The following is a 72,089-nucleotide window of genomic DNA, read 5'->3' as shown; positions in this document are numbered from 1 at the left end:
ATTATAATTTATTTAAAGAGTTAAAATTATAACCCCAAGTCCTCAACTATCAAAACTAAGCATAAAACCTTTGAGTACCTCCAATGTTCTCTATATTATTTATTTTGGGAAAGTTCTCCAATGCCAATTTTATATCAAAAGGTAATAAGGTCAATTCATTATCTTCAGGGTTTTTTTGTTTAGTTTTTAAACTTGAAGGGGGTGTCATTGTTCAAAAATAGACGAACTTTCCTCCGCATAACCTTTTCTCAAACTTCAAGGAGTGTCTCTGTAATTTACCCTTATTTTTTTATAAATATGATTTCATAGCAGATTTACACATAAATTTTGGATTAATTATTTTAGTTTCAGCCGTTATTTTATATATTTTGTGTAAAAATATATATGTCACCAGTCAGGTGTCATGTCCAAGATCTTACATAACTTTTACAACCAGCCATTGATTCATTAATAGAATGATGATGAAGATGATGTAGTTGTGTAAAAAAATTTATACAAAATGCACAATGATTTTACATATTGGTGAGGTGACAATGTAGCTGTGTAAAAAAATTATGCAAAATACATAATAATTTTACATATTAGTGAGGTGACAATATATCTTAATATACTGCTAGAGATAATTTTTCTTTTTTTACACATTATGTATATTTTACACAAAAAGATTTTTAACACACGGGTAGAGATGCTCCTAGAATTAAAAAGAAAATTTGAGTTAAAAAAGAAGTTATCAACATACTCTCATATTTATAACCACATGTTGATTAGGTTATGAAATGGCAAAATTAATCTTATAATATAATATTAAATAAAAAACTGAATAATTATGTTAAAATTAAATAAATATTCCTTAGTGAATCTTCTTCCTCTTCACCTTCTTTCTAAAACTCTCACATTTCTCTCTCTTGAATCAGCGGTGAGCCTCAATTTCTTTTGGCTTAGAGTAAATAAAAAAACCTCTTGCTTTTTTTTTTTTTCAAAAGAAATTTATTATTATTATTCTAAGTTAGGAAGAAACTATCCAGTGGAGACTCTGGAGTTTATAGAAGTTGTGAAGTATTTTGATACTATCACTTCCGGTGACTAAAATTGAAGATATTCAACGGGACATTGTGACTTGTGAGTCAAATGTGTAGCAATTTGCAATGGCAGATTTGGCTTTTTCGCTTATTTATGTATTAATATTTTTTTATTTTATTTTTATTAAAAATAAGTAGGGTAATATATGCTCATTGAAATTTGAACATTTAACCTTTCCTTTAGGAAGGGATGTGCACCGCTAGGTTGGGCACTGACCTATTAATTTTTTATGTATTGATTATTTTGTAACTAATATGCCTTTTTTTTTTCCTTCTTTTTGGTTAATCAAAATATTTCCCGACAAAAAATATAAGAATGAGATGCATTTTATGACATTCGAATAGGTGAAATAGTTATAATTTATTTTACAAAATTAATAAGGTTATTTATGTTATTTGACTTTATATGGATTGAAACACACATTTTAAAAAAGGAGGGATTATGTGCACAAAACCTATATTATTATAAAGGATTTGCAGCACTTAACCCTATAATATAATTTTAAACTTTGGATTTACCTCTTTGATTGACTTGATTTGTGTAATTTTGTAAAATCTCACAAATTTTTATCAAGGGCACAATTTTAATAAACATCAAAAAGGCTAAAGTTGTCAACGCCTTAAAATTAAAATTTTAAAAAGAATAAATTTATTTCAATTTTAATTTCACATAATTTATTAGGTGCTCCAAGTCCTAAACTCTAATTTTTCTTAATTTTAATGTGTTTTACTAATCATATTACTGTTATAAAAAGATATTAAAAAATTAAAATTAAAAATCAAAGTAAGTGAATCCCAAGTGATTGGCCTGGTTAGAAAATGTATAAAGTATTAATTTTCAACCAATTTATATTAGGTGTAAATGTATAAAGTATCAAGTTCAACCAATTTATATTAGGTGTAAACAATCCCTTATAGAGTCACGCCTGTGAATGTAATTCAATATTTACTTAATTCGTGTGGGGGCACTTTGCACCGTTGTGTAGGGGCGCTTTGCAGCGCAGGCCTTAAACACCCTGATAAATAATATATATATATAATATAATAATAATAATAAATTTTAAAAAATTAATGATGAAAGTAAAGTATTGCGCGTCAAATGCTGATTCGGTCTCACACCATGCCAAATAATTTCTCAAGTGTGAGGTTTGTACTTTTCCTATTTCCTTCCAAAAACATAACGGAGTGAAAAGAAAATTACAGGAAAGTAAAGGGGCACTATTGTAAATAAAACAATAAGTTGGTCAATCTCCCCCGCTATATGCAAGTGAAAACCTATTTCGCGATCATCGTTATAGCTGTCTTCAGTTTTGTTCTGCCGAAACCGTAATTAGGGTTAGAAACATTATCAGAAGTATCCTTAGAAACATTATCAGAAGTATCCTTATCCTCTTCGCTGGATCAGCGATACCTTGATCGAATCGATTAAGTTTTGTAGAGATCTTCGTGACTATGATCGATTTTGAGGCCTCCTTACGTAGTTGAGGCCTCTTTATTGTTGTAAATATATATATATATATATATATATATATGACCATAACCAAGAGTCAATCCAGATATCTTTAATCTGTTAATATATTTTTTGGTTTACCAAGATTCCAGATTTTTCTTTATGTAACCAAGATTCGAGATTTTTCTTTATGAAATGGGAGAGTGAAGATGCAAGAAACTCCTTCTATTCTTTCTCTCTCTAGAATTCTTACACCTCAACCCGGAAAAGATCCCTCTCCTCTTCATTCCAACTCCTATGTATAGACACTTACAAGATATTTACAAGATATTTACAAGATATTTACTAATTGCTGGACCTGGGCCTATTCCTCTGTAAGCCCTGGTCACCCTTGATGGGCTTACTCCCGCTCGGCCCATATGGCAGTGTCTTTCTATGGGCTGACCCAGCTGTTCGGACTGAAGGTTGTGTTTTGCGAGTCGGACCTGGCCCATGTCATCCGGGGCCTCCTCAACTGCCCCCATAATTGCCCCTTATTTAATAAGGGGTAATTATTGATGGCGTCTCATCATGACGCTGACGGCTCGAGATAACCACGTGGGGAGCGAACGGTCAGATCCAGAATCAATGTTCCGGGGCTCGAGGGATTTCTTGCCTTCCCGACGCTTCGGCCCTCGGGCCCCCTTGCCTTTATAATGCTCTAGAATTCCACTTCACTTCCCTTTACCGTCTCCATCATCAGTCAAATCTCCCTCTTTCTAGAACTGTGCTAAGCCTTTTCCGGTGAAATCCTTCGAGAGTCATTCTCCCAGCGATCTTGCAGTCCTCCGAGGTTAGTTTCGTTCTTTTTACTTTCGGCAGGCTTCCATTTTCCCTCTTTTAGATTCTTCTAGCACTTCCACCATGGTTGTAGATCTGGGTGTTCTTCGTATGAGACTTAGACTTCCTGACAACATCGAAGTTAGGGTTTGCCCCCAAGACGTTAATATTACGACCGGCGCCGGCCTCCTGCCCGGCGAAGTCTTATTCACGAACCTTCAACTGAATGTTGTTAGGTTCCCTCTGCACCCTTTCTTTAGTTATGTCTTCAATAGATTGGGGATATCCCCTCTGCAGGTCAACCCCAACTTCTTTAGGATCATATCTGTTATGCTCTTATTGATGCGTGACAGAAATCTGGACCTTGACCTCATAGACCTCCTTCTGTGCTATAAGGTCAGTAAGATCCGTACTAACGAGCCCTTCTACCACCTCTACCCGTTCGAGAAGATGTCCATATGCACTGACACAATAAAATCTGAAAAGGGTTGGAGGGATAGCATAGTGGGCATTAGTGGGGCTTGGTCTTCGCCGGCTGCAGAGGATTACCCAATCCCGAGCGCCTTTGGTGTCTGCTCTGTCTCCTCCTATAAAAAATTCAAATCCCATAAACATGACTGCCCCTGTGAAACATGCGTTCCTCGTTTTTGCACTTACTTATGCCGCTCCTTGGGAATACCTTGTGATGATTTGAGCTATAGTGTTTGCAGGGATAGGAGTAACTACTTGAAGAGATACGTTCTGAACGATATTCCTTCCTGCTCAGATCTCCTCACTTCAGACAACCTCTTTGCGCTCTCATCACTCGGCTACAATATGAGCAGACTGCAGATTCCCTCTTTTGGCAGGAGGAAAAATACTCCCCCAGCCACTCCTGCTGCTGGGGCTACCTCCTCTCCAGCGTCGGCTTCTTCTTCAGCCACCATATCTGACACTGTCCCGAGCGCAGTGGCCACTAACCCTGTTGCCAGCGCCCCTGCTGCCAACCAGAACGCGCCCTCCCCAGCTACCATAGCTCCTGCTGCTGCGGGGGGCGGTCGGGACAAAGAGCGAGGCAAAAGGCCTCATCCTGACAGTGAAATCGATCCTGAGGAGGAGCCTCTTATTAGAAGGACCCGAGTCTCTGGGCCGGGTACTCTCTTGCACCGAGCGATCAGAGCTCCTTCTCCCTCTGGGCCTCCTGCAGCTGGTGGCTCTGCCTCTGCTTCAGGCCCCCCTTCTATCCCCAGCTTACCGCCATGGGCCCCTCGGTACACCCGAACGGATGGGACGTTCGTGAAACCGAACGAGACCATGCTGAAGGATGGCCAGACCGCTATGGCCTACTACAGGAGCATGTGGACTCCGAAGGACATTGAGGCGGCAAAGGGCCTTTCCCAGAAGGACGTGTTCAGTCGCTTCCCCCAATCTGCTATGGAGGTGACTTTTATTTTCTAACTCGTGAATTCTCTTATATTACTTGGTCTTGCCTTCGCCCGTTCTGACTATTGGTTTAACCGTTCTTATTGTGCGCCTATGCAGACATTGTTCGGGATGATGGCCATGCAGAAGCAGGTGGAGATGGGGAACGCCAGGGCCCGAAAGTATTCTGACAGCCTGGAGGTGGCTAATAAAGAAAACGACCTCCTTGCCATGAAGAATACCGAGGTGCTGGTTCGGCTTGACAAAGCCGAGCAAGAGAGAGATGTCCTGAAAAAGGAGAATGATTCCCTTCAGGATGAGAATGACGCCCTCCAGCTTGAGAAGAGCGTCTGGCAGACTGAGCAGGAATCACTCAGAGAAGAGAAGGCAGAACTCCAACGCCTTCTAGCTGATGAACAGTCTGCTCGGATGGCTTTTGAAAAAAGAGCTCTGGACGAGCGTACCGCTCTGATCGACGCTATCAGCAGAGTGGGTGGTGGGATGCTGGCCCTTCACGCTCGGTTCTCCAGGGTCGGTGCTCTTCGGTATGCTCAAGGATTCCGGGAAGGTTTCGCCGACCGGGTTCCGGATGAGGGACAGACCAGCTCCACTCCGGATGAGGTAGACAAGGATCTGGGGATCGAACCTCTGGGGGTCTATGTCGACCCAGAACCTACCGAAGCGGAACGTATATTTGATGAGTGCCAGGACATCGCATCCTCAAGGATCATCACAGCTCCTCCTGCCGCTCTGCCACTGACCGCTCCCCAATCGTCAGCCGTGGCTCCCTCTGTAGCCACTGCTGACGCTGAACCCCAGCCGAACGACTCAGTTATTCACCTGGATTCCCCACCTCATGAAGGTGAGGCGGCTGATGGGGCCGAGGAGGCGAGTCGGCAAGACCAAGATGCTGTTGGTACTGAGGCGTCTAGCTAGGGCTCCTTCGAATTCTTCTAGTTCATATCTTCTTGTAATGATGGACATCTCTCTTTTGTAAACTAAATGTTCAATATTAATGAAATGGCCGAACTCTTTTTCTCTATGTGTTGTGCTCTGTTCAACTTATCTTCAGTATATACATATCTTTTCTCTCTTTTTCTTTTTATATTAGCTTCGCTGTGTGTTTGTACAGCAAGTGCCTGGCGCTCGGCTAGAATGCCACTTGCCACTTGGCTTTAAATTTTTAGCAAGTGTCTGGCGTTCGGCTTATAGTGCCAGCTGCCACTTATCTTGCTTAAGTGCCTGGCGCTCGGCTAGAATGCCACTTGCCACTTGGCTTTAAATTTTTAGCAAGTGTTTGGCGTTCGGCTTATAGTGCCAGCTGCCACTTATCTTGCTTAAGTGCCTGGCGCTCGGCTAGAATGCCACTTGCCACTTGGCTTTAAATTTTTAGCAAGTGTCTGGCGTTCGGCTTATAGTGCCAGCTGCCACTTATCTTGCTTAAGTACCTGGCGCTCGGCTAGAATGCCACTTGCCACTTGGCTTTAAATTTTTAGCAAGTGTCTGGCGTTCGGCTTATAGTGCCAGCTGCCACTTATCTTGCTTAAGTGCCTGGCGCTCGGCTAGAATGCCACTTGCCACTTGGCTTTAAATTTTTAGCAAGTGTCTGGCGTTCGGCTTATTGTGCCAGCTGCCACTTGTCTTGCTCAAGTGCCTGGCGCTCGGCTAGAATGCCATTTGCCACTTGGCTTTAGATTTTTAGCAAGTGTCTGGCGTTCGGCTTATAGTGCCAGCTGCCACTTGTCTTGCTCAAGTGCCTGGCGCTCGGCTAGAATGCCATTTGCCACTTGGCTTTAGATTTTTAGCAAGTGTCTGGCGTTCGGCTTATAGTGCCAGCTGCCACTTGTCTTGCTTAAGTGTCTAGCGCTCGGCTAGAATGCCACTTGCCACTTGGCTTTAGATTTTTAGCAAGTGTCTGGCGTTCGGCTTATAGTGCCAGCTGCCACTTGTCTTGCTTAAGTGCCTGGCGCTCGGCTAGAATGCCATTTGCCACTTGGCTTTAGATTTTTAGCAAGTGTCTGGCGTTCGGCTTATAGTGCCAGCTGCCACTTGTCTTGCTTAAGTGCCTAGCGCTCGGCTAGAATGCCACTTGCCACTTGGCTTTGAATTTTTATAGTAGACCATTGGAAAAGAAAATTCTTTTTTTTTTGTAAATTCCAGTAACTTGCTCATTCATACGTATTTGATTGACAACAAATAACATCCAATTAAAGCCAGAACTTAGCCTCTATTGGTAGTACCTCTTCAGAGACGTGGCGTTCCAGGGCTTGCTGACCAACTTTCCCGCCATGGTTTCCAATGTATATGCCCCTTTGCCAATGACTTCTGCAATTCTGTATGGGCCTTCCCAGGGTGGCATCATTTTTTTGACCATCCCCACCTTTCTTTTCAGAACCAGATCGCCCGGGGCAAAATCCCTGTGTTTTACTCTCTTATTGTGACTATTCGCCAGCACTTGCTGATACGATGCTAGCCTTATAGCCGCTGCGTCCCTCCTTTCGTCTATCATATCGAGGTTCAGTCTTAACATCTTGTCGTTCTGATCTCGACTCCATGCTAAGCTTCTGATAGTGGGGACTAAATGCTCAACCGGTATAACTGCTTCGGTACCATACGCCATTGCGAACGGGCTCTCCCCAGTCGGCCGCCTTGGGGTGGTTCTGTAAGCCCATAGAACGTTCGGGAGTTCATCCAACCACTTCCCCTTATGATCTTCCAGCTTCTTCTTAATGCAGGCGAAAATGGTTCTGTTTGTGATTTCTGCTTGTCCGTTAGCCTGAGGATGACTTACTGCAGCCAGCTTCTGGTTGATTCCATACTCCTCCAGCAGCTTTCTTACTTGCCTGCTGTCGAGGTTTGTGCCATTGTCCATGACTATTGTTCTGGGAACACCGAAGCGGCAGATAATGTTGTTCCAGATAAATCGTCTCACCTGAGTCTGAGTCACGCTAGGATACGGTTCTGCCTCCACCCATTTAGTGAAATAATCCGTGGCCAGTAACACATACTTGTTCTGAGCTCTTGCAGTTGGCAGAGGACCGACCACATCCATCCCCCATTGCGCGAAAGGCCACGGCGAGGCCATTACGTGCAATTCCTCAGGTGGTTGGTGGATCATTGGTCCATATCGTTGGCACTTATCGCACCTTTGAGAGAACTCCTCCGCATCTCTTGACATGTTTGGCCAGAAATACCCTTGTGTCATTGCTTTATGCGCTAACGATCTTCCCCCAGAATGATTGCCACACACTCCCTCATGAATAGCTCGCAGTACCTGCTGCGACTCCGCGGGGGTGACACATTTCAAGTACGGGCCAGAATAGGACCTTCTGTACAGCTGGTTCCGCACGATGGCGTACTTGGCAGCATTCTTTTTGAGTTTCCTAGCTTCATCCCTTTGCATAGGCAAAACGCCATCTCGAATATAGGTAATGATTGGGTCAATCCAACTCGGTTCATACGGTATGACGTTGACTTGCCAAGGGTCCGAGTCCATCGGTTCTTCGAAAATGGACGGCTGGGTCACTATTCCCACTGGAATCACCCTCGCCAATGTTTCTCCGCAACTCGAAGCACTGCATGCTAAACGGTCTGCATCTGCATTCTGTTCCCTCGGCAACTGTATGAATTCAATCTTTGCAAAGTCCTTGGCTCTACGCAGAACGGTAGAACGATATGCCCCCATCATGTCATCCTTGGCTGCGTACTCACCATTTACCTGCCGAATAATCAGCTGCGAGTCACTATACACTGTCAAACTTTTGATCTGTAGCTCTCTGGCCAACTTTAATCCATTTAGCAACGCCTCGTATTCCGCTTCATTATTGGTGGCTCGGAACTCAAGTCTGAGTGCTTGGCTCAAGGAAGTACCCTCTGGGGTTTGCAGTTTGATCCCAATCCCAGCCCCCATCTGGTTAGAGGAGCCATCCACAAAAAGTTTCCAAGAGCCGCTTCTAAGGTCCTCTTCCGTATCTTCGGCATCACATTCTAGTAGGAAATCGGCCACCGCTTGCCCTTTAATAGCTGTTCTCGGCTCGTACGTTATGTCAAATGAACTCAACTCTATGGCCCACTTTGTCATTCTGCCCGAGAGCTCTGGCTTGTGCATGAGCGTTCTGATTGGGAAAGTTGTTAGAACAGCTATGGGGTGGGATTCAAAATAATGCCTTAACTTTCTTTTTGCATGTACAAGTGCAAGTACCACCCGTTCGGCCTTTGAGTATCTTTTTTCTGCCTCCATCAGTGTTTTACTTACATAAAATACCGGGTATTGCACCCCTTCCTTGCAACGAATCAGAACGGCACTCGTCGCGACACCAGATACTCCAAGATATAGAAATAATTTTTCTTCCGGTTCTGGGGCTGACAGGACTGGAGGATTCTGCATATATTGCTTTAAATGAGTCAATGCCTGTCGTTGCTCATCCCCCCAGACCTGCCTTCCATGGCTCCGAATCGTGTCAAAGAATGGTTTGCAGTGGTCTGACAACTTTGAAACAAATCGACTTAACGCAGCTATTCGTCCTGTTAGGGCTTGCACCTCTCTGATCGTCTTTGGCTCGGCATTCTTAATCAAAGCCTCTGCTTGAGCGGGGCTAACTTCGATGCCCCTGCGGTTGACCACGTGTCCCAGAAACTGCCCGGAACTCACACCGAACGAGCACTTGGTCGGATTGAGCCTCATTCCATATCGCCTTAGTACATCGAATACATCTTGCAGATGCTTCAGATGATCATCCTTTTTCCTACTCTTTACCACCATATCATCAATATAGGCTTCGACAATCTTACCCATTTGATTCTTAAAAACTTTGCTAACAAGTCGTTGATAAGTTGCTCCCGCATTCTTTAGCCCGAAAGGCATAACTTTGTAGCAGTATGTACCTCGCTCGGTGACAAAAGAAGTTTTTTCTTCATCTGCGGGGTCCATAGGAATCTGATTATAACCTGAATATGCGTCCAGAAAGGTCAAACGCTCATACCCAGTGGTGGCATCCACCATTTGATCAATCTTAGGCAGCGGGAAGCTGTCCTTCGGGCAGGCTTTGTTCAAATTGGTGAAATCAATGCATACTCGCCATTTCCCATTTTTCTTCTGCACTACAACGACGTTGGACAACCACTCAGGGTAGTGCACCTCTCTGATAAATCCCGCATCAAGCAGCCTATCGACTTCTTCCGCTATGATCTGATTACGTTCTGGAGCAAATCTTCGCTGCTTCTGTTTCACTGGTTTGAAACTGGGATTGACATTCAGGGAATGACAGGATACGGAAGGACTAATTCCAGGCATGTCTAGGTGACTCCATGCGAATACGTCGACATTGTGGGACAAAAAATCCACTAGCTCTTGCCGCTCTTCTCTGGTCAGTCTTATACCTACTCTGGCAGTTCGTTCTGGCCTGGACTGATCGATCTGCACATCCAGAAGGGGCTCCTCGGTCAAGTCGACTGACTCCTCCACCCTATTCTGTTCGGGCGGAGGTTTCTGTAATTGCTATCTGGGGCTTGTCGAACGGACGGGCGCCTTTCCTTTCCCAGCATGCTTTAGTGTGACGGAATAACACTCTTTGGCTGCGACCTGATCCCCCCGAATGTCTATTACTCTATCCCCATCGGGCCCGAGGCACCTCATGACCTGATGCAGAGTTGAGGGTACACCCCGGACTCTGTGAATCCATCCTCTTCCCATCAGGAGATTATACGAGGGGTGAATTTCCACAACCACAAAAGTTTCCATAAGCGCTCGTTCTGCAGCTTGAACTTCTACTTCCACCATCCCGACGGGTTCCACCCTCTTCCCATCGAACCCTAATAAGGGATTTCCGGTGGGCTTGAGCCTCTCTGGTTTAATGTCGAGCCTGTCAAATGTGTCCCTCGGCATAACATTCGCACTGCTCCCAGGATCGATCAGAACTCTGCGCACCAAGCAATCTGCCACTGTCAAACTGACTACCAACGGGTCGTCATGAGGCAGTTGAACACGCTGCAGGTCTGTCCAGTCGAACTTTATCTGCATTGACGGGCTCTGCTGGTGTAGAGTGGACACATTGCCGACCCTTTTCTTCATCTGCGCCTGCCGCAGGCGCACCCGTAGCAGCTCATCTGACTCTTCACTAGGCTCGGGTCGACCATTGATAACATTGATTATACGAACTGGTTGCGAATTGTGGGAGCTTTGTTTATGACTCCTTTTTATTTGTTCCACTGGTCGATTCTGCTCCATCGCCGAGCCTTGAACATAACTCGCAAACTCCCCTTTAGCTATCAACATCTCCACTTGCCTCCTCAGGTTCCTGCATTCGTTAGTCTGATGTCCGAAATCAGAATGAAAAGCACAATGTTTAGTTTGATCCCTCTGCTCGAGGGGTTGTCTAATTGGCAGTGGTGGATGAAACTTGTCCTTGTTCTCCTGATACAGCCTTGCCAGAGTGACCTTCAGCGGAGTAATCAACTCTTCCTCCCTGGACCTTTTTTCGGCCTTCCAAGTGGTCTGACGTTGTGGCTGAGCCTGCTTCTGCCTGATCTTTGCCTTGGACTTCTCCTCGGTCGACACAAGCGACGTTGTCCGAGCATTAGCTGCCTCCTCTTCTTCGAGGCGCACAAAGCCATCGGCTCTCTCATTGAGTTCATCCATGGTGGCCGGCGTGTTCACTACCAGACTGGTGTGAAAGGGAGTTCCGCGTGTCATGGCTAACTTGAAGGCTTGAACTGCCGTAGAAGGGTGGCATTCGATCACCATACTCTTAGTGAGATTAAACCTGGTAAGAAAGGCCTGGAGACGTTCATCCTTGTGCTGCCGCATCGTGAAGAGGCTCGAGATGTCCTTCGGCGGGCGTTTGTTCCCATAGTACTGACTTATGAACCGATCGCACAGGTCTCTGAAACTGCCAATGGAGCTCCTAGGCAAGTTTTTGAACCAGCTGAGCGCCGGTCCGGCCAGGCTTGTAGGGAAACATTTGCACATTAAAGAGTCGTTTTCCGTATTCAGGGCCATTTTCAACTGGATATGATACACATGATCGATCGGATCGGTCGTTCCGTCAAACAGAATAAAGACTGGCATAGCAAACTTCCTTGGATGCGGCGCATTCAAGATCTCGTCGGTGAATGGTGAATCCACCGTCCGAGCCGCGGATCGGAGAGCTTCATTCTCTCTCTGGAGTCCAGCGGTAGCTCTGTGAGTTACGGTTCTGCCCTCCGAACCGTGATGAGTGACAGTAACCATGGAGGGCCGGTAAGACGGATCGAACGACCGTTCCTCTATGAACTCTCTTTGCCAAGGCGACGCTACTCGACGGCGATCAACCTCCATCACTTCCTCTCGGTCAAACCTTTCCCGCTGCGGATCAACGTGAGTCGATCCTTCGTGATCTTCAACTCGACGAACATTTGGCGGCAAATTGTCCATCATCCTTTCGTCACGGTGGTGAGCTGACTGATTGTTCTCGTCCTGATCGCCTTGATGCGCGATATTAGATGGAACACCTCCTTCTCCGACCGGAAGTGGATGCGAAACCGCAGGTATTTGCCGATGCTGCAGTCCAGCTTTCAATTCTGCATTTTCTTTTCTGAGAGCTTCAATCAAGTTCATCAACTCTTCAAGCTTTGTTTGCTGGACAGCCTCCATCGGATTGGAGCTTTCACCTATCATTATTCCCGAACGGAGTAAAGGCATTAATCTCAAGTTCGCGAGTAGATCTGAGCTTCGTGAGTAGGAATTTTTAGATCTGGCTTCTAATTCTCCGAATTATGCTCACTGTTTACAAGATCTGAATTGTCTAAACTCTAAATCCGTCAGATCCTGCCACAATCGAGCAACTCGTGGTTGCGTAGATCTGAAGTCACTCCTGCCAAAGCTTCAAGAATCGTAATTCCTCCAGAGTAGGTCACAATCGCTCAGATCTGGATTCAAATCCGCAAGATCGAGTCTCGATCAACCGAATTGGTTTGAATCCATTCGATACTCCTCATTGATCAACCAAACTTTCATGCGTTTCCCACAGACGGCGCCAATTGAAGATGCAAGAAACTCCTTCTATTCTTTCTCTCTCTAGAATTCTTACACCTCAACCCGGAAAAGATCCCTCTCCTCTTCATTCCAACTCCTATTTATAGACACTTACAAGATATTTACAAGATATTTACAAGATATTTACTAATTGCTGGACCTGGGCCTATTCCTCTGTAAGCCCTGGTCACCCTTGATGGGCTTACTCCCGCTCGGCCCATATGGCAGTGTCTTTCTATGGGCTGACCCAGCTGTTCGGACTGAAGGTTGTGTTTTGCGAGTCGGACCTGGCCCATGTCATCCGGGGCCTCCTCAGAGAGTAACCCAAGATTCCAGAGAAACCCACAAGCCTTATGAGTGTTCCAGTTTTCCTGTCTTTTCAGCAATGTCTGAATTTCAAGCAAGAAAAGGTTTTCACAAGTCAATGCTGCACTAAATGGTTGGTGAAGAGAGATGAAGGGCAAAATTGATAATCAAGATATACAATTTGAATCTATTATTTTGGCATAAGTCATTCATAATTTGTTTTTTTGGAATTATTTTTTTCAAAAAAAGTCATTTATTTTGATATGGAGGGAATAGAAAAAAAACTAATAAAAATTCATATTTTTTTTCCTTTGTAAGTGTCTATTTTTATTATTATTCTTTTTTTTCAAAAGCAAGAAAAAATATATTGCCAGAAGCATAAGTTAAAATTGCCTCAGGAAAATATTTGTCAAAAACTTGATTGAGCTTGTAATTGATAGCCATAGTTGCGCCTTTGTGAGTCGTTGAATTGCTTCTAAAAAAAAGATGAATGTAACTTTGATAATTTTACGAGAATGGTCTCTAATTTTTTAAATTGAAACCATCAAAATGCAGTTTTGTAGATAAAAGGAGTTAACTATATATTCCATTGTGTGTGTGAGCATATTAAAAAGAAAAAAAGAAAAAATCGAAACAAAGTGAACTTGCCATGAGTGTAAAACAAAGATCATCATTCTTTTAAAGAATTAAGTTCTAATTTTACTCTGTGTAAATTTTGAAGATATAAAAAATGATTTTTTTTCTCTTATTTTTTTCCCTCATGCTAAACAAACACATAGTTCAAATATTCAGGAAATAAATAAATATATATATATAGGTCAAATATATATTACAGTAAATTTAAGAAAATCAATAATTAAAATCGAGTCTAATTCAATGGTTCATTCACTAGAGTCCTAATTTAAAGCTCTTTTCGATTCTTAAAATGTATTAAAGTTGAGGAATTCAATGAAGTGCAGTAAGGTAAAAAAAAAGGTAAAAAGGACAAGCAACACTTTTAATGAAAATGTAACATTTTCTTCATTTATCTATTAATTACAAAAATCTTTGGTTGTATTGGTAAGTGTCTAAACTAAATGTAATAAAAGTTACTTGTGTTTGGGAGTATGAATGATGAATTAACTAAATATTTGAACTACATTTGCTTTAATTTCAAATTTAAGAAACCGATACTTCTAAATATAACATAAGATTAATTTGTAACAAAGATTATGTAGATGTCTCGATAGCCCAGTGGTTAGTACCTCCGGTGGATTTTAGGAGTGTCAGGTTTCGACTCTTTGTACCTACTAAAATAACTTATAACCCTTCTTGCAAAAGATGAACTTTTTGGTATTTCAAGATATATGTAATAAATATCTAGTTACGAGAGGTGAATTATATAATACTCTAAGAGATCTGACATTACCATAATCCTATATATTTAGAGAGAGAGAGAATTTATCTTTTAATGTTAAAATTGAATTCTATTTATAAAATTGGATCTTTCATATATGGTTGGACTTTACAAAACTGAATTATGTTTATAAAATGGGAACTTTCATAGTTGGACTTCAAAAAAATTGGCCCATTATACCATTCAAATTAACAATTTTATTTCTAAAATTACCCTCTCTTTTTTCTTTTTTCTTTTTGAATCCTGGCAAATTTGTGAGAAGTGGACTCAAATACGGGTACACTAACTTAGAAGTTGGGCACTTTATCAACTATATGTGATGGATGGACGCTTATCCATTTACCCAAAAGTTCAAGCTATTGGATAGTGCTGCATACCCATCCATTTATATTCATTCATTTTTCCATCCGGATCTAATGTGGGATAAGCTTTCAACCTAAACCCGCAACGCCTTTGTTGCTACTCGGGCCACCCTACCTACCTGAGATGAAAACCCGAACGCCTTTCGGATAGGGCGCTAGGCGTAACACAGAATCAAGAACTGGGTCTAACTCTGATACTAACTATAACGGATGGACGCATCCCTTGAAATTCAATTGGTTTTTTCTTTTTCTTCCCTTCCACTCCAATTTCCCTCTCACAAACAATGGCCTAAGTGCAATTCATTTTTACAGTGGCCTGATATGTGTAACCAGCCTTTGTCATCTCCCCGCTCTCTTTTAAATACAACCTGATGATATAGGAAGCGACGCGCCCTGTGTGGTAATCATTACCCACATCTGTCGTCTTGGTCGATGGCATTAATTGAACCATCACATTTGTCGACTCCTCCGCAAAACTGACTCTATATCTTCTACACGTTTCTCCTCTCTTGTGACAGCACACACGCGCACGGGGACTAATTGTAGGGGATTAAGCCTACAAAGCCACATGGCACACACTTCACGTCATCAACCTTGACTCGAGCCGGGTGTTTACGAGCATTGGGTACTTTGGTAAACTAAAGGACGAGGAACCCACATGCCTTAACTGTAACACCAATACTTACATTAATGAATATCAGCTACCTTCTCCTTCGAAAGGATGGATATTTAATGCAATGGTACTTATCCTCAAGACAAAAGGACTGAAATGCCCTTATTGTTTATAGTAGAGCCATTATGACTGCCCTAAGGGAAGTCTCGAGGGACTTCTCTACTTGTGTAAAGACCTGGGCTTAGCCGAGGTGCCCGAGAACCAGGACTTTGGGTGGATGTTCCATTGTATCTTGTATTTAGATATCATCCTTGTTATTTATAATATTGACGCTCTTTAAAGAACCCCCACAAAGGGTAAATAGACCTTGAGTAGCTTAACCATAGAATATTAAAGTTTAATAATTAAACATCTTCTAAGTTCTAGAATTTGAGTAGCTTAACCATAAAATCTCTGGTGACTGGACTTTAGAAAATGACAGCTCATTATGACTTTTATCCTGAAATTTTAAAACTACAGAAAATGAATGAGTATAAATAGGTCAATTTTTATTGGGGCATTACTTAGTGGCCTAGTATTACAAGGAGGAGTTTGTCCAACTTTGAATTCGGATAAGAAAATGAATGTGTATAAATGGGTGGGTATGAAATAACACTATCAAATAGTTTGAGTTTTTGATAAATGGGCGAGTGGTCGGAGAAGATGCCGCCCCGGAAAGAGCTATGTAAGAAAGATGAGCCGCCGCCTTTAGTTTCACCAAATTCGGAGTGGTATAGAGCGCCTTTCTTTGGGGAGAGGGATTTCTTTTGGAACCAGTCGGAACGGTACGTAAAAGAAAAGGGAACATCTGCGGCGGTGGCGATAATGGAGCCAGAGGCAAAAATTGGGACAGAACCACCAATCCCTGCTAGTTCAGTGCTCCGGTTTAACATAGAGAGAGGTTACATTCCATTCTCATTTATTGATCTAATGTCCCACTATAATCCGAGTAATGCGTGGGATGAATGGACGCATCATATTTTGGCATCGCCAGCAGCGTTGTTGCGATTGCGCGATGCCAGTGTTTTAGAAGTGGTCCGTTTATTTGGGATTTTATCGCTGTCACGAGATCATGATGCGATTAAGTTGCTGATGTTAAGGTGGAGCACCTCGACACATACGTTTGTGACAACGTGGGGAGAAATGGGACCCACATTGAAAGATGTTTGCCAAATTTATGGTTTATCATTTGAAGGGTTAGAAAACCTTTCCACTCGGTGTTGAATGAAAAAGAGCGGAGATTAGCCACAGATTTACGCCTATCTGTCGAAGAGGCGAAAACGTATGGGTTGAAGTTTGGTAAAGGTGATGTAGAACTGCCGGAGCGAGGTATAGGAGGAAAAAAATGTACCTTTGGATCGTGGACTCGAATGCACTTTAAAAATGTGCAATTAGTTAAAAAAGTGTGCCTGACAATCAAAGGCGTCGATTATTGGGCAAATGGTATGGCCGAGATGTTGGATTAGCAACGTATTTACTGAGTTAGTTGGCGGGGTTTGTTCTCGAGGGGTTACCTAAGGACATAATACATTTGAGGCTGGTAGAGATGGCTGTGAAGCTTTCTCAGGGTGTGCCTTTGCCATTGGCACCGTTATTTTTAGGCTCTCTTTACCACTGGTTAGACATGGTGGGTACGGACTCGGGTTCATTCAGTTGGTCACTATATGATTCATTTGTATGCTTTAAGTATGTTTTTGCAATTGTTCTTATATGAGAAGTTCCCGAGCTACGCTCCTCGAGAGAGAGAAGTATCTCCAAGCGTGGGGATGAGGGCATTCAGATGGCGTGGTAGGACTCATCGAGTTGTTTTTACCAATATAATTGACTTAAGTTATCAATATACATGGCGCCCCTACGTTGAAGATGTTCCAGGGGTGGAACCCTTGCTTTTGTATGCTGAAAAAGACAGTTATATCGAGGGTGGGCCAGAGGAGATTAGTGATGATCATTTGATATTCTTGGCATTTATAACTCAGGGACCATTGCCTGCCTTGTTAGAGAATACTACTTCAGTCGAAGTATATAATCCTACAAGGTTGGCGAGGCAGTTTGGTTATGATAAAGGGGTTCCTCGACCTCAGATTGTGATTCGAGAAGCCGGAGATTTTCGGAGGAGCTTTTTTCGGTTTCTGGAAACCATTATAATATGCTGACCGAAAGCACTGGGCGTTGGTTTGTCCCCTTGGGGAGACGTCAAGGAAGAACAACGACCAGCCATCGAACATATTGGAAACTAGCCTTATAGCATTTTAGGAATTCTTGTGACGCATGGGCCGAAAGGGCACCAGCCAGAGTCGTGTGGGCTGGGAATCTGTCACTGAGAGTTCCTCGACATGGGAATAGAGGGGAATGTTCAAAGTTTGCACCCATGTATATCCAAGATGCTATTCGAAGGGATGGTGACAATACTGAAGAAAAGGAAGAGCGCGGTAGTGGTATTTCCATGTTGCCCACAGTTGAGTCTGAGAATGTAGTGAATGAAAAGGACCCTGCTAGAACAAGCTCATCACGAAAGAGGCGAGGTTCATCCACTCGTTCTCGAACTTGGGCAAAAATAGCAAGAGTCGAGCCACACGCAGAGCTGGCCGTTATAAAGACAGGAACAAGGAGTTCTGCTGTAGAAGGCGAGACTGCAGAAGAGCCGAGTTTGAGGTCACAAGGATGGGTCAGTATGGCTCGATGGAAACATTGATTGTTATAGGTTGTTGAGAGTCGAGGCAATGGCATGAGCAGTCGAGTGGGGGTTCGGGAGAAGATTTGAGCATGGGTTCCATAGCTGTTGGTGAGTACTTTAATTTTCCTAGTTTTCATTTTGCTCAAGTGTTGCAATCTTTTGAATATACTCGAGATAGACCCATGTGGCCCATCGAGGAGAACATTTGTAATCCTTCAGTAATCTTTAAATATTCTGGGGCAGGTGATGAGACAGTGGAAGCACTCTTCGAGGCTGCGAATGAAGAAGAAGGGTCTCCTGACTTAGAAATGTACAATCCGAAAAGAGTGCCGGCGGGTGAAGAAATAGAACTGTTGACAAGAGAGCGGATGCAGGTGTCGAGATCGAGCAACTAGTGGGGAAACATGGTGCAAGCAGTCAAGCTGTGGAGGCAAAAGTTATTACCGAGATGGAACTTCGCCATGTACAAGTACAAACAGATGTCTCTGACCAGCAACCCATGGGGAAACAGATGTTGATCAAGAGGTTCTTGAAAGGGCCATTACAGAGTCTTTGAGGCCAGTAAATCTTAGTGAAGTAGAATGTCTGCCAATTGGAGAGCCTGGAGAAGAAAAAAATGGTGAAGGGGACCAGGCGATTACCACACAAACAGAAGCACCAAGGGCTAACACGTTGAATGTCAAAGAAAGTGTGTTGATGGTAGCCGAGAGGGAGGTCGTACCATCGACCGGGGAGTTCATGGGGGTGACAATTCCTCGACTTTTCATCCCATTACTAGAGGAGACGTTGTACCGACAACGAGATATTGCTGTAGTGTTATCTGTTCGTCATGTGTTTGGCCGACGGAATGGTTGCGAGCTATTGGGTAAAATTTTGCACATTTTTACAGAGATAACTGAAGGGGAGAGTACCAACTCCTTACTGCAAAAGGCATGTGTTATCATAGAAGAATTAAAGTGCTTCAGACTATATGTGGGGTGGCCTGTGAGGAGGTTACTTATAGGAGAGAAGTACGTGATGAGGCTACAGGCAATGCCTCGAGTAATCTTGTTGGAGACATAGATTGAAGAGGTAAGGGCTAAGCTGGAGGAGCTCGAGGAAGAGCGAGTGGTGATACATATCGTGATTGAGGAGTCATCAGTGGAAGTAAGCCTGTTGACAAACTGGTAGGCATGTGCTGTGATATTGTGACAGCGAAATTTATTTTTGTTTTTTGATGAGCATTGGAACAATGTAATGAATGTAGTTGTTTTGATCATTTGTTAGAATGAAGACCCTGAGTGGACATTATATATATTTTTGAAGCCTTCTTGTGGCGGTAAGACAAAGACTTTAATGTTGAAATGAATGGATATTGTTGTCACTACTTTTGTGACGACCCACTTTTTTTTCAAGCCAGTGCGTCATGTGATGAACCAAAAGATGACCCGATAACGGATCTGAAATGCGGAAGCGAAAGAAGCCAAATAACCTCAAGAGATGTACGTCATCCCTAAGGCCCCAAAGTGACTCTCCATGAAGCCACGGAACTCAAATGAGCTTAGCAAATGAAGCAAGAATGCCTAACCCTAAAAGAAATTAACCAAGGGCAAAATGGTCATTTCTTACTGAAATAGGTGCCACCGTGCACACCATTGGAAGGACAACGAAAAATAAACAAAATTAGACTCAAGAATCATCTGATACTGAGTCCGGGTAGAAAAGATATGAAATTCCCATACCCGATGCGAAAGTTATGAAGTAATGACTTAACATTTTCCAATATTTTCATAATAAACTTTGAAAACAAAAGTGCATGGAAAACGAAATACATGTCATTTCTAGCAGGTCACGAACAAGATTTATGACAACAAGAATCGGGTCGGTGAAGTTGTCGAGTCTCAGGTTGCACAGGTTAATCCTGTAGTCCCTGTCGAGGCCTTGTATGCAAATATCTAGTTGATCTTTTTCGCTATTGTTTTCGAAGCAACCTTTGGCTCGGGTCTGGAAACGCGAGACAAATTTGAGAGGAGTCTCACCCTACAATTGAGTTTTTTTCATCAGGGAAAGTGTTGTTATACGCTTTTCAGCCTCCCAGAATTTTGTGAGGAATTTATTAACCATCTGCTCCTAGGTGGTTATAGAATCTCTCCCTAGACTTTTATACCACCGGTACCCTAATTCGGTGAGTGACTTAGAAAATTCTCGTAGTCGTAGTAGGGTATCATGGCTATGTCCACCGAGCGCTTCGATGAAACGAGTGATATGCTCTTCCGGGTCGCCGGATACACCATCGTATTTGGGGTATTTGGGGAATTTAGGGGCGGGTAAGGCGGTTCATTTCAAAATGCCAACGATCGGGCCGTACCGTGTAATACTCTTAATTTTAAAAGGATAGTCTCGGTATTAATTTGTTTGTTTTAATTGCATTTTTAATTAATTGATTGATTTCTTGGCTATCTGCTTAATTGTTTAAATTTATTGTGTGCTAAAATAATTTGTCTTAATTAATTTAGTAATTAAGTTGTTTGCTTTGATAAGGTGTAATTTGTTTGGATGTTTTTACTTGCTTAAATGATGTGTGGTTTACTTGAAGTTATTTGTTAGGATTAAATGATTTAATTGCTTTATGTTTTATTTTATTTTATATTTCTAAAAAGATGGATTTGGATAATAGTAATGGACTACTCACTTGGGTTACATGGATTACTTGGATATGATGAGTAATGGGTACGGATATTTTACCCATGGATTTTGGTACATATATATATGGGTATATATGTATATTTATGGATATTATATTAAAGAATTATATTAATAGGTATAATTAGGTAATGTATATATATATAATATAAGTTAAATTTATATATATATATATTTACGTGCGGATTTAATATTTATTTATTATTACTTTTATTTTATTTTTTATTTTTGTTTTTCCTTAAGCAGACTTGTGTTTCATATAAGATTAGGGTTAAATCTTTTGCCTATATATATATATAAGTCTGTAAAGGAGGAGGCTAGGTTTATTATGTGAGTTTTATTAGTCCTAGAGAAAGAGAAATAACAGAGAAAAGAGAAGAGAAACCGAGAGAGGAAGCTAGGGTTCAGCCAAGAGGGCTGAACCAAGGAGGAAGAGGAAAAGGGGCTGGCTCGTGGGTGAAACCAAGAGCGGCAGAGGAGGTTCAATGGCAACTAAGGTCGCCAGAAAACTTAGGTCGCCAGAAAACTTAGGAAGAAGACGGTTAAAGGCTTCAAACCGAAACCTTGAGAGACAAGTTTTACTTCTATATCATTCCATTTGATTCGTGTTCTATACATGCCTATCAGATAATAAACTGAACTTGGTTGCATGCTTAAATTTATTTAAAACATATTTTATATGTTAGTACATGTTCTTGCTTAATCTTGGGGATTGTTGTATGCGACTTTATTTTGGTTCATGTTTAAGATGTATATAATCTATATAAAATAATTTGGGATCAGTTGGAACTTAGAACAGAGGTTTAGGACGTGTAACAGAGGTGATCGAAATGATCAGAGGACGTCGGAAACGAATAAGAAGGAGTATAGTGCGGCTCTCATGAAGGGAGCCGGCTCCCTCATTAATAGAGTCGGCTCCTACTTATGGGGAGCCGGCTCCCACAATGACATAGCCTGCTCCCTCAGTTGGGAGCTTGCTTTCGCGCTGGAATTTTGCAGAAATTGATTATTTTTAAGTTTTTGTTTGGCAGTTTGGGTTATTCCAGTGATGTGGTGACAATTTGGATGAATTAGATGGTTGAAATGGTGGGAGCTTGCTCCATTAGTTTGAGAGCTTGCTCTATTAGTGTGAGAGCTTGCTTCATTAGTTTGAGAGCTTGCTCTATTGAGGACAGAGCTTGTTCTCTAGAAAATGAGAGCATGCTCCATCGCTGGGAACTAGTAGATTTTGGTTTTTAAAAGTTCTGTTTGACTGTTAGGATGGTTCCAATAATGTTTAATTCAGTTTGGACGATTTATATGATTTAAATAAATTGGATTAATAACCGAAATGCATAATCTATGACTATATGCTATGGACTTGAAAAATATGAAGTTTTAAATCAATTTGCATATTGTTAACTAAGGATTTCATTGCTTAATATTATTTAGCAATTTAAATGGATGAATATTGGAATTAAACTAATTTAATCAATTAATTGGATTTAAATAGTTTAATTACGTCCTAGAGGTTAAAACAATCTATTTTAGATGCATGTTAATTTATTATCGTAAAATTAAATGCATGCTACTTAGAGTTATTATTTTTGCTTAATTATATGTAAGGATATATATATATATATGATTTTTATCATGTATTTTGGATTATTTGATTTACTGCTTTATCTGTTGCATCATGTATTAGATTGTGTGGTTTAATGCGTGGGTATGGGACCGGTGGCATTTTAGGGACGGATTGACCAAAGAAGTTAAATCCTACCTATTTTGTATAAGGGAATGGATTAAATAAAAATGTTAAGTCCTACTTATATTTAAGTCAGATCAACTGAACAAGTTGAATGACTATCTGGATTACTTATGGATGGATATGATGGATTTTATGTATATGATTATGGTACCATGATATGAGCTTGAGTCTCAAGATTATGGTTAGGGTGCGTATATCGTCTAGGATGGATAACTGGACATAGTAAACATTGTGTACCCTGGTAGGTCTAGGTATACATGCTCACTTTATGTGTGATTTGCATGTTACCTTCTATTTAGGTTGAGACAGACTTATGGACTAGTGAGCGTCATATAGTGTGTATCTATATATATATATACAGACTATTAGTTATTGTTGGATTGACTAGGATGTATACGTTGTATCGGGTCTTTACTTGGATTGTAGTAGAGTATAACTTGTTCATGAGCCTGACCCACCCTTATTTTTCAGATATTCGTCAAGAGTATGGATTGTTCATACTGAGCAGGGATCATCTACTTCAATCTTCCAGATTGTCTTTATAGGAGTTTCCTTTATGATTTAATTTATTGTTATAGACCGTTGATTATTTCAGTTTTGATTTTTCAGGGGTCCACTTAGTATGGATTCCCGAGTTGTGTATTTGGAGGATCACTTGTATCAAAAGAATTTATTAATGAAAATTTATACTGAGGTTTTATTAATGGATTAGCATTTTAGTTTCTTTCAGTTATTTATTTATTCTTTTTTGTCTATTTTGTACTCTGTGTTCGATTATTGCCGATTTATTTTTGATATTTTCGGATATTCGGGTGTGGGCCTGGCCAACCCGTATCCGGAAATCCGGAGATATCACATACCGGGCGACTTTTTTAGGAAGAACTGAAGAAGTCTCGAAGCCGAGACTCAGTGACCAGTCCATCTTCTTTGTCCGATGGGTTATATAATACCCCGATATTTTAAATGATTTATTAATTGGGATTAATTACTTTTATTTTATTTAAAAATGATTTGTTGGATTTAATTGGTATTAATTACTTTTATTTTATTTTAAAATGATTTATTTTATTTAATTGAGTGCTTAGATTAATAATTTTATTTTAATTAAATTATATTTCGTGATTATATGTGTTGAATTGACATGACGTTTTGCTTTGTTGAATGATACGATTGAATTGTTTATTTGATTTGTGTGTTTTTATCCTTATGTGAATTGTTTGTTAATTATTTGTAATTATTAAATTTAATTTAAATAATTTATTTTAATTGGATTGGACTTAAAAGGATTAGAACCAATGGTCTTGGTCTTGAAAGAAGGCCCATGTGATTATTTAAATGATTATTTTTAGTATAAATAGAAATAAATATATAATTATATATATAAATATAATTAGTTAATAAGTTTTGTGTAAAGATATATATATATATATTATATATATATATATATTATAATAAATTTGTGTGTGTGTATATATTATAATAAATTTGTGTGTGTGTGTGTGTATATATATATATATATTAGTTAATGATTATATTATTATTATTTCTTTTATTTGGTATTCCTACTAGGGTAATAGGTCGGTGCACGCTTATAAATACCCCTAGCCCCCCAATATCCGAGTGAAAGCCAATTTTGTTCTGCCGAAACCCTAACCCTAACCCCGAAAGCGTCCTCCATCCGATTTGGTTCGTTCAAGTCTGCACTTCGATTAGGGTTTAGAAGTTTATTATCAGAAGCATTCCGATTTGGTTCGTTCGAGTCTGCACTTCGGTTAAGCATGTCGCGGTGTTTTGCTTATCCCCCTCCTGGGTATTCGTCGCTGAAGGATTCGATCAAGGTTGGTAAATATATATATATATATATGACCATGTGTTTGTGGATATATATATATATATATATATATATATATTGAAGAACCAAGAGACCAGATTTGTTAATATATTTTTTTATTGCGTTGAGTTCGTTCACAACCAGGCCTTGCTAAATAAATCACAAATCACAAATCACAGGTTATAATTATAGGACCTGGTTATGGTTAATCGAAGTCAAATAAATAAAAATTTACCAAGTCCTGTAGGAAGGGGAAGCTGAATATGGAGTGAGTTATGAAAAGACCGTCTTAATGTGGATATGGTTTGGCGAAGAGTGAATTTTAAAATTTGTGTAGTTATAATAGGTGAACATAATTTCAAATTTTTTTTTTAAATATATAATTCAAACCTGTTATGTGTTTTACATTGCCTGTATAGTTTACATGAACTTTGAATTCTTCAAATTGGAGAACTATAGCTCCCATTTGAAATAAAAATATTAAAACTTCAAGTGAATTATTGAAGTTGGACTTTTATCCAAATGGAACGTATGACAATTGACATCTTAGAAATTGGGTTTTGGTTTTTAGGACTCCTTTTGGAGTTTTCAGGACTCCTTTTGGTCTGACAAGGATATAGGGTGACATGTGCTGGAAATTGTATAGTTGTCAGGTGTTCTTGTTCACTTGGTACAAATTTGTGCAGTATGTTTCACCATGTTGCTAGTGATGTATAACTTTCGTTAGCAATGGCATGCTTGCATACTTAAATGTTATTCTCTAGGCCTCTCTTCTAAATTTCAATTCTGGTGCTTTTTAAAGCTCCAGAGGGGAATAGAGAAGGTCAAGGCAGAAAGGAAGAAAGAAAAGAAGAGGGAGAAGAAAGACAAAAAGAGAGAGAAGGGTGAAAAGAAAAAGCAGGATGGAAGTGATTTTTGTCATGGGGAAGAAGGAAAGCTTAATGATAAGAAGATCCTTAAAAGGGATAGGGAAGGTTTGAAAGGATGCTCCACTGAGAAGAGGAGAGAAAATGTAGCTGAACAATTGGAAAGAAGCGATATCACTGAAGAACACGAGCAGCCTGTCAGTTCACAGAATGCCTGCTACTCATGTGACAGCACCCAGAACAGCAACAAGAGGCCGCGGCATTCCCCTCCTTTAGATGAGAGCCATAGTCATGGTAAGTTTATGCTTGTTTTAGCTTTTCCTTTTTTTATTATTTATTTGTAGGAGTTTTTTTTTGGGTTCAGGGGTGGAATGCTTTTTGGAGGCCCTTACATTTTTTATGTTGTGATCTTCAAATAGGCAATGTCATCAGGATTCGGTTGCCCTTGCAAAAGGCCAAAGAATCTGTTGCATTGGCTAGTGAAGTACCATCCAGCTCTATTTCTGGAAGGATAGTTTCACCTGCCCAGCCTGATTATGGAGCAGTAGCTCATGGTCCCAGTCGAGAAGAGTTACGCTCTACTTCGAGAGTGACAGGCATCATTGATTTGCAGGGTGTCACCCATAGACCTGGCAAAGAACCAAGTTGTTCAGCATCTGCGAGGACTACATCCCTTGCTCAGGATAACAAGCAGAATGCCTCTGTTATACCTGGCAAAGAACTGAGTTGTTCAGCATCTGCAAGGACTACTTCCCTTGCTCGGGGTAACATGCAGAATACCTCTGTTAGACCTGGCAAAGATCCGAGTTGGTCAGCATCTGCGAGGACTACATCCCTTGCTCAGGATAACAAGCAGAATGCCTCTGTTATACCTGACAAAGAACTGAGTTGGTCAGCATCTGCAAGGACTACTTCCCTTGCTCGTGGTAACATGCAGAATACCTCTGTTAGACCTGGCAAAGATCCGAGTTGGTCAGCATCTGCGAGGACTACATCCCTTGCTCGGGATCAGATGCAGAATACCTCTGTTAGACCTGGCAAAGAACCGAGTTGTTCAGCATCTGTGAGGACTACATCCCTTGGTCTGGATAACATTCAGAATACCTCTGTTCGACCTGGCAAAGAACTGAGGACTACATCCCTTGCTCAGGATAACATGCCGAATGCTTCTGTTAGTAATGGCAAAGAACCGAGTTGTTCAGCATCTGCAAGGACTGCATCCCTTGCTCGGGATAACATGCAGAATAAGAATACCTCTGTTAGACCTGGCAAAGAACCGAGCTGTTCAATATCTGCAAGGACTACATCCCTTGCTCGGGATAAGATGCAGAATACCTCTCTTAGACCTGGCAAAGAACTGAGTTGTACAGCATCAGCTAGGACTACATCCCTTGCTCGGGATAACGTGCAGAATGCCTCTGTTAGACCTGCCAAAGAACTGAGTTGTACAGCATCTGCGAGGACTACATCCCTTGCTCGGGATAACATGCAGAATACCTCAGTTAGACCTTGCAAAGAACCTAGGACTACATCCCTTGCTCAGGATAACATGCAGAATACCTCTGCTATCATGTCATTTGGAAATGGGATGAAGAAAGAAAAATCCCCATATAAAGATTTGTTTGAGATCCCGCTGCCACCTTTGCAAAGCTATCAAGCTGAATTTGATGATCAAGAATGGCTGTTTGGAAGAAAGCTTCAGGATAAACAGAGGGATGAAAGATGTACCGCCAGCAGTTATGTTTCCAGTTGTGCCACCTCCGCGTTGTGGCCTTGTGCTCAATACTTGCCCGAAGCTGATATATACGCATTGCCCTACACAATACCATACTAAGCTTCCTCAGTTTTGTGCTTCGTTGGAAGGAGAGCGTAGCGGTGCTGAATATTCTTGTAAAGCACCACCAGTGGCCATCTTATATAACTTTTCAAGCAGCAAGTGTGTCGAGGCATGGTACACACGTTGGAAGCTCAGTATCATAATCCATGACTCGCCAATTTTCTTTCTTGGATATTCATTGCATTTGCTAATTGCAAATCACGGAAGAGTGTATTTTTTTTTTGGTTACTTTGAATTCCAGAGTCAGAATTTTGTATTATTTACTCTTGACCAATTCTTTTGAATCGAGAGTTTTTATATTCTTCATTGTATGCTGAGAATGTCATTTTTAAGAATGTACCTGTTTGCATCACCTTACATTTTTTGTCCCGAGTTGGAAAAACCAGTGGATTCTATGCCTTCTTGGGGATTCTAAAGGCCACATGACTCTTTTGGTAAGATGCATATTGCATATACCTGATGCGTTACGCTTTATCTGGCATATAACATACACTTTTGGTAAGATGCACCTCAAGGTACTTGATCTGGCTTTTTGCATATAACAAACGCTGCAAATAGAAATTCAAAGAATTATTTTCAAAATTATTATTCATCAAGTCATTCTTCAAGATATATGGATATGTAATGCTTACTTTAGTAGGAGGTTTTTTTATGTCAGTTTCGGGATAGTTTACAAAAGAGATCTAACCTAAACTCTCAAGCTGACCAAAGGTGGTTTAGGCTATAATGGTATAAGACCAAGGTCGATGGTTCAAGTTTAGTAGGGACATTATGGTTGTTGGGGGTTCAAGTGCCCCTATGTTCCCAAACTTCAATGTTGGAAGACACGTCATTTCGTAGCATGTTATGTCCATCTGGTACTTTTGATTTAAGCATGGCTCTCTTTCCACCATATTAGTTTTACTCAAATATTCACTTTTTCCGACGAGAACTTGAACCCTCAACCTCTTACTTTAGAAGGTGAAGACCATCATTAAACTACACAACCTTTAATCATTACATTAGTTGAAGCTCACCATTTTGTACGGCTAATTATAATTGAAAATCACAATTTTGTAAGCCTAATTGTAGCTGTGGCGTGCATCATATGATTCCAAATTGTATGAACTTAAGGTTGATAGCTGCAACATTGATCTCTAACTCGAAAGATAAAATTATGTTTTGTAAAAAAAAATGTAGTGAATTCAACACAAGGGAATCATAATTTTAGCCTAAAGGACTTAATCAAGGCATTGCCTAGTCACTAGTTAGGCTACCAAAAATGTTGCACATTTCATTCAATACAATGAAAAAACATTTAATTGCAAGAGAAGTTTGAAGTTGGAAAATGTATTTTTAATAGTATTAGAGAAATTTTAAAAAATAAATAGACAAAGTTAAGTAAGGTCATATAAACGTGAGTGAGAACTTGGTGAAAGACTGAGAGTGCACTCTTATTAGTTACCACCTCTTTTGTCTTTATAAAAACTTACCGTAACTAGTTTCCATAAATTGATACTAACCCTCTAAGAACACGTATACTTGTCGTGGTAATATTAAACATGCTTGAGACATGATTCTAATTGAATTAGTGATTTTAGTTACAATAATGTAAATAGTTATTATTTTTAAAAAGTTTTCTGTCATATTCATGCTTTATTTTGGTAACTTGCACTTTTTTTTTTTCCTTTTTTTTTTTTATTTTTTATTTTTTATGATATTTCACAAATTTTCACACAAACTCTTTTACATTTCATAACCCCACTAACCTAACAGGAGGTTAGGGTTTATTTATTGTTGGTAAATGACAACAAATATTTCCTAGACAAAACGATTAATATATAATATTAACAAATTTTAAAAAAGATAAGTGAAAATTTTATTTTTATTTTAAAAATCTTTCATATCACTTTATTAATATATGTTTTATTCATATAACGTGTGCTTATTAATTATCATATTAAATAAATTGATTTTGGACATTTATTTTGGGAGGAATAGGATTGACCACAGATCGGATTTGAATCCCATTCGCTCCCCAATAGATTGAAATTTTTTTAATATGTTACTAACTCGTGAGATAACGGATCGAATCGAATTTGTGAAATGACAGATCGAATCACGAAGTAAAATTCTTCTTAAATAGTTTAATATTATTTATTTTTTAACTAGCCTAGATAAAATTTCAATTTATCAACAATAGTTCATATATTTTATTGATCATTAACTAACACCTTTTTATAATTCAATTAATAATTAATTAATACATTCTTGAAAGATTTATAAATTTTACAGACTAGATCGAATTTTAACGTTTCAATTCATAAGATAATAAAGATTCAATTTTTTAAAATTTCTCACCAATTCGTAGGCATAACAATTCAATCCGATCAAATTTGGATTCCCGATTCATGAATTATTTGACACTAGGAGTAAAATAATAATAATCCGGGGTAAAGAAATTGGATGGTAACTTGCAGATAAAAAATCCATGACACGTCCCATATTTAAGTCTTCGTAGAGTTTCCTCATAACGAGGCTGGACTGAATCAGTAGAGAGAAAATGATAACGAACGGAGTTGAGGACGAAGAGAAATGGCTCGCGGAAGGCATCGCCGGCATTCAACACAACGCCTTCTACATGCATCGAGCACTGGTAATCGATCACACAATTCATGTTCAATTTCAATTCTCAGAATCGAAACCCTAACTTTTTTCACATGACTCTAATCTGATCGATTTGTTATCAGGACTCTAACAATCTTAGAGACGCTCTCAAATATTCAGCGCAATTGTTGTCAGAGCTTCGAACTTCGCGATTATCTCCTCACAAATACTACGAACTCTGTAATTTTTTTGTTCCATTACTCGGATCTAGATCGGTTGATTCTTTCTTTATTTATTTATTTATTTTTTTGGATAATTAAAGCGTGAATTGTCATTTTTATGTATCAGATATGCGAGCGTTTGATGAATTGAGAAAGCTGGAGATGTTCTTCAAAGATGAAGATAGGCACGGTTGTAACGTCGTTGATCTTTATGAACTCGTTCAACATGCTGGAAATATATTGCCAAGATTGTGAGTTCGAGTGAAATTTTCAGCAACTATTTAATTTTATTAATTACTGAACAATTCTTAAAGATTGAATTTTCAAACTGTGTGCGTTCAAGTCTCCAATTCTCTGTTGGTTGCACGAGTTATTTTGTTAATTTTCTTCTCTTATAGGTGACCATGTTTTTTAACCTTCCATGTACATGCATGCGCATATATATATATATATATATATATATTCCAGATATTGTATACACTGTTGGAACATTATCACTTTTGCAGCAACTATTTAATTCCATTAATTATTGAGCAATTCTTAAAGATTGAATTTTCTAAATGTAAATGCATTCAAGTCTCCAATTCTATGTTGGATGCACGAGTTATTTCGTTAATTTTCTTCTCTCTTACAGATGGCCATATTTTTTAACCTTCTATGTACATTCATGCGCGCGCGCGCGCACACATATATCCCTGATGTTATATACACTGTTGGAGCATATGATTTTTGTGTTGTCGATCAATCAGGTATCTCCTATGTACGGTGGGATCTGTTTACATCAAATCAAAGGAGGCTCCTACTAAGGATGTTCTTAAGGATCTTGTTGAAATGTGTCGTGGTGTTCAACATCCCATACGAGGGCTCTTTCTAAGGAGTTATCTTGCTCAAGTCAGCAGAGATAAGTTACCTGACATCGGTTTTGAGAACGAAGGGTAATATGACTAAATGCTTTTATTTTAGTGTAGTTATATGAATGTGGATTTTTCTATGCCATAAACTGACCTATGAAACTTTTTGGCTTAATGTTCCTTAAATGCAACTTGAACTCAGTAAAAACTTATATTCCATATGCTTGGCACAGCTATCAATTTCTATATCTTTTTGTGTTGAGAGAGAGAGCGACGGAAATGGCCGCTTGTTACAAATATGTATAGCCGCCGTTTTAAGTAGAGAGAGTGACGAGGAAATGACCATTACTTACAAAAAAAAAAAAAGAGTTTGAAGGGGAATGCTGAAAATTTTGGCCCTAAATCAGTTCTCTCTCTCTCAGCTTGCTTTGCTAGTATAATATTTGCTTGCTTCACCAATTGGGAGTTTGTGCATGTGCAACTTTGTAGGGTTGCATATGCACGGTGTAGCTCTTGGCCTGCTAAGAATTTAGTCTGGTTTGGGATATGAATTTGACTGCTTTTAGCCTGTCTGGCTAATTATAGATCAACTGTTTTGAAGCAAATTAGAAGAATTCTATTTCGTAGAGGGAAAAAAAGAACAAATAACGGAGAGACCTGTTGCTCATAAAGATAAGAGTTTACAAAAGGATTTTTCCTTCAATCACATAAAAGGAAACAAAGAGAGTGAGTTATGTAAGAGAATACAATTTGTAAAGCACTATAACTAGAAAACATCATATATATAGTGCCAATGTAGGGGGGTGGGTTTCTAGATGTGCTGAATAATAATAAATTATTATAGCTGCTTCTAGTATGTATTTGTTTATATCCTTTGATTATAAAGTGTACAAATAACATGGCCAGGTAATATCTGCTCATCCCAGCCAGTGTTGTTAAAGGCGCGCCTAGGCTTGAGGCTCAGGCTCATTGATGTTTACTAGGCACGCGCTTTGGTTGTGCCTCGTCCTGTTTGTGTGCGCCTCACTGATATTTGTTTAAAAAAATACGATTGTTCTATTTCTTAAGTCAGAAAGGGTACTTTTGGCAACTTAATAAACAAAAAAGAAAGTTCAATTATACGATATAAGGAACTTTTGTTCAAAAGAATAAAAAAATAAGAAAGCCCAAGACGAAGAATGAGATTGTGAGACAAAGACGAAGCCCTAGTTGCAGAGTTGAACGACGAAACCACGTCAGTTCTTTCTTTTCTTTTCTTTTCTTTTTTTCTTGTTAACAATTTTTTTTTTTTTTTGGTTAATATATTTATTTCTTTTTGTGCTTTGTTTTGCCATTCAAAAAACATATTTTGCTTTGCCTTTCAAGAAAACAAATTTGTGCTCTGTTTTATGGTTATTGGATGCTTGTATAGTTGATGGATTTACTTTTTTATATTTGATAGTAATTTTCAGAATATTGATATGACTTATGAGATATGAATGTTATTATGGTAGTTTAAATTTTCAATTGTGCGCCTTACTTCACTCAGGCGCGCGCCTCACCGTGCGCCTCACGCCTAGGCTCCAAAGGACCTCTAGCGCCTTGGTGCGCCTTGTGCCTTTAATAACTATGATCCCAGCATGATGCTGGTCTATTTCAAGCGACCAGAAAAAGTTAGAAATAAGATTGCCATAGTTGCTTTGTGAAATTTCTTATTTGTTAATTTGTTGAATAGAATCAACAATACTTGATAGGGTAAATTACACTCACACCCCTTGAGGTTTGACCTTATTACACACTGCGGTCAAGATTGGCCTTTATTGCACTGACCACCTTATTGACTGACGGACGTTAAAAATAAAGTGAAATATCATTTATAACCTCCATTTACAAGATTAAAAAAATAAAATAAAAGTACCCTCCTTTTAACGATATTATTTTAACTAAAAAATATGACATGCAAATGTCATACCCCTCGCCGTGTGATTAACGCTCTCCTCCATCATCCACCGCCCATCTCCACCCCACCCCACACCACCCCAATGCCCACTTCCACACTAGCACCACCTTCCTTGGCGTACCGTTGTAGAGCCGCCGCTTTTAGATCATCACCTGACGAGGAAATTTCTCACACTGCTTATTGATCACGGTTGTTAATAATCCCAAGAAATGCTCCTTTGTCACTAACAATCAATCAACTTCGATGGGTCCTCCTTCGCCGCCTCCCGCCGCTGCCAGAAAAAAACCCTCGTCTCCCTGTCATCGCCGTCTTTCTAGAAGTCATAGCTGGATTACCGCCAAATTTTGCTGGGCCCCATTGAGGCTCCACCGTCGATCTTGATGATGACCTCCCAGCGGTCAGCAAGATCGTCGGTTCTCATTGCCTGGTTGTGGTCATCGTGGTGATTGGAGAGAATGGGGCATTCTTCGAGATAAATGTCTTCACCACCACCACTGGCGGATATTTTTTCTGGAGTGTTTTGTATGAGCCATGAGATTAAAACGGTTTCTTAATTGAAAAAGACAAGTCTATTAAACAAACACTTTCTCGGAAATTTATTGGATTATGAATACCACAGACTTTGATGAACATTAATTGATCAGTTTTATTATAGAATTTCCATATTGTAGAAACTTTCACCTTTAATGGTTGATTGCTGTGTTTGCAATTACAGTGCCCGTGATGGTTTCCTAGTTTCAATCTTTGTCATTTTCTAAGAAATCAAAGCCTTGGCAAATTTGCCGTGTTAGTAGTGAATCTGGTAAAGACGTGGATGGAGAGATAAATTTTTAAAAGCCATGGAAATAAATAAATATATATATATATATATGTGTGTGTGTGTGTGTATGTATGTATGTATATACACTATACAAAGAGAGTGAAGGGTGGATATCATTGTAATTTATGAATCTTAAAAGGGTTGTTAATGTCTTTTCAATTAAGGAAAGGGAAAATCTGTCATGACACTAAAAAATTCTGACGTTTCTGACGGAAAATTAATGTTAGGGTGTCATGGTTAACACGCGTGAGACCTCTAATAAAGCCAATCTTGACCACCGTGTGTAATAAGGACAAACCTCGGGGGATGTGAGTGTAATTTACCCTACTTAATATTCTCTTTATAATGATGTATTGTCTAGATTAGATTTGTGAATGTTAGATTTCTGCTTCTATATCCTTCCAATTTACCTGGGACTAACTGTAACACGGTAAATTTTGTTCAATTATGTGGAATATATATTACTAGGGGACATCTGAATTAGTTTCACATGTTTATGAATTGTTGGAACTTGGATTCTACTTTCTACCTCAATAAATGCACTCTTATGAGACAGATCCTAATCCCCATTTCATGTTAGTGATGCATGAAAAATTTTCCTTTGACACTCATTAGCTGAGATCATAAAGAGCCTACTTTGAGTAGAAGTGGAATTAATGCAATGGATACAGAGCATAAACCTATAAGTAACTAATTCCATACCATTTTTTCTAACAGTGCTTGAAGCTATTATGCTGGTGATTTGATTTTTACTTCAAATCTCGGTGCTTCGCTCTTTCCAGTTTGCGATCTATGTTGACGTTGATCTTTATACACGATTACATTTACAATTGTGTATACATTAACATTTGGAAATTTATGGACAATAACACTGTCATTGACCATCAGATCAGTACTTTGTAGGCCAAATCTGCTGTTTATTTATGGTCAACAACTTGCCCTCAAACTCATCTCATGTATTTTCTACGAATTTTGCTGTTGGTTACATTGAAACTTGTGACTATAGTGGTAGATTAATCCATGGAATATTTTTGTGAAGCTTATTCTAATATTTCAGGAAAATAAGCGCTTGCCTTTTTTTTTTCTTTAATTTTTATTTTATATTTTTTTAAGGCCACCAGAATGGTAAATTGGGCTATTGGCAGGGAGTTAGCTCCCCTTTTATTTCGACTGCATACTATAGAAGAAGTATAGACTCGACCGTTCCATTTGATTACTAGTTTTTTGGCTGCATAAATTCATTCTTTCAAGAATCCTAAAAAATAAAAAAAAAAAGGCTTCCCACATTGCAGAATTCTATCTATAGACTGAGGCATCTTTATACTGTCGTGGGATTTTCCTTTCTTTCCTTAAAAAATTTCTTGTTTAAGCCTTTTATTTCTTATTTAATTTACTAATCAAACACAGTCTGTTTCATTTTATTCAGTGTTCTTAATCATGGGGAATTTTGTGTAGTTCTTCTAAGAGAATTTTCATCTTCACTAACTTATTTCTAGAGGAGCTTAAACTGATGAATTTTTCCATTGGGTTTCTGTATGGCAGTCATATCCGAGCAAAATTCCAAATTTTGGTGTCAAGTATTTTGAGAAAAAAAAAAAAAAAAAATTATTTCTATGCAAAAGTTGACAAGGGATTTTCCACAATGATTGATAATCAGAGTGCCTATATAATTGGGTTACCTTTGTTCGTTATATTGAACTTGAACGGCATCCAGAATGTAATGCTGTAAATGTTAGAGTTGATCACGATATGTTATCTGCTACTTAGATGGTTGTCACTGTCTTCATGCAGGGATGCTGACACTATCATGGATGCTGTAGAATTTGTGCTGCAAAACTTCACAGAGATGAATAAACTTTGGGTTCGGCTGCAACATCAGGTTTGTTTGGGTTCTCCTGAACTGGTATCTGCTCTCATGCTTTGACATGCATGGCACCTCAGTACTTGCATGCCACAGAGGTAAAATGAATCATGAGGGCATGATTTTTGGCCATGCAGGTGTTTTAGTGCTTGTGATACATTCATACTCTTTGGTGATCCTGAGTTGAGGCCTTCAATCGGGCTTTCTGGTCTGCAGGGACCTGTCCGGTTCAAAGAGAGTCAGGAAAAGGAAAGAAGCGAGCTTCGTGATCTAGTAATACTGGTCTTCTGAAGCTGGTCAATTTTGCTAGATTAGATTACTTGTGTTCAGATTTCCAAAGAGACGTCATTCTACCATCCTCTGAATTTTCAGGTTGGGAAAAACTTGCATGTTCTCAGTCAAATAGAGGGTGTTGACCTTGAAATGTACAAAGACACCGTCCTTCCCAGAGTCTTGGAGCAGGTCTGTCTTCTATGTCACTTGCACTAGTTTTTATTTCTGATTTGGAATGTTCTGGTGCAAAATATTCTTTCTAATCATTTGTGCAATGTGCGACCATAATTTTTTGGACAGATTGTCAACTGTAAAGATGAGCTTGCCCAATACTATTTGATGGACTGCATAATTCAAGTCTTTCCAGATGAGTACCACCTGCAGACCCTTGAGATATTGTTGGGTGCTTGTCCCCAACTTCAGGTGGATAACATAATTATATAATGGATATTGTATGCTCTTCAGGGATTTTGCATTTTCATATAACTAGCCAAATATAAAATCTACTTGTTTCCTGACCCATGATATTAGTATCATATCTAGAGTTTGTGATCATTCTTCCTTTCCCTCGTAGGAATACTACGTCACGTAATTGACATTTAGAATGCACTATGTTTGATCACAATGTTCTATTGAATTTAACCCTACAATTATGGAGTTCCTTGATTGAAATGAATTATTCGCCATTCGTGTTGATTGTATGAACTGTTCCTACTTTGTTCCTAATTTGTCTAATTTTAGTTTACAAAAATCTAATTGACAACCTACTATAATCTGAAGCAATTATGAAATATTCCGCATATATGTGATTCTATCTTTCTTTGTTGTTCGTTACTGTTAAGCAGTCATAAAAAGTGAAAAGTGACGTGCAATCATCATGCAGATTTGTATTCCAACCCTATTGCATGGTGATTCTCTTTTTCTTAAGAGTTCCCATGGCACCCTATATAAAGATTCGAAATGTTAGTTGATTTTTTCTCATAGGGATGAAGATTCCAATTCTAGATGGGTACAAAAGGGGGTGCATATGGTCCTCTCATTTAAAACTATCGATGTAATGTCAGATATCTGAATGTGAGATATGTGTGTGTGTGTAATGATGATAAGCTTAACAAAAGTATGGCACTACTACTCTCCTTATGGTGGTATCATCTTGATTTTTCAGCCAACAGTTGATATCAAGACAGTGTTATCACAATTAATGGAGAGATTGTCAAACTATGCTGCTTCAAGTCCAGAAGTGAGTTGTTCATATGCCTCTTTCATGCATCTTCTTCTTCTTCTTCTTCTTTAGTTCTTATAATTTGGGTGTTATGCAGATATTACCTGAATTTCTGCAAGTAGAAGCTTTTGCCAAATTAAGCAGTGCAATTGGGAAGGTAAATCTAGATTTATTCTACTATGATAAATTAGAAGTCTTTCTGATTGTTTTTATCACCATGAGGTTTCTCATTTTGTCAGTAGCTTGCTTTGTTACAATCACACCATGCACAAATCAGCGGATATCATCCACAAAGCTTGCGACAAGCATGTTTTTTAGAAGTAACATGACACTTTTAACAATATTTAATTTTTCTTTTCTTTTCTTTTTTTAAAGTTTATTTTGCAAATGAACAGATATGCATGCTGAGTTTACAAAAACTAGACATGCAAAAAATAATTCATATAAAATTTACCTAATTCATGCAAAGCATGAAAAAAGAAGTGAAAGAAAAGGGCACCACGTTACAGGCATGTCTCTATGTGGAATACATCAACTTCTTTGTCTTGGACTCTTGCATAAATTAATTCCAATGCAACTGATTCTTAGAGTAGAGAGAAATTTACATTTTAAAAAAATATACAATATCATTGTTAGCACTTATTGAAACCAATTATCTCATTCTACTTATGATCTACTACAAGAGTTCTAGGCGTTTTAGTGTTTGGCATACCATGTTCCAGTTTTTGTTCTGAAACGATCCATTTTCGAGCTAATATAGGTTAATATCTGTAAAACTACCCTCAAATATGCGTAATCAAGTGCTTGTATACAATATTTCACTTGAGATATCAATTTTTTCTCAACTTTTTCAATATTTGAGGTTAATTGCTTGACACTTGAGATATCAATTTTTTCTCCACTTTTCAATATTTGAAGTTAATTTTTTTATCAAGCTAATTGTTACAACATGTACAAAATATATGGACAGTCTAAAGATTAATATTAAGTTCTTGCAATGGGAACTCAGTACATTTCTTGATAAATCTAGGTATTCCTAATTTATTAATTTTTTTTTTGTATAATGTAAAATTTATTGGCAATATATCATGTATGCCTAGAAGCCAGAATACTTCTCTTTGAATATGTGAGGCTAAATGTTTAGCTGTGTAGTGTCCCAGGGAAGATTTTTAGATATTCTTATTTTTCACTTTGCATGAGACTAATCATTTAAAGCTTTAGACTAATTTATCTATATGATTTTTGGAAAAATGATGAGGTCAACTTGATTTTCCTATTGACAAAACTGTCAGTATGGACTATATTGAGAACCCTTACATATTAATTAATTTCTGGAAGAAAATAGTGTAAATTTTATGCCAAGAAAGAGCAGAATACAATTACATTATGGCTATAATACAACAACAACAAAGCCTTTTCCCAACCAAGCCATTATGGCTATAATGGCTGTATAAAATTTGTAGAAAATTTAATGAGAAAAATACTTATGGATGTTGCACTGTTAATCTTAACAGTTGTGTATATCATACTAATTGTGTACATATCACACTTTTAGTGTTTTAAGATCAGTGTGGTCCTCATTAAATTGTCAATCGAGTGCCCTGGGTGTGGTAGACTGGGTACAACCTAATCCTTGACATTATTGCACAAAGTAATTGCTCTCCGGATTTGCACCTGCAATTTGATGACTGCATTACATATTCACAATTTTAATTTATTTTCCCAAGTTGATCACAATTTTATAATTATTTATTGTTAGGTTGCCCCTAATTTTATCTCATCACCTTTGGGTGAGCTGCCTTTTAGTTACATGCTTATGCTTAAAAAAGGGAGAAATTATATGTTGCAGTGATAAAATTTATATATTCACCAACAGTTTTTCTCACTTGATTATCTATAGCTAGTTAACATCAGGTACTTCCCTCTTTCCTCTCTATTGGTATCACATGGAGAATGTGGCCAAAATCACAGTAGGATTAGTCCAGATCTTGAGTACTTTTGTTTGCTCTGAAGTTATCTTTATATTAATCATCTGGGATACTAAAACGTTTTTGTTTTTGTTTTTTTTAATGTTTTTCTATATATTATCATAGATGTATATTTTTAGGTTAGGGATGTCGTTTTTTTCTAAAGCAATTTAAGAAGTTGACAGGTTTTATTTGTATGACAGGTGATAGAAGCACAGGTGGACATGCCTATTGTCGGAGCCATTACTTTGTATGTCTCCCTTCTTACATTTATTCTCCGTGTTCATCCTGATCGACTTGATTATGTGGATCAAGTTCTGGTATGTTTCTTTTCGAGCTGATGACATTACCATATGGAATTTAGAATGTTTGTAATTTTGGTGATCTTGTAAGCTAAAATTCAGGTTAAAATCAATTAAGCTGTTTGAAATTTTTGGGGAATTCTCTCTCTCTCTCATGCTTTTATTCCTTTTCTCCCCAATTATAAGAGCAGATAAGGAATTGATAAATAAAGAGAAGGGGGGGGGGGGGGGGGGGGGGGGGGGGGGGGGGGGGGGAATTGTACTTTAGATTGTAAACAGAATACCCTTTTGAGTGCCCACAAGTGTTATTTTACATTGACTGGTGATATAGTCAGTGTGTACATTTATAGGTTTAATTTAATTGACGTGTCCATGAAAGCTAGAAATATTCTTTAGAGCTATATCACATGGGGTTGCCATTGTGGTCCTACACACACATTCATTTTTGTGCTAATTATGAACAGGGAGCATGTGTTAAGAAACTCTCTGGCAAAGCAAAGCTAGAAGACAATAAAGCAACGAAACAGGTCGTAGCACTTTTGAGTGCTCCATTGGAGAAATACGATGATATTGTTGCAGCCCTGACACTTTCTAATTATCCCCGTGTCATGGATCACCTTGATAATGGAACAAACAAAGTCATGGCAATGGTTATTATTCAAAGCATTATGAAAAATAACACTTGTATTTGTACTGGTGATAAGGTATGCTTCCTCGTTGTTTCTTTCTTTTATGTCGGTTGTGCCTTGAAGAAAATGTGGTATGCATCCTTGTTTGCAGGTTGAGGTACTGTTTGAATTAATAAAAGGGCTTATGAAGGATTTGGATGGAACTCCTGTGGATGAGGTGCATATTAGAGATTCATCTAGTCTGCTATTAGTTGTTAAGTTTGATGCTTAGGATACCTTGCTGGAAAAATTCCTGGTCTGCAATAATTCCTTGTAATCTTTCTAGTCCAGTTGATGAACAAATAATGACCCATCTCTCTCTCTCTCTCTCTCTCTCTCTGTGGCAATAGCTTGATGAGGAGGATTTTAAGGAGGAGCAAAATTCTGTCGCTCGCCTTATACACATGCTGTATAATGATGATCCGGAAGAGATGTTTAAGGTAATGATGCGTTGCAAATCATTTAGAATTAGCCATATAATTTGATACTAATGGTAGTAGCTTAGTTCATTGCTGCATCTTCAGTCTCTTTAAATTAAATTTTTTGAATAATTTTATGGTGACTTAACCACTTTTGCTTTTTAAATCTTTGTTTAAGAAAGAGATGGTATTTGTTATGGAAGGACACCTATATCTGTCCAAGTGCTAAGCCCAAGTAGTATCTCCTCTTCCTTCCAAATGAAAGGTTGAGGATCTGACTCCCCAATGGGACAATAATGTGTGTGTGTGACTTACCTCTCATAAGAAAAAAAGGGATATATATATCAGGTGTAATTCTTTAAAGTAGAATGTCAGTGAACAGCACTCAATGTGACTTGAGAGGTTTTTTTCAGTTTAAATGACGATTATAGAATCATGACTATCTCTTGACGATTTCAATTTTTCATACATGCTGTATTGATAATGTTTGAGTTGCATTGGTGCACCGTGTGCAACCTCCTTGTATACCATAGGTTCTAAGAATAATGCTTCTTCGTGCTGTTCATGTCACATCAAAAATTGTAACTCCTCTATTTTTTATTTTTTACCTTTAATTTTTACTTATAATACTAATTTTTCCCCTATTGCCTTCAGATTATATGTACTGTGAGAAAGCATATTATAACTGGAGGAGCAAAACGCCTATCTTTCACCGTTCCTCCTCTTGTTTTTTCTGCACTCAAGGTATGTTTCTTCCTTTTGTAACTTGAAAGCTGCTGCATTATCTTGTTACTCTCTCTCTCTCTCTCTCTCTCTCTCTCTCTCTCCACAATAGGTAAGACACACACTCTCACACTCACTACTGTCCCATTAAGGACTTGAACCCTCGATTTCCCACTTGGGGAAGAGGAGAATACCACTTGATCTAGGCCCTTGGTTCATCTTCTTGTAACTGTGTAGAACATTTTAGACATACTATGTATACAAGGGACTGGCAACCTAAAATGCGTTAAGAAATTATTGTGGGTGTAAAAATTAGCAGCTATTGTGCGTGTTGTGGCATACTTCTTATAACCTTTTTTTTTTTTTTTTGGATAAATAGCATACTTCTTATAACTTGTGGTTATTAAAACTTTAAAAGCTTGTTAGCACCTTCGAATATTCAGATTTTGCTCCTCAGCGGACATCTGACCTCTGGCATAAGTTGAGGCTTTCTCTGAAATGAGAACTTTAAATGTGTTGGCTGGACAGGTATCCAACACGGTTAGAAGTGTCTTGGAATTTGAACATTTTTTTCCCAGTTGGACACAGCTAGGACACAGCACAGACACAATATGCACACAGTTAAGACACATTCAGGACACTTTCAGACAGAGGATGATAGTTTTCTATTTATTTTTCTTAGAATGGGTTTCCAATGCAATTTTAAAATTTATTAAGGGTTAATTAGAAATTCAAGATAAAGTTTTAGAAAAGTAAAACAACATCCATTTAGCTCTAAGCTCCAAATTAGTGATTTTATTCATGATAATATGGATAAAATGAGCAAAATTAATTCTTTGTATAAATAAATTATATTCTATTAACCATTCAGGAATATATATATATATATATATATATATATATATATATATATATATATATAATATTGTTTGGCATTCCCTGCCATATGACCTATTTTTTTTTTTTTTTAAGATTCTCCATATCGATGTGTCCATATCATGACACACTCATGTCCCGTTTTGGGCTTCCTAGGTATTTGAGCCACTGTGCTTCTCCTTTTCCAAGGTTAATTAAATTACTGAAGAAGTTCCTCCCCGCACCCCAATTTTGTTTGCCTCAATTATAATGAGTTTTTGGAAATAAGTATAACTTATATTTTTTCCAAACGCATTGGAGTTTTAAATAAACCTTTTTAGCCTTATATGAAGTCCAAATCTTCTAAAAAAAGTATAAGTTCATTATTTTGGTAGTCCATACTGGAACATGTAATTACTACATCTACATTTGCATGTATATATATATATATTTATATATATTACACACACACACATGTATAATATTGATTATATGATGTTCAATAAAGACACATGAACCTTTCTTGTCAGACATTTTTGTTAGATAGTGTTATTGGATAGTGTTAACAAGAAAAATGTCTAAAAATATCAATGAGTTTTTGGAGAACCAGAAAGAAGGAAAGACTAAAGCATAGTTGTTAAAGGTGCGCCTAGGCTCCGAAAAAGCCCCAACCTCATCAAGGCACCTCAACGTACTACAGGCCAAGTGTAACAAGGGTCATTTGTCCCACATCGGATCCGGATGGGAAAGTGATTGGGTATAAATGGGTGGGTATGTAGCACTACCCAATAGCTCAGCTTGAGCTGTTGGGTAAATGGGCAAGCGCCTACCCGTTACACCAATCCCCTTCAATTGGCTCACATGCCCTCGCGCTCACGCTTTTTAGTTAGCTCGAGGCTAAAAAAAGGCATGCCTTGTATTTTTTTATCATTTATTATATCATTTCCTTTTTTACTTATTGACTACTAGATTAAAAGGTTCTATATCATATATCGTATTGTTTAACCCTATGAAATATTTGACAAATTAACTGCAATTACTACTTGACAATGAATATATATAATAATATATGTTTAAATATGCATTATTATATACACGCGCTCGTGCCTTATACCGCGCCTTGCGCTTAGGCTCCAAATTGCCTTTGGCGCCTTAGTGTGCTTTGAGCTTTTAACTACTATGGACTAAAGTGATGTGTTCCTGGGATAATAAAAATGCCAATAACAACAATAATGTCATATATGCTAATATTTTTAGTTGTCATTTGTTACAAGGAAATTTTGTAGCTATTTTTTGTATAAGTTATTAAAGTACTTATGTATTTTGTTCCTAACAATCGCGTTTATATTAAAGCTTGCAAGATTTTGTTTAATTAAAATGGTACAATTTTTTGTATTAATCTTTCATCAAGATGATAATGATATAACTTCCTCAAAGTGGAATTAAAGTACTTTTTTTTTTTCTTCTTTTTTTTCAAAAATAGAAACAATTGGTAGAGGAAAACTATTTTTTTAACAATATTTTTTCTTTTGCCAATTCTCTTTTTATATGTAACTTTTCTTTTCCTCTTTTCTATATTTTTCTTTCTCCTCAATATATGTTTTAAGACTAATATTGTAAAATATGAATATATAGTATATACTACAATTGGTTCCTAAAATTTTCAAATTCTAATTACATAGTTGTAGGGCCCCCCCAACAACAAAAAAAAAATATATTAATAATAAAAAAAATAATAATAAAAAAAAAAACAGAATTCCTGGCTCTGCCTGTGTAAGAAGGCCATGAATGGAGTGGCCGAGAAGGTTTCTAAAAATTGTTGGCTTTTTATTTGTTATTTATTTTTGCATGTGCTTATGAGTACTAATTTCTGCGTTTTTTCCTAAGTTGAGTGAGATGAGAATTGTTAAACCAATTTCAATCTGCCGAACTCTTTCTGCATTTCAATATTTAGGTTAATATAGCATTTCTGCATTTCCTGACCCACCAAAATATAAGTTGTTGAATATATAGGGTGTGTTACCACCTTTAATGTTTTATTTGTGGGCCATGCATGTTACTTCTTATCTTCTTGTAGAACTGGGCTGAAGGATGTGGATGCCATAATGGAACATGCATTCCTGGCCTATAATGAGAAAATATTAAAGGATGCCACCTGCACTAGATGTGCAAACTTGCACGCTTTCAGTACGTCACACCTGATGCCTATCTTGTCAAATTATGCAAAATTTAGAAGCTCCATTTTCCAGGAAAACGTTTCTATAATCTCCTGCCAATTGTAGTCTAAACTAATAAAACTGCAGTTGGCTATATGTTATTTATTTATTTGTTCTCCTTTAATGCAGGTTTAATTAAAAATATTGAGATACTAGTTCATGCTTACACGACCTAGTCTAAAAATTGTCTGTGGCTTGCAGTTGGTGAGGCAATTGCAAGGTCAGGATGGAGATGTAGTTGGAGAAGAAACTGTGACGCCAAAGAAAATCTTTCAGCTCTTGAATCAGGTAACATTGCTTAAATAAATTTATAGTTGATGTCAAATACAAGTATTCAAGCCCTGTATGCCATTGTTTCTGCAAGAATGTAAGATGATTTGTGGGGTAGATGATTTTAAATTTTGAATGTTGCTTGGAAAGTAATTGAAATTATTCTCATTTATATTTTTCACGTTCCTGATCAATCTAGCTCTGTTAGTGGCCCTCGAGACCGTAATTTCTATTTTAATCATTCACTCATATTTGGGCACCACTATGTACTGCTGCTGACTGGCGGAGGATCTCTCTTTTTCTAGTTGCCTGAGTGCTGTTCGTCTTAACTGGGTAGTTTTATTATTTTTTGGCACAATACAGGTGCAAAAAACATATATATGCCGTGTTGTTATATGCTCTACTGTGATTGCATAATCTTTTATTTTCATTCTGTTAAGTCTATTGAGGCTCTTTTGTCTGTTCTATAACCTGAATGTCTCCTTATTTCTCCTTGTTGCATCTGACGACACAAGTAGATTTTGTTTCAGACTATCGAGGCTCTTTCATCTGTTCCATCACCTGAACTGGCTTTAAGATTGTACTTGCAATGTGCTGAGGTAAGAACTGGGAACTTATAATTCTTTGGCTACTGCAGATTTTTCATATTGTGTACTACTTTAGATATGCCATATTAGCATTATTGACCAAATTCATTCTGCTTTCTAATGAAATTTTATCAATGTACATCTTTTCCTGCTTTCTTTTTCAGCCAACAGACATGTTGTAAATGTTCATCACTGTAACTATTGGTGGTGATAGTTTATTTTTAATTGTATTTGGCTTTGATTGTTTGATGCTCAGGCTGCCAACGACTGTGATCTTGAACCGGTCGCTTATGAATTTTTTACTCAGGCATTTATATTGTATGAAGAAGAAGTTGCGGTAATTTCTTAGAGATCAATTTCTTGTGGTGACAGAGTCGATGAAAACTCACATGAATAGATGATTGTACATTTTTCTTAATTTGTTTCTGCACGTGATGGTATTGGCCTCAGGATTCCAAAGCTCAGGTAACTGCAATACACCTAATAATTGGGACCCTTCAGAGGATGAATGTATTCGGGGTTGAGAACAGGGATACTTTAACACACAAAGCCACAGGGGTAATACTGTTTGATTTCATCAGATTATTTAGCATTATAGCCTGTTTTCTCCAAAGCCTGATATGATGCTTTTCCCGTGATCAGTATTCAGCAAAACTTTTAAAGAAGCCGGATCAATGCAGGGCAGTTTATGCATGTTCGCATCTCTTTTGGGTTGATGATCAGGATGGAGTCAAGGATGGAGAAAGGTATGCAACTTTGTCTTCAACATTATCATATTCACCACAGTCACGTCTCTGCTGTTTGGCTTGAATGATATTTTCTGCCGCTCCCAATGGAGGAGGTGCAGAATTCAAGTCCCTTTGGGACAATATTTCACACAGTAGTTTGTGTGTTTTCATTAATACGATCGTGCTTTGTATTTTCTAAAATGGTCAGTTTTAGCAGATTTCTGTACCCCCCCTTTTTTTTGTCCATTTTCTTTTCTTCTTTGATAGTATGTTTTCTGGGCAGAAAATGTTGTAGCCTGTCATTGTCCATCTAGTTTTGCTCAATTGTGTGAACCACAGAGGAAATGACATATATATGTTTTTTTTTTTTTTTTTTTTTTTTCCTTTTGTAATTGCAGGGTCCTCCTCTGCCTAAAGCGTTCGTTAAGGATTGCAAATGCTGCACAACAGATAGCGAATGTTACACATGGTAGCAGCGGACCTGTTACACTCTTTGTTGAGATATTGAACAAGTTAGTAGATTGAAGATTTGATGAATCGAGCCATATTTTTTTTATTTACAGTAACTTTCGGTTTTATATAAAGCTAATTTTTCTTGGGCAAATATGCTTCAGGTACCTCTATTTTTTTGAAAAAGGAAACCCACAGATAACTGGTGGTGCAATCCAGGGCCTTGTAGAATTAATAAAAACAGAGATGCAAAGTGACACAACCACCCCAAATCCGGCTTCGGATGCTTTCTTTGCGAGTACATTGCGATACATTCAGTTCCAGAAACAAAAAGGCGGTGCAATGGGTGAAAAATATGATTCCGTCAAGGTGTGATCATTTGGAGATTGTAATGATGTTGTGAAGTAAGCATGTAGAAACCGCAGACGCATTGGTGTGCATTTGGAGCTGCTGTTGCTGGGGTAAAAACGAGTGGATATGAATCGAATGATCCGGTGCATTCCCTCCAAGAGTGGTTGGTTCTCTTTTTATGTAAATAATTTTATTTTGTTTTATATTGTTAATTTGAGTATATTGTTAATTTGAGTTTGTGGGTGGGACTTTTGGGGTTGGGGTTGGTAAAAATCTGTTTCATTGTATTTTGATCATGGGATTGGTAATTGTTTCTGAAACCCGATACATTGAAAAACATTTGTGAGTACTGAGTAGAAATAAAAAGCTCTGGCAAAAGACCTATGATGGACTATCACATGGATTGATTGTGCTGATCCGAGACCAGACTCTGTTTTATCGAATAGTGATGTCGTTTCATCTTTTGAATACTTCAAAATTCAGCCTATGAATACTTGATTTTAGAATTTTATAGTATTGTCTGATAATGAAATTTATCACTTATTTCTCGACAGATTAAAAGTATTTTTTAAATTAAGTGTGTTTTGATAATAGAAGTTGAATGTTACTTATTTCTTCCGTCTCAGAGTACATGTCCTCGGATTCAACTTTTTATGGTATTAGAGTTTTAATAATTTTTTATTATATTGATAAGAGTAAAATTTTAAATATGTTCTTATTAAAAGATAAAATAATGTTTCGTAATTAGTGTACTTATTTAGTTAAAATGATAATTTGAAAATGTTATAAAAAATAGTACGTTCAATTTTGAAAATGAGACATGTTTTTTGGGGATATTTTGGGACGTTTACAAAATGAAATGTCATTCTTAGATTGAGAAAGTGCTTTGAGATTTGTAAAAATTCAAAAAAGTTTTTTAATAAATCTTTTAATTCATTGGTTAAATTTCCATTGAGAAAGTCTTGTGAAAAGTCAAAAAAGTTATTTAATAAAATTTTCGTTTAAACAAGAAAAACTCACTCATATTTGTAAAAAGTCAAAAGAGTCCAATAAATCTTTCATTCAAACAAGAATAGCTGTGAAAAGGTTATTATGATAACATTACTCTTTTATAATATTTTGCACTTTATTTATTATGATGGAACATGTTGCTAGTGATCATATTTTCTGGTTTGATTATCTACTAATTATTTGTTATTGAATCCGTATCTAATTTTGTTATTTATTAGAGTTTTAATATAATATACCCAATTTGTTAAGAGGTTTATTTTTTTCTAAAAAAATTAATATATATTTTTTAAAAAATTTTTGAGAGAAGGAAAAAAATATATATATATATACAAACAAACAAACTAGATTCATGAAATTGATACTGTTTATGGAATGAGGTCTAGTTGTTACACCCTCCATTTATCTTTCAAACTTAATCGAGCACTTTTAGCGATGAATCGATCGAAACATTTGGTAAGAATAAACATTATTTGGGATCAGCTTTAAAATTTGAAGATGAATTCATTCTGAGACGTACCACATCAACAAATAGATGTGTCCCGCCCAGTCCAATAAACTATTCTTATTATGTCAGGTACCGTTCGTTTTTATAAATTTTACTAATTTTTTGGCGTGATTGAAAACAATACAATGAGCTTTATTACACAGAATTTATACACCGTCGCTGATATCGTTGAACTCGCAACCCATCTTGCGTTTGATATCCCCACAACTTCACCATCTACTCTGACCCAATCTTCTACAGGTGAAATCAATCTTTGTTTTATCCTCCATTTTCAAAATCTATTACAGCATTATTTTGTCCTCCGTTCTCAGATTTCATCACAAAAATGCATCTATTTTAAAATTTAGTTGTCAAATTACAAATGAGACCACTCTTCTATTTTTAGGCATCCTCCTCCTTAATGAAATCTCCTTCCCCCTCCCTACTGGAGGGTTAGGATGCATTCTAATGAATCGTTAAAGATTAAATTCTTTTCTAAAATCTACTATAACAATTTAGAATTATTCATGCAACTACACAATTTTAAAAGACTCTAAACGAAAATCTCTGTACCTCCCGTATAAAGTCATGTTCATGTGCCTGCGTGGTGCAACTTCCTTTAGAGAGGTGACAAGAGGCCTCACCACACAATTCATTTGCTTTCAATAACATTATGTTCTGGCCATTTGCCCTCATGGTATGAATGATATGATATTATCTCCTCTTTTTTTTTTAAAAAAGGTTGAGAATTCAGAGTCAGGAGAGGCAAGGTGAGCCTCTGAATTTGTTTGAACTTCTCAAAAATAAAAATAATAATAACATTAACTAGTACGAAGGGTTAATAGGATAACCAAATAAAATTTCACTATTATTACTTTGATAAAAGGCCTAAAGTATTCATATTATTATAACCACAGAAAATTTAAACCCCTATTAATATGATAAAAAGAGACTAGAGTATTCATATATTATCGTTTGAACGTTTTACAATAAATTTTCATCAAAGTGAGCAAGTAAAGCATAAACTTGAACTTTAGCTTACTATCAAGAATATGTGCATCAAGCCTTAATAAGCAAAATTGGGTCTTACTTACCTTCACATATTTCCATAGGTTGGATGTGGCTCTTTAAAGCATTTGAATGTGGACTAATTTCACCACCAATTTAGCCACCTTTAAGGCCTATGACAGTGTTGTTTGTAAGGAATTAACTTGTAGAACAAAGTATAGCAACTCAACCTGCATAAACCCTCAACAACTTCCCACTTTCAATCAATTTGTTATAATTGAATTTACAAAGATCATGTTTGTAGAAAGAAGATAAAATTGAGGAGAAAGAGAGTGCCGTAATTTAGTTAGATTTTCGTAAAAAATGGAGAAATGAGTTTGTTTCAGCTTGTACTTTCAACCTAAATTACACAATCTTCGTAATGGGTGTCGTTCTTACACTCCAAACATATTTTTGCTCAAATTCTCATTATTTGTAATTTAATTTTGTCGCTCTCGAATTCCCTCACAAATCACAATTGAAATCCCAACTCCAATAAACAAATATGTAAATAAACATATAGATAACAAATGAACAAATAAAATCCTTGTAAGTTGCGGCTACAAAATTATTATTATTATTATATATATTTTTTGGAAATTGAAATATTCAAATTTGGGAGCAACCATAAGTGAAAAAGTTTTTGATACCCAAATCCAAAATTGTTATAACGTCTATGTCATGATCATTATCAAACTTGAAGTCACATGAAGTGACAACGTGAGCAAGAACAATTTTGAGGGCGAGCCGCATAATTAAGTCATAATAATCAAAATTTGAGCCACGCAAAAAAATATGAGAATAAAAAATTATGTAACTTACGTCGCTGAAACACCCCAAATTTAAAAATAAAAATAAAAATTCAACAACAATCTCGTTGATCCAATCAATGCAACAATAAAATATTGAGGCCTCAAGGATGGTTGAAACGAAAAACAAAACCATATGTACAAAAAATAAAAACTAATAATAAAAATAAAAAACTAGCCATCATCGTTAAACCCTAGTTTTTTTCAACAGGGGTGTGAAACCAGTACAAGCATTGTTGGTATCCTTGCAAGAATCGAGAGCCGCCTCAGATACCACATTGAGGAAATCATCCAACCCTAACCTACCGAACCTGTGCTCGTCTCTCTCCAGAAGCTTCAACACTTCTCTGAAGAACCCAAAACAAACCCACCATCGCTCTGATACCCAAACTCTTCTTTGGCCTAGTCAAGCAGAGACACCAAGTTTTTTGAACGTCGCGTCCCGACTTCTGAAACTTACGTGACCCAATCTTCTCCAGGTGAATGTGTGGACTCTAGAATTCTGTGTTTATTTAGAAGAGGTGTTTGAAATCTTATTAATTTCTTAATTTATACTAAGTATTTGATGATTTGCGCTCTTAAGATTCTATAATCTTCGCCAGTTAGTTACTCTAAGTTTATGATCTCTCTTGTAATTTCTTTTTTGAATTGAATTGGTTGATGTTAGATATTAATTGGATTGCCGTCATAATTTGACGTCTTGTTAGGTTGTAAATCTCAATCCTGTTAATAGAAAAACTCTTTTTACCCTAAACTCAAGAGTAAAGAAAAGACCCAAACTCTCACAAGCTGCTAAAAACTCTCCCCTTTTTTTTTTCAATCTCAAATTTGAAGTTTTGGTAGCAGAAAAACAACACAGTCCTTTAGCTTCATTAGGGTTGCAGAGTTTCATCTTCTCTCCTACCTGCATTTCTATACCTTTTGTTATTCCTGCCCTCCAATCTTCTGGTAGATAAAGGTTTTTCCTTTTGTTTGTACTATATGGCCACACAAATATATATGTGTTTATAATTATATGTATATTGGATGAAACTTTTGCTACACTTTTCTGTAAAGGTTTTTATCTTAATATTGGGTTTCCAATGCTTGTTTGTTAGGTTCTGATGCGTGTTTTTTGCTAAGTGTCTCTTTTTAAGCTGTTTGCTTGCCAAGAAATTGTAGTGAGGAAACGTAAAAATATGAAATGTTATGTATTTCAATAATCAGCTGATTTTTCCTTCATTTTCTAGGAAGCTAATCAATTATTACATTTAATTTGAACCCTATAATTTTCTTTTCCTTAGTTTTTTCAACAATCAAATGAGTGGTCAGGTATTTAGCAGGAACATAAAGTGTTCAGCAGGCCGTCTCTTATTGGGTTCACAGATTCGTGTGTCTATGGAACATGACCTGTGTATTTAACAAGAACGTGTAATGTCACCCATTTCATAAACAGATTGAGTTAAGATTGAGTATATTGACACAATTAACAAATGGGCCATGTTTGGTTTGATCATTTGATAGAACATTCCCTACACTAATACGACACATCTCGATTTCTACATCTAGCAAATTTCATTTATGAGTTATTATTCGTGCATTCACAATTTTTCTTAGCCTATTTCAAACCTCTAGGGGCCTATTTGCCTGCCTAATTTTTACTCACAAACTAAAATTATTCTATCATGATTCACAAAATTCTAGTAATTAATTATGGAGAATGGTCTTTGTTACCGTGTATGTGAACTTTGGGTTTCTGTACGATTTTCATGTTATGTGTGATTGAACATGAAAATCCTTTAGAAATCCAAATTGAATTCAAGTTATATAAATTCAGTATGCCAAAATTTCATATTGACTTATGTTCTGACCGAATGGTGTGTTTCGATGGATGACTGACTTAAAGCATCAGTTGGTGCACTGAATATTTGGATTTTCATTTAGTTCAATTCAAGCATTTGATTGACATCTACAGTGGACAATAGAAGGCCCTAGCTTAACATGAAATCACATATGTTGATCATTAGAAGTTGCCAACAAATAGTTAAATAATTCTTCAAGGCGAGAGCTTTCTTAAACTATTGCAGTAGCTTCAATTTTTTTTCATTTATAAAATGAGTTGGTAATATAAACTTGCTTGAGTTATGATTGCTGGGATATGTTGCTAACGGCTTAGAGGTTGTTGTCATGGAGATGTGGTGGTATTGGAAAATTGTCATTTTGTTTTCTTTTTCATGGGTTTGTGTTCGTTCATGGTTTCCTAGTTGTATTATGTTGAAGGAAGATTATTATGAGCACGAAAATGTCTATTCATTGTTTCCTAATTGTATTATATTGAAGGAAGACTATTATCAGTGCAAAAAAAATGTCTTATCTTAGTTTCGACTGAGTACTAACAACGATATTTTATATTCCAACTATAATCAAATCAAAAGATTTTCATGTCAAGTAAAACTCAACTTCTCACTTTCTTTTCCTTTAAAAATGAGAAATGAATTACCTTATATTCTTTTTCGATATGTACCCTTTCTATCCGCCATACTAATTATGATTTTACACAAGTTTATTCAACTAGGAAAACCTTGTCGAACTATAGGTTCTCCCAAATGAAAAGCATTTTTAAAACTTTCGAAAGCAATATGCATTAACAGATTAAGAACTTTTTCTCTTTTTTAATTTTTTTAAAAATATTGGTTTGTTTGCAGATTATTTTAGCAGGTGGTAACTCATGGCATTTTGCCGTAAACGTGATTTCTTGTTCTGCGACTTGTGTGGAACAATGTTATCTTTCACCTCCATTAAGTATGCCGAATGTCCTTTGTGTAAATTCAGGCGAAGAGCCAAAGGTATTGTCATTTACATTTTAGTTCCTCTTAGTATTTTGTATGCTCAATTTGTTTGTATTATTGTCTCGTTACAAGAAATCTGCTACATGACTTGTAATGTGAACTGCTAGAAAGATTGGATTAGAGGGATTCTGCTATGTTATATTCACCTTGTGCATGCCTTATGGTTTTTATTTATATCTTTATAAAAGTTTAAAGGTATTCTTTCTGGGCTCACTTTTTTTAGGAGTATTTGGTTTTTTTTTACAATGACAACGAAATTTCCTGCTGTAATTATTTCTGAAGTTTTTCATTTATTCACTTAAAAAAAAAAAAAATAGTTGTTTGTTTGTAAATGGATTTTGATTGAAACTTTGATTGTTCAGATAGGCTAGTCAGCAGAGTAATTGAAAACTCACAATATTTTAACTTGATCAAGCTTGGTACTTTGATAAACTTTGTTCTCTGAAATAAAATAATAAATAAGTTGGAGCAGTAGTGAAGATTGCCTATAATTTAGGAAGAAAAAAAAAGATTGCCTATATCTGTTTATAGGGTACCCACTGTTTTTAGTAATTTCTATTCAGTAAAATGCAGACCATGTGTTTTCCTGTAAATTTTCACATCTTCTCGTTCATACTTTTCCCTAGTAGTCATCATTGAGGCTACTCATTATTTTTATTTTGGTAAGATAAGAAAATTAATTAGCATCGCTCCAAAAATTGAAGATATTATGTCTACTAATCTTTTGAATTTATACAGTGCCTTAATTAGGCAAACGTTGGGAAAGATATGTGGAATTTTCAACTTTCTCTAATACTATATTTTTCTTGGGAAGTGGGGCAGTTAATTCTCGTCATTATGGACTATTGAAAATGTTTAAAAGTTTACTGCATCGTTGATAAGTAAACTTAATGCATGTTTGGTTATTTATAATTGCCTAGATCAATTGAAAGGGCACAAAATGTTCTTAATCTATCCCTAAATGAGGGAATGTTGTCCCTGGATTTTTAGTTACCTGGACACCTAGCTTAGAGCTTTAGATAGTGCCTTTTTGGTAGCACTTTGAATGTAGTGAGGTGAATTAGTTTAAAATTTTGGACTTCATATTTGTTGTTGTTGTTTAAAAAGTCATTTACTGAGAAAGCTCAAATGTTTACTCAATTCAAGTACTGCTAACGTTGAATTGGGAAAAAGTTCATTATTAATAAGCCGTGGAATTTGGCATCTAAGCGAGCTTGAGGGCTAGTTGGGGGACATCATGGCAAGGGGAATATATTTGTCGAGTTGAAATGCTATAAGACTGTTTTACTACCTGCGCACATTATAATTTAAAACAAAAACAAGTGCTAAACAAGGTTTCAAACTTCGTGCTATTTTTTATTTTATTTTTTCAAGCTCCCATATGAGATAAAATTTATAATTAGTAAGCATTTATCGTATATATTACTGCATTCTTCTCTTGATGTATTTGCATGATTTTGACACTTCATACTAGAAAGTTTTTACTAGATTTTCTGGATCTTCCATTTATAATTATGCTTGAAATACAATGGCAGTTATATTGTATAACATGGGTTTGTACCTCTCTCTCTCTTTTCTTCAGAGTTTGCTGGAAGTGAGATAGTTTACACTGTATCTGCTGAGGTATGCCTTTGACTGCAACTTTAACAGGATTTTGAGCAAGTTACCATGCATTATATTTGTCTGTATCTAAAGCTAAGGTCCAAGTTGTAAACTTAAAAATATTTAACATAAGTAGCACTTTCATATACTTTTGTTTCATGGTATTTGAGTTCCATATATGTGCATCAATATATTTATACATTTCGTTAATGATTATTTGGTGCAATTAGATCATTAAAGTTACTTTACACAAATGTGAAAGCACAAATCATAGCTTAGTGGAGAGAGTGTTATTCTCAAAGTAGCAATTCTTAAACTGATGATTATTACACTAACATTCATTCTCTATTTTGTCAGTTGATATGCTTATGCTAATATAATGTACTATATTGTTGTTGTTTTGGGTTCAAGTGTAAGACCAACATTAGGTTTTGGCATTTTTCATATTGTTGTTGTTTTGGGTTCTTTTGTAAGAGTAAGACCAAGATTTGGTTTGGCATTTTCCATATTGTTGTTTTTGGTCGTTGCTTTGAATAGTGTAGTATGTTAAACAAAGGTGGGAAGATCTCATGTTTTAACAAAATAATGTACATTGCTCATGGTTAGTGGGTTAACAGGTTAAAGTCCCTAGTCAAAATGTCTATTCCATGGCCAAATTACTATGTGAATAATGGAGGTAAATGTTACTCTCAAATGAACCTTTCTTTACGGGGTGCATAAAAGGCTGTGGTCCAAGTTACTTATCAGACGAAAAAAAAAAAAAAGAAAAGAAAAGAAAAGGCTGTGGTCCAAGGCTTGCATTAAAATTCTAGATGCCTACTCAAAATGTCTGTTTCATGGCCAAATACTCAGTTGTGAATATTGGAGGTAAACGACTCTCTCAAATGAACCTTTCTTTAAGGGATGTATCATGTACAGAAGACTGGTCAGTCTTTGCATTAAAACCCTAGATATTTTATTTTGATTTTATTATTTTCCTTCTGCCTAGAATACTGTAGTATGTCAATTCAGGCAGTAAAGTAAATAATTTTAATAGATTAATGCACATTTGCTCGTGGTTAAATGGTTAATAATGTTGACACACCTACTTGAAATGTCCGGTTGATAGCCAAATTTACTAAAAGAATTCGAGCTTTTCTATTGTAGCTATAAATACTTTAACAAACATGGAAAGGCTGAGAATCATATTGGACTGCCACTTAATTAGGAAGGTGATATCCAATGAGATTACAGCCTGAGTAGCATCAGCTGTGGATGGCAAACTGTACTGTTTAAAGTAAATTTAAACGCCTTCTTTGTTGTCGTGTGAGATCATCTTGTTTACATGTCAGCTTACTTGAGGACCTTTTAACTGAATTTGCAGGATATTAGAAGGGAGCTGGGCATGCCTTCATTAAATGATAACGAGGAAGAAGATGAGGAGCCGGCCAAGCGAGAAATAGTAATTGCAATTTGTGATATTGAACTCGTCATTAACTACCAAAATTAAAAAAGAAACACTTTTCTGGGTACCTGATTTGATTGTTCTAATGTTTAATTTTTGGCAACAGGACAATAATGCAAAATGTAAGGAGTGCAATAAGTTGGGGCTCTATTATCACACGAAGCAGGTGATCGGCGGAGCACATATCCTTTTAAACTCATTCTTTGATAAGTAATTTTTTTTTTTTTTTCCAATCTATCGCTATTTTCTGTCTACAGATCCGATCTGCTGATGAAGGACAGACTATTTTCTATGAATGCAGCCATTGCGGACATAGGCGAACTGAGAATTCTTGAAACTTTCTTTCTATCTACATGTCTAAATTGGAATTGTATCACTAAACTACTTTGATTTTCAGCTTAATGAAAACTTTTTTTTTTTTTTTTTGTAATGCACTGCTCTTCAATGAATGAGTGCTACTTTTCCAAGTTAGTTTTGATGTTTAATAATGACATGGTTTTTTCGTTGAAGAAACCTCTTGTTCCTGGGAGCTTTCTTAAAATTCATTTTTCCGTGGTACTGCTCAATCATTCATCTCCAAACCAAGATCTTTGAGCAAGTGTCAAAAGCACTCCTACGAGTTGAACACTTGATATTTTGTCGACTCATATACCAAGTTGAATAAATATTAGGTGCATCGAGCCATAGTTACCGTGCGCACGTACGGGGCAGATGAGCCCCGCACGCGTAATACCTTCTCAAAAAACCGTCAAAAAGCAGAAGTTTCCAAGAGCCTACCCAAGATATTTTGTTGAACATTACTGATCACAAAAATGTACGTAATATTTTCCTTCTTGTTATTAGTATTTGTGTGTGTGACGAAGAGTTGACCGAAATGAACACTAAATACATTTTGAGAGATCTCCAAATTGCTGGTATGGTTATCAAAATCGTGAGTATTTGTGTGTGTGACGGAGAGTTGACCGAATTGGACGCTAAATACATTTTGAGAGATCTCTAAATTGTTGGTATGGCTATCCAAATGATAGTATCAGGACCTTTCGCTGATGTTCTTGGGAAATGACATGATCTGATCCATTTCTCGAAAGAAATTTTTATGTGATCCCTATTTATCAAAATATTTGGAGGAAAGGTTTTCCTTATTGTTATTAGTATTTGTGTGTGTCATATTGAAAGACATAAGAGACAAATAGTAGATCAGAAAATACAGTAATCGTTTACATTGTAGTAACGGAGAATAAAACGAAATACATGTAACACCTCAGGCAACAACTACCTTGCCTAAAGCCTGGTGTGTCTATATAAATTAATACTCCATATATATATATATATATTTGTGCACCCCATTCAAAAACATAGGCGGTGATCACAAAATTACACTTAAAACATATTTATCAGCATGTTGGAGTTCATGCTCTTATTTGCGTAACCATAATAACAGCCACACACCACATTGAAAGCGATATGATTCACTTCACGGGAGTCGTAGAATTCGCCTGAGCTTGTCCGTCGCTCCGGCATCGATCCCGCCGACCTCGGCCTTGCAGCTGAGCTTTGGCCTGAGAGAAAAAGTCGGCAAAGGCAAGCTGCTCGGCGGAGGAGACAGGATCGACGACATCGAACCTGAAAACTTCTCCAAGTCACCGTTATTTCCTGATGAAGAAACCCTAGAAACATCCTTCAGAAAATCTTTAGGTTCAGGTCCCAACCGATCAGTGGATGTGATGATCAAACACTCTGATGATGACGATGACATCGATTTCAAATCTCGATTTATGTCATCTCCTTTCTTCGGACTGACGATGGACGGCTTTGATTTCTTCGGGGTGAGAGATTGAGCTCTGGTTCGGTTGATTTTTCTGTTGATCGGAGGGCACGAGAGGCCTCTGTTTCGGGAATTGTTGTCAGATTTGGAGATCGGAAGAGGAAGGAGAGGTGGTTGTTTTTGTGGTTGATAATGATTGAGAATCGAAAGTGAAGGAGTGTACGTGGAGTAGGAGAGAGAAAATGGAGGCGCGTGAAAAATTCCCCCGCCAAAGTTAGACGATAAGGTTGAAGGAAGCGGTGCTGAATTTTTAGAAGACCGTGAAATCATAGGTCGAGTGCTGTTTCTCTTAGGGTTTCTCATGGATCTGTAAGGAGAGAGTGATTGATCTGTAGATGAATGTAACATGACTGTCTCCATACTCAGAAAGTGAAGGAAAGTGTGAGAAAATCAAACCAAACAAGAAAAATAAAGGAAAAATCGGCGATGATCTCAAATAAACACGGATCAACAGCCTAAATTTACCAGAAAGTTAAATCCTTTTGTACATACATACACGCACACACTACAAATATCAAAGATCAGATTTTTTGCATGAAAAGAGAACTAAATTTACAAACAAAAAACCAATATTTTCACTAATCTAAAGAGAGATCTATATATATATATGTGTATGTATATAATAAATATACAATTAAGAACCCTGTATTTTCAGAGGGTTTTGTTGAACTCAAGCCTTAATTTAGAACGCGGAACTTTCATGAAGGTGTGTGTGGGCTTTAAATAGATGATGAAGACTCCAACGGCTACTTTATTTTATTTATTTTTTTATTAATATATAATTTATGTCGACGTAATATATATGTATATATAATTATATATATTACTATTTTCTTCCTGATTCGTCGACAACACTGTGTAGTCAGCTACGGGTTGTACACGATTGGCTGAAAAAACAAAGACCGGCATATACAGTAGGGGCGGCGACCGCCGATGAGATATGGAGCGTTGGATGAGATAATTAGGAATTAGCCGTTAGGGCGATTGTGACCGTTGATCTCGACCTCGGGTTCCTCGAAGCTGGTGTGGACCGAAAGTGATTTTGGAGAAATCCTGGCCATACACGTGTTGGGGATTAGTTGGCCTGGACCATTTTTTGGAGTATGGGGCTGGAAGTCCCTGTAACCCTCACGTGGAGGGTATTGGGTTAGGCAACATAATTTAAAAAAGAAAATTTATATTGGGTAGATCTTTTCTTGGCCCAAAAAGCATAATTGGCCCTCTTGGGATAGGCTGTCAAGAAGGAAACTTCACTGCATTGATTTTGCAAATATCTTTTTTTTTTTTCGGAAGATAAGGTGTAATATGCAAATATCATTGTTTGGCATGGAAAGGTAGGTAGGAAGAATTGGTGAGACATTTTTGTAAATGGTGAGCATGATTTATGGACACGGTATAATGAATTTAGATAAATATTAGTGTAAATAGTTGAATCAACGAATTCATAGAGGTGTGTAATAATATCGAACTATTAAAAAATGGTACAAACCAATTATAGACAAATACGTTGAATCATGACGGTGAGTTAAGAAAATGTCTCAGTCATTCGTTAAATTTTTTATGGTCTTGGTTAATCATAACTCGTGACGCAAGTAAATGTGTCAGTTTTATTCAATTTTTTACTTATATAAATATTTCTAGTCCGAGTCTATATGGTTCGTACTCTATTCAAATTTTTGTTTGGATGTCATGTGAACGGTCTAAACCATGTAATTCCATAACATATAATAATTTCTCTATTTATTTATTTTTTAACTCTCCCTCGTTTCAAACGATGAGGAGTTGTTCCATCTTTTGTCTTTTTTCACCTGCTAAACACCGTGTCAGAATTATAATATATATATATATATATATATATATATATATATTCATCGGGGCCATGCAGAATGTGCACCCAATAATAATATATATATATATATTATTATTATTATTATTGGGTGCACATTCTGCATGGCCCCGATGAATATTTGGGTCCAATAACTAATTGTTTATTATATGTTATGATAAATAGGAGGACAAAGAATGGAGACGGTATATGTTAGTTCCAAGAAATAAAAAAAATATAATAATAAGAAAAAGAAAAAGAAATGATGGTAGTGAATTGATAAAGATAATGGAGAGAAAAAGAATGGTAAGTCTATCGTAAAGATAATTAATTGATTGATCTGGTGTTTAATGTTTTCAGCACGTGGTAAAACCTCTATTTTTATTTAATTGTTACTGGATAATCCTTACAATGTAATCAAGTTTGCATAAAGTCTTTAGACATGACCTACAAGTTTCGTGTTCAACTTCTGGAGAGGTTAAAAGTCTCGTCTACCAAATACCTTTTCGTTTTGAAATAATTGTGAATTAACTTCGAGAATTGACCTAGATAAAATTTGAGTTTGGTACTTCATAAAGTGGATTTAAAATTAATTTATTTTAATTTCAAACAACTTTTTAAGAATCACGTCTATGAACATAGTCTAAACTTTATCTAAACGGTGTCGACACGCATTGTATGAGTCCGTAAATTAGTTGGGACAAAGTCCAAACACCCTGATTATCAAAAGAAAAAAAAAAATTTAAAATTTTTAGAAGTTTAGACTTATTGAGAATGTAGACACTTTCTATTATATAATATGAAGTAATAATAATAACAATTAAAAATTAATAAAAGAAATAAAATCATTTTATCGTGTGGTGGTTAAAGACCAAAAGTATAAAAATAATAATAAATATTTATTATCCCCCCTTCCATAATTTGAACCCTCGACTTTCTGCTCTGAAATATTAAAAAGTGTTACTAAACTATATTGTTTTTTGTTTAAAAAGAAAAAAAAAATTTGAAGAAAACTTTTTATTTATTATAAAGAATTAAGATAAATAATTATTACAAACTTCCCTACTTTTTCTTTTCAAATCCTTCCAATTCGAAAAAGCTCTCACTCATTTCATTTCCCCCTTTTACTTTTGAACACTTTGAATTCAAGTAGGGCTAGTGTTTGTGATGAAAAGGAATGATAATAATTTAGCTTTTAATTGGGCTTCTTGACGAAGCTTAAAATATTGCTGGTCCCATTGAGTTGTATGTTAAATTATCGTAGTGTCCTTAGATACTATTTAAAAGACTGGTAAGCCCTCCTCGTATCACACGATGCCTTGATGCGCAGTGCAACGAGTACGACCCACTCTGGATGAAATTGACTTTTCGTGGTCTTGATATTGGAATTGACCCCTGTTGCGTTGTTCTTATCAAAAATTGGATATCAAACTGGTCCCACTTAATTGTCCATTCACAAAGGTTGTTTTCATTAGGGTAAATTATACATATCTTCTTATGTTTAGACTAACCCGTTCGTCTGTTTTTAAAAAACGACGGACAATTTATTATGTATCAAACCCTCGGTATTTCATTAGTTCATAAGAGTAAGCACAAAACTAATCAAATGTTTAGACTAATCTTACATAAGTTGGGCATTTAAAATTTATTACTTTGACTTCTTTTAAGATTATAAAAAATTAATTATATTTTTATCTGTAATATATATTTATAATACAAAATATAATATAAATTTTTTTATAAAAAATCAATTATTCTATCTCATTTCTTTTATTACTTTCTCTCTCCTTTCCGCCACCATTACGCTCTCTTAAAAAAAATCTCATAAAAAAAAAAAAATGAGTGTAAGGGCAACTTGGTCATTTTATAAATTTTTTTTTACAATTCTTAATGGAGAGGGGGTTGTTGATCTAGGTCAAAATAATAAATTTTTAAACGTTTCACTTGTGTAAGATTTGTCCAAACTTCAGGAGAGGTCATTATAATTTATTATTTTCATTTTCCCAGTCATTTTATTGCTGTAATTTGCAACTTAATCCCTCAAGTTTCTGGCTATCAACACATGCACCTCCTAAAATTTTTGGACTTCTATATATCTTTAATTTTTTAAAAAAAAAACTTACAAACAATCCTCTCAAAGTAATTTTGAATGGTTATTTAATCAAACTGTAATATCGTTATAATATTTGTTAAAATAATAAACTCTTATTCGATGTCTTTAAATTGAGAGACTCCTCTTCACAGTAATAGTGTGTGAAAGTGTGACATCTCACGTGGTCAATGGAAGGGTGAGAATTTGCTTAGGCTTAATTATGTGTATACACGTTTTGAAAAAAATTGTGAATATCTAAAGAAGAATGTGTAAAGCGGACAATATCTAAATAGTGTAAATAAATCATGACAGAAAGTGCTACATTGAATGAAGGATGAGATAAAACGTGAGAAAAGCAGTAGAAGAAGCCATTTGAGAAAGAAATGAAACAAAAAAAAAATGTTCAACATTATTTGAGCTCAATATTCATGACTAATTACAGGTTAAAAGCTAGGTTAGGCTAGATAGCCACCACCATCCTCTTAACGTACATGCATGTCAATCCAGCAATTTTCTTTTTCCAAATTTAGTGAAAAAAAGTTAAAATACAATATATAGCTTTTTATAATAATTAAAATGCTGGGAATTGCTCAAATATTGAAGATCACGATATAACCATTTACATTCAATTATGTCTGCGGTAACCATATTAATTATTTGGAGGTGATCTTGCACCCGGAATTATTAGCTTTCCTCATATTATATATATATATATATATATATATAGAGAGAGAGAGAGAGAGAGAGAGAGAGAGAGATATGTAGAGAGAGAGAGAGAGAGAGAGAGAGAGAGAGAGAGAGAGATAGAGAGAGAGAGAGAGAGGGGTTGATAATTTTGACACTCTTTGCAGTCGGTCGAATAGTAATTGCCACCTGCATTGGACACCGACCAGTTGATTAACTCGCGTGGTTATATACATATTTTGTATTTAAATACGTGTGTGTATGTAGTATATATATGACTTAGAGTAGTTGTTATAAACAACTTTCATTGGACACCGACCATTTGATTAAAGCCCCATGTTATATATTGTTATTATGATGCTTTATGATTAGAATAAAGATTCGATCATGCACATTTTTTGTTGTGATAAATGATAAAGTAATTAAAGAGAAAGATAAAGTTTTGAAATCAAAGTTTATCTTGTGACGCATGTTCAAATTTGAGTTTTGTTCAACTTTCCTAACTTTGCTTCTTATTGAAAAAAACACACACATACATACATGCACATATATATATATATATATATATATATATATATATATATATATTAATGATGACAAATAGCTTACACATTATTTTGCTCATAACCAAAGTTCATCTTGACGCATGTTCAAATTTGAGTTTTATTCAAAATTTGTAATTTTCATTAGTTGCTTATTATTTACACACATATATATTACACTATCTGTCTATATAATAAGTATTCACATTTTTATATTTAGTTACCTCAAATAAGTGTCTCAATTCAAAAGTAATATACTACCACATATATATATATATATATATTGTGCCCTGTAGTTACTACCTATGTCCGTGAAAACTTGATCTGCAAACACCGACCATGAGCCAAGGGAGGTGGAGCAGAAAGACGTTCAAGGGCGTCAGTTAGGAAATGAATCACAGGGTCTACCCTCGTTGGGTATTCCAAACCTTCTTTGTTTCAGTGTCTTTCTTATTTGCATAAAAATTGGTGGGTTTGTTCCTTGGTAGTATCTCACACCTTACCCTGGGGTTCCAAACCGCCCTTATCCTAAGCTGGTCAACATCCTTCCCTAGAATCTACATTTAGCTGAGCTAATTAGCTTTCTTCTGCCAAAGAATGATATATATATATATATATATATATATATATATATTACTACAAGATTTCTAATTTATTCTTCTTACATTGTACTTGTAAAAATAAAACATCATCACATTCGGAATAAATTTGATAATTCATTCACTGTTAATGCAATAAAAATATATATGCTGAAAGTCACGTCTTAAAAAGTTAAAAGTCTTGTGAACAATTTAATGTAATTTGGTCGGACGGACATCATATTGAAGATTTTATTGTTTAATTTAGTTATATTGTGCATTGTACTTGGGCTTGGGTTATGGGTCAGTGAATGTGGTCTTTGTTCGGTCCTTCGGAAACTTTGCACATTAATATATACTAGTATACTCTTATGTAATGTTTTTTTCCCATTAGTTTTGGATGAATTGATTAGGCATGAAGTTTTACTACTTTAATTGTCAATAAGGATAGCATAATAATTTAAACTAGAGGTTGGAGAAATAATTTGAATATATATTGTTGATGCGAAAATTCTCGCGACTCGAAATTACGGTGTTTACCTCTAAAATAATGGAATGTCACTTCGAATGGCACCGATGGAGTACTGGCCGAGGACCCTTCGACGATTAAGTTAATACTTAGAATCGTATCACAAAATAATCATGTATTCAATGTTTAGGAATTTTTTCTCATACTTTCTTTAATGGCTCGATATCTTATTTATGGTTGTCAATTGGAATCAAATTGGTTCCGTCAGTGTCGATGGTTGAGATCTCCCTTATCATCAATAATGGGATATGTTGAGTTGATGAAGGCGATATTGGGGTTTACCTTATCCCCTTAGTCAGTTGAATGACAATATCTCTAAATCCTTGAGTTGGAGAGCAATGGCGACGAGTCAACCCTAGGGTTACTTTTTTCCCCATCATATATATATTGAGATAGGTGATAATATAATAAATAATTAATTTAGATATAATTTTATAAATACATTTTTTTAAGGGATGATATATGGTCATGTACTAAATCACACAATTCTTTTAAACGAGTGTTGTTCTCATACTTCGCATCGCTTCCGCTCTCGCTATCGTTCTCACTTTGTGTGACTTAAATTTTATCAATTTCGCAACTTCTTTAGGGATCAATAATTACAGCAATGCTAAATAATGATGTGATCCATGTGGAGAAAAAAAAAAGAGAGAAGAATGGAAAAGACTAAAATGAATTTTGGAGATATCAAAGAAATAGTTGAGACTTTATTTTATTTATTACTAATATTTTATTTCCATTGGTAAGCTTGATTTGTACGTCTTAACTTGCAAGCATAAATCAAGTACCAACAAATCTACTTGGTTTACAACTTGCATGTTTTCTGGGATTCAGGATTATTAGGGCTCAAGTATTTCCTTTTATAGTAAGTTTGTTTCTTTTTAGTTAGCAGCCATTTTAAGTCTCAAACACGCGACGACTATTCTTATAGTATCATTCTCTTCGAAGTTACGATAAAGTTGTTGTACTACGTGATCATGTAGGTTTTTTATATTCATGATTTTATGTCAAATATTTTTTTTCCTTTAATTTTTATTATGTTATCCGACGTTTCTTTTCCTTGAATACTTCTAAATAATAATTAGCTATAAACACAATAATGTGAATTTTACTTTTTGTAAGACGAAGTTATATTTAAAATAAATAAATATTACCCATTATCCACCTTCCTTTAGAATTATTTGATGAAAATGAGAGATCATATGGAGCCACATGGGTCTCGAGTGGTTCTCAGTCTTTTACATTTTTTTTGTTTTTCTGTTTTTTTTGGGTATGTGACAAAATATCTGCATCAATAATTCTTTTTTTCTCATTTGTCTACAATTTGACCACTTAAGCTTTTTAAAGTAATAGTTGTTAATTTAAAATTTAAGCTGTTAAACAATATTTAACTTTAATTTTAAATCCATTAACACTACCCATACTCTAATTTCTTTTTGGTGTTTGACTACATGCATCAATAATTCTAAAGTTTTAATTTTTATTTTTTGGCCCTTTGACAGCAACTTTTTTGTTTTTCTCTCATTTGTCTACCACTCTACAGTTGTCTCTCTTGAGTTGAAGAAGTTCAACTTTTTTAAGTCTTTCAATCTCCTTGGAGAAGATGGGTGAATTGCAAGTCAGCCTTGTTAACAATCATTTAATCTAAAAGTATTCTTCTGACCAAATTAACAAGTGTGTAAATTAATTATCGAAAAAAAAAAAAAAAAAAAAAACAAGTGTGTAAATTAATTGTAAAATAATTGTGTTAAAATATATTGTAAAATATATTATTATTATATTATAAAATATATTGTAATCATATATAGGTTAATCTTATATATGATTATCATATATAGAATTCAAACATTGTATAGGATTATAATATATATATAGTTACCATATATATATATATATAGGGTTTACTGATTTATCACACATAACTCTTTCTATATAAACCCTTCTTGTATACATATCTTATACACATTAATACAATACAGAGTTCTCTCTTTTATATTTCTAACATGGTATAACCTTTTAATCTCTGGCAGTCACCGCCGAATATGGCACCATTAGTCTCATCCTCGACGGCGGCGGTCAACCGGCAAATAATGCTTGTAACTCTTTTACGCGCACCAACAGTAATCCCGCACCTCAACATGTCAAATCAGCTCCATCACCGCGCCACTACGAGCCATTAGTGGTAATCACACGCGCCACAGCGCATCTGATTCAACTGTCGCACGTCTGATCCGACCACCACGTGCCGATCAAGGCGCGTCAGATCCATGTCGCGCCACGTGTCAGGCCACGTCATCATCGCCACGTCATTCTGCCACGCTAGCACTTCCAAGGCAACAGGTGCCACGTCATCAGTTGCCCAATTAGCCTCCAAGACACATCAACAGCGATGCCAGCACTAGTGCGTCATGTCAGACACAATCACCAGCGGTGCCAGCAGTAATGCCACATCAGTTGTTAATCGTGCCTTCATCTTTATCATGGGTGAAAACCTATCTTCACTAAATCATTTCCGCCATGCTGCTTTTAAGATCTCAGTTCTAAACTCAAGATGGTTTCATTCAATCTACCTTGATTTTGAGAGGAGCTGTTATAATATATTATTACTATATTGTAAAATATATTCTAACCATATATAGATTAACCTTATATAGGATTTCTAACCTTACATAAGATTACTATATATATAGTTACCATATACATATAGGGTTTACTTGTTCATCATACATAACCCCTCCTCGAGTTCTATACTCTAATATGTATATAAAAAATAGAGTATAGAACTCTATAATATGAAAAAGTAAACCCTATATGTATATGGTAACTATATATATGGTAATCCTATACAAGGTAAACCTATATATGGTTATAATATATTTTACAATATAGTAATAATATATTCTACAATATATTCTAACAGTCCCTCAAAATCAAATGGATTAAATGAAACCATCTTGAGTTTGGAAATGAGATCTTGAAAGCGGCATGGCGAAAGCAATTTGGTGAAGATGGGTTTTCACCCATGATGAAGATGGAGGCACAATTAACAACTAACTGTTGGGATTTATATGCCCTGGCATAGCAAATTCCTATCTGGATTAGAGTGACATATGTTCCTGACATATCTGAAATATTTATAATTTATATAATTGGTGAATTCAATGTATTATGTTTCGATTCACTATGAAATTGATAGTGTCCATGTAATTACAAGAAATATTTATATATATGTATGTGATGGCAATCAATGCATGATATATAAATAGTAATTATAAATTGTTCATAGTCGGTAATTATGGATGGACTCGTAATTAATTAAGACTTGAACTGGATCCGCGTTAGGTTGAGATAGATTGCGAGAGCCGTCATATGCAATTGCTCCCTAGCACCGTCATAGCATTTGACTCTTAAGCATGAGAAAATTATAGACTCTTTTATTGATTACTAATTACTTTGATTTGTTCGGCGGATTCTTCGGAATCCTTAAACCGACACTTTGGGTAGTTATGTAATTAATAGTTAGAGGGTTATATTTTCAATATTTGCATCATTGCTACTTGTATTTATTTTGTATTGATTATGGTTGATCACAAAGTAAATTCGAAGGCCTTCGTATGTTTTTAGACAAAATGATTTATTATATATTTATTGATTTAAATTATTATTTTTGTCAAACTAAAGTTTTATTGTGATCAAGCCAGAAATAATCAGAGGTACCAAAATAGATATATTAATTAAGCAGTCGGATTGATGGCTTTATTTATCCGATAACTAATTATGCATAGAAGGGTCAAAGTGCAATATTGACTTAGAGGTTATTTATTATTTAATTGGAGTTCAATTAATTTCTTTTACTAGAGTAGAAATTAATTTATGAATTAATTGAATTGGGTCCATGGACCGGGCCAATTATTAATTCATTGTAGCCAATAAAATAATAGGCCCAATGGATTCTCACTCATAGCCCAACTTGATATTGGAATCATATTAGATTTGAGACATATGAATTAGAGATGGAGAAGGATTTGTTGTTTCCTTTTCTTTATTTTTATGTTGCCTATAAATATACATAGTCTATGTATATTTTAGGAGGTGATTTTTAATGAGAAGGAAAAAGGAATTTATTTTCTCTCTCTAGAAAATTAGGGTTTATGTTCTCATCTAATGGAAGCTCCCACAAGCCTAGTTTTCCAAGGTCATTCATGAAGGCTTATGAGTGATTCCTAAAGGCAAAACAATTACCAAGAAGATGGAGATCCAAGAAGAAGGCATCTTGCTAAGTGATCTACAATAAGTGAGAACATTCACTTTAGAGGAAAGTTTTAAAGGTTTACTCAAACCTTTGATGTAAGTATTCAATCTGTTAATTGAATGATACATCATATTTTTATTTTTGCATAAAACTTGTCTCTATGTAATGAATCAAGATCTATGAATTTAAATCCCTCAAAAAGTTTTTAAAACTTGCACGTTTCCCAACAGTGGTATCAGAGCATGGTTTGATTCATTACTAGATATCATGTTTTTATCAAAATCATCATCATGGATCCAAATTATATATATATATATATATTGATGTATGATTTAATATATTGATACATGATGATGTATATATAATTGTGAATGGATGATGATGTGTGTTTGGGCCATGGATGAAACTTATAGGTTAATTGAATGTAATTTTATCTTTGGATGACTGTAATTAAGGCTTTGATTTAGCCGTTTGAAAGTTCAATGATGTAATTTAATTTTTTCCATTGTATTTCAAATTGTAAATATTTTTAAAGCCATGTAATATTCATCAAAGGATGCTATGAAGCTTCAAGATGGTCCGAAAGGGTTAAATTATGCTTCAGTAATTTTCTGGAATTTTTCTGAATTTTTTTGGAATTTTTCTGGAATTTTTTGAGGCTTAATTTAATTTTCTGGGAATTTTTATGATTTTTCTGGAATTTTTCGGCAATTTTCTGGCGACCGGAGTATGGCCGACGACAAGGGACAGCTCCAGAAGGTGGACGGATGATCCGGTGTGGTGCGGTATACATGAGCATGCATCAGCAACCGTCGGATCAAAGTTCAGCGAGGCAAAGATCCAGTGGAGTGCGGCTGGAAGTTGCCCTATGCACCAGTAGTAGCAAGGCGCGTGCATGACACGCGCCGGAACCACATCAGCGCACATGGCGCGTGCCAGCGCGTGGAACGCGCTGGCAATTCGCACACGCCCGTGCCCGCGCGTGAGAGCGCGTGGCACGCGCTTCAGCATTCTCCCAGCCCGTGCAGGCGCGTAGGAGCGCGTGGCACGCACTGGAGACCTCTAGAGACGCGTCCAGGCGCGTGAAGAGGTTGGAAGGCGCGTGTTAAGCGCGTGTTGGTGCGTGTAAGACCATTCAAGCGCATTCGGACCGCCGTTTCGCTTCTCCCGATGCGTACCAGCCTTATGTGGGTGTTTGCAAGCCGATGGATGATCTTCCCGTAATACTTAGAGTAGTTAAATATTAAAAGCTGATTCCATTGGCCATTTTATTTGTTTTATCTGTCATTTATTTGTTTATGCGATGTATGAAATGCATGGAATATATAATTGTTAATTAATTATTATTCATGCATTAGATCCATGATATTTATTTAAATAGCTTGATTTATATTAATTAAGTTATGAAAATTAATTGGATCTGATTACTAATTAATTTGAGGGCACTTATTGGGAAACGCAAAATTATTTTTTGTAAATTATTTTTAAAGTGTGCTTCAAATTAAATATTAGTGAATCGTTTAAAGTCCAAATATTTTCTAAATTTAATTGGATTAAAATCAAGACGTTTTGCATGCATTATATCATGTAAATGAATAAAATGAAAACCCTAATTATGGATGATTAAAAATTGAGTGGGAGCGGGGATTTTTATACATTGCCCCATGGCCTCGTTATTAACACCATTGTAATTAGGTCTTCAAAAATAAGACCCCACGCATGATTTGAAGAGTCTTAATATTACAAGAATGGTTATCTCATAAAAATAATAATATTAAATGTTCATTGTAATTAGATCTTTAAAAATAAGGCCCTACGCATGATTTAAAGAGTTTAGATTATAATGACAAGATATTTAATGTTTTATTTTTCATTAGAGCTTTAATAACGTTATACACTCAATCTAAAATCAATAGTGTTAGCTCCCCAACGGAGTGGTCTACACTAGGTGATTTTAGAAAGGCTAAACATAATCGGGAATCATTTCATATAGATAGACAAGGCATTGTCTTAAGAGATATGGAGATGATGGGATTTGCCCGCCAATAGCAATAATGAATTTCGCCAACCGAATAAGTTATTAGTGTATTGGTTATCCGATTTTTCATGCAATGGTTAAGGGACCCACATACTATTTTAATGGAAGTGCTCACCTAATAGTAGATGAATCTCAACAATAGTAATAATGAACTCCTCCAACAGGATAAGTTATTGACATATTGATTGGTTGATTTATTTTGCTGCAGAGTTGAGGGACCCGCATTAATTAAAAGGGATTGTTCACCAATAATGATAATGATCTCTTGTTCAATTGAGATTTATTATATTATGTGGTTAACAAACTCATTTTAATTTTAAATATGCATGACAGTATTAATAATTCACCTTGCATATTGTATGAATGTATTTATATTCAGATTAATTATGTCTAATCCAGTTTATCTGCTTGCTTACATATTCAATGTAACTGGATCTCATTAATATTGACTGAGAAAGGAACTTAGATATTTTATTCATAACGTAAGGGTACAAAATGTATTTAATACTCCTATACCTAATTCATTTACTTTAAGATACTTAATGAGATGTTTTAGTGAGATTAGATAGACAGTATGCCAAAGTACTATGTCAGACTTGAATAGCATCAAGATAGCCTAAAGAACTCCAGTATGAAATCGAATTTTGGAAAATAATTGTTTATTATTTAAAATTAGCTGGAGATCAATAGGGCTGACTTGGGTGGTAAGTTTCAAGTTGACATGATTATTGCCTTGTTACCAAACTCGTTCGACTCTGTTAGAGTGAACTAAATAAGGAATCAGTTTGAGTTTACACTCGCTGATATTCTTATAGAATTGGTAACAGATGAAGAGATAATCAAGAGTATGGGTGTTCCTATCAATCTAACCTAGTCTATACCATCTTCTTCTAGGCCCAAGTGGACGGGCAAAGAAAAAAAGAAGGATGATAATAGGACTAGGCTAGCACAAAACATGGGTATTCAAAAAGGTTAAAGGGAATAAGGCAGTGTATGTTGAGGGCGAAGAAAATTGTTTCTTTTGTCGCTAACTAAAACACTAAAGAACGAACTGTTTAAGCAATGACGTGGCATAGGAAAATATATATTTAATCATTGAGCCATGTTATGTGGTTGCGTCTATTAATTCCTGATGGATAGATTCTGGAACCACTAAACATGTTTGCAATTTATTGTAAGGATTTTAGGAATCCAGAAGCCTTGATGATATGGATATATATTTATCTTTTGACCTGATGCCAAGGTTGTAGTTAAGTCAGTGGGAGTATTACATCTGAAATTAGAAAGTATGAGGATATTAGTATTAGAGAACTATCTTTATGCACAGAAGTGAAACGCAATCTCATTCTTATTTCACTTTTGGTTTATAAAAACTGTGTTGTTATTTTGTAAAACTGGTTTTATAAAATTGAATAGATATGCGATTGCTTCTGGTGCATTGAAAGATGGTTAATATACTATAATCACAAACTCTTAAGATTTGCAGGATGTAGAAACTAATGTTGCATCTTCTAGATTGAATGTTAAGAGAAAAATTGTTATTCCTGACTCATTGTATTTTTAATGTCTATTTTTGGGTTGTTATCAATCAAAATGAGATTCAAAAATTGGTCAAAGAAGGTTAATTACCTAGTGAGGCAGGGGAGCCTAAACCAAACTTGTGAACCCTGTTTTGAAGGATAGATAACTCTTAGGGCTTAATTAGCCAGATGAAATAGACATAAAGGACAATTGGAGTCGGTACACACTGACACTTGTGGTCTTATGAACATCCAAGCAAGATTACTCACGTTTTGGATAAGTTTATCTGATGCAACACAAGTCTTAAACTCTTGGTATTTTCTGAGAAGGTTAAGACTGATGTGGAACACATATTAGGTAAACTTATCAAGACACTTCGATCTGATCGAGGATATGAGTATTTCTTGGGATAGTGCAAAGACTATATGGTCAATGAGGGTATTATGTACCAGTTTTCCGCAATTGACGCTAAATGTATTTAGGTGTCAAATAGGAATAACAGAATTCCACTTAACATGGTTAGATCTATGATCAGCTATGCTACATTATCTCTTTC

The 72,089-nt window shown here is 36.4% G+C and overlaps 4 protein-coding genes across 5 annotated transcripts; 3 read left to right on the top strand and 1 right to left on the bottom strand.

Moving 5' to 3' along the window:
- The first annotated feature begins 24,179 nt into the window (after positions 1–24,179).
- LOC132276934 (uncharacterized) lies at positions 24,180–27,424 on the top strand. Its single transcript, XM_059778584.1, has 3 exons — positions 24,180–24,417; positions 25,213–25,570; positions 25,696–27,424. The coding sequence occupies exons 1-3, from the start codon at positions 24,358–24,360 to the stop codon at positions 27,108–27,110; spliced, it is 1,833 nt and encodes a 610-aa protein (XP_059634567.1). The 5' UTR covers positions 24,180–24,357; the 3' UTR covers positions 27,111–27,424.
- Positions 27,425–29,625: 2,201 nt separating this feature from the next.
- On the top strand, positions 29,626–46,816 carry LOC132280208 (vacuolar protein sorting-associated protein 35B-like). 2 transcript variants are annotated; one of them, XM_059782379.1, is made up of 22 exons: positions 29,626–29,748; positions 29,843–29,939; positions 30,048–30,171; positions 30,670–30,855; positions 35,322–35,409; positions 35,608–35,664; positions 35,764–35,853; positions 35,965–36,087; positions 36,830–36,904; positions 36,984–37,043; positions 39,057–39,173; positions 39,620–39,859; positions 39,936–40,001; positions 40,174–40,263; positions 40,897–40,986; positions 44,238–44,324; positions 44,837–44,905; positions 45,150–45,230; positions 45,344–45,451; positions 45,536–45,639; positions 46,020–46,133; positions 46,236–46,816. In XM_059782379.1, the coding sequence occupies exons 1-22, from the start codon at positions 29,656–29,658 to the stop codon at positions 46,444–46,446; spliced, it is 2,370 nt and encodes a 789-aa protein (XP_059638362.1). In that variant the 5' UTR covers positions 29,626–29,655; the 3' UTR covers positions 46,447–46,816. The 2 variants fall into 2 exon arrangements, with proteins under 2 accessions (XP_059638362.1, XP_059638361.1); XM_059782378.1 differs by having other exon boundaries at positions 44,825–44,905.
- A 3,056-nt stretch (positions 46,817–49,872) lies between these two features.
- On the top strand, positions 49,873–56,118 carry LOC132276659 (DNA-directed RNA polymerase I subunit RPA12). The gene is made up of 6 exons (XM_059778201.1): positions 49,873–50,252; positions 52,458–52,598; positions 54,184–54,224; positions 55,567–55,644; positions 55,754–55,813; positions 55,905–56,118. The coding sequence occupies exons 2-6, from the start codon at positions 52,481–52,483 to the stop codon at positions 55,980–55,982; spliced, it is 375 nt and encodes a 124-aa protein (XP_059634184.1). The 5' UTR covers positions 49,873–50,252; positions 52,458–52,480; the 3' UTR covers positions 55,983–56,118.
- A 722-nt stretch (positions 56,119–56,840) lies between these two features.
- On the bottom strand, positions 56,841–58,183 carry LOC132276658 (uncharacterized). The gene has a single exon (XM_059778200.1). It carries the CDS (start codon positions 57,830–57,832, stop codon positions 57,122–57,124), a length of 711 nt encoding a protein of 236 aa, XP_059634183.1. The 5' UTR covers positions 57,833–58,183; the 3' UTR covers positions 56,841–57,121.
- Between the last annotated feature and the right edge of the window lie 13,906 nt (positions 58,184–72,089).

This window comes from Cornus florida, unplaced genomic scaffold (genome assembly GCF_030987335.1).
Source record: "Cornus florida cultivar Cherokee Brave unplaced genomic scaffold, ASM3098733v1 CherokeeBrave_3.0.0_Hap2_Chr10, whole genome shotgun sequence".
Lineage (NCBI taxonomy): Eukaryota > Viridiplantae > Streptophyta > Magnoliopsida > Cornales > Cornaceae > Cornus > Cornus florida.
This window is presented reverse-complemented; position numbering and strand designations above follow the sequence as displayed.

Coding starts and splice junctions, on each gene's coding strand:
- LOC132276659 (XM_059778201.1), top strand. CDS start 52,481: ATGGCATTTTGCCGTAAACGTGATTTCTTGTTCTGCGACTTGTGTGGA. Junction 54,225..55,566: donor TTTACACTGTATCTGCTGAG/GTATGCCTTTGA, acceptor CTGAATTTGCAG/GATATTAGAAGGGAGCTGGG. Junction 55,814..55,904: donor TCTATTATCACACGAAGCAG/GTGATCGGCGGA, acceptor TTCTGTCTACAG/ATCCGATCTGCTGATGAAGG.
- LOC132276658 (XM_059778200.1), bottom strand. CDS start 57,832: ATGGAGACAGTCATGTTACATTCATCTACAGATCAATCACTCTCTCCT.
- LOC132276934 (XM_059778584.1), top strand. CDS start 24,358: ATGTCGCGGTGTTTTGCTTATCCCCCTCCTGGGTATTCGTCGCTGAAG. Junction 24,418..25,212: donor CGCTGAAGGATTCGATCAAG/GTTGGTAAATAT, acceptor TGCTTTTTAAAG/CTCCAGAGGGGAATAGAGAA. Junction 25,571..25,695: donor AGATGAGAGCCATAGTCATG/GTAAGTTTATGC, acceptor ATCTTCAAATAG/GCAATGTCATCAGGATTCGG.
- LOC132280208 (XM_059782378.1), top strand. CDS start 29,656: ATGATAACGAACGGAGTTGAGGACGAAGAGAAATGGCTCGCGGAAGGC. Junction 35,665..35,763: donor GAAGCGAGCTTCGTGATCTA/GTAATACTGGTC, acceptor CTGAATTTTCAG/GTTGGGAAAAACTTGCATGT. Junction 39,860..39,935: donor GTATTTGTACTGGTGATAAG/GTATGCTTCCTC, acceptor CCTTGTTTGCAG/GTTGAGGTACTGTTTGAATT.